The 72,004-nt window shown below is 39.9% G+C and overlaps 1 protein-coding gene across 1 annotated transcript; it reads left to right on the forward strand.

Annotated features, from left to right (window-relative positions):
* The first annotated feature begins 33,246 nt into the window (after nucleotides 1–33,246).
* Nucleotides 33,247–59,361, forward strand: RAD54 (DNA repair/recombination protein). Its single transcript, XM_028214950.2, has 21 exons — nucleotides 33,247–33,656; nucleotides 35,031–35,411; nucleotides 35,716–35,802; nucleotides 35,916–36,156; nucleotides 36,227–36,352; nucleotides 36,452–36,508; nucleotides 36,604–36,690; nucleotides 36,998–37,093; nucleotides 37,315–37,365; nucleotides 38,021–38,095; nucleotides 38,200–38,286; nucleotides 55,531–55,622; nucleotides 55,700–55,832; nucleotides 56,208–56,327; nucleotides 56,409–56,522; nucleotides 56,647–56,730; nucleotides 56,843–56,920; nucleotides 56,995–57,053; nucleotides 57,841–58,036; nucleotides 58,132–58,230; nucleotides 58,824–59,361. The coding sequence occupies exons 1-21, from the start codon at nucleotides 33,445–33,447 to the stop codon at nucleotides 59,184–59,186; spliced, it is 2,838 nt and encodes a 945-aa protein (XP_028070751.2). The 5' UTR covers nucleotides 33,247–33,444; the 3' UTR covers nucleotides 59,187–59,361.
* Nucleotides 59,362–72,004: the final 12,643 nt, after the last annotated feature.

Below are 72,004 nucleotides of genomic sequence, written 5' to 3' on the forward strand. Positions count from 1 at the left end.
CAGATTCAATTTTGAATTCAACAGATCTAAATCTGTGTTGAACCCTTTGAACTGTTCGGGTGGGTTAAACCTGTTAGGGACTTGTTTAGGTTAAGAAAAAATTCTAGACCAATTTATTTTGAATTTTGAAACCAAAATTAAAAATAAAAAAATAAAATACAAAAGTTTTTGGCCCAAAAAGATAAGCATTAGGCCGGACAAGCCTAGCCCAACCACACACTACGCACCCGTGCCCAAGCCCAAGCCCAGCCCAGTCCGCCCGACAGGATGACCAGCGACGGCGCGCGTGTAGATGTCCCCGAACGTCCCGGGAGGGAAATCCCGTGTTGTTCATTGGGCTCACTACAATTCAGGACTCAATGTCACGGTCCTGTATCTAATCTTGTAGAGTACAATACAAGACCGATGAAATCATCAAAGAGTCCAAATCCGGCAAATCGTTTTTTTGAAAACAGATTTTTTTTTAAAGAAGTGCCAAACATGGACTGTTTTTCCAAATACAGAGTCGCCACCTAAATATTTTATTTTTTTGGGAAATTTAGGAAACCTTGACTCGTTGCCTAAGGCCACATGTCCGTCATCACCAGAGTTGCCTTGGCTCGGGAACTTGGGTACGATTGGGGAAGGTCACTTTGTGAGCACCCCCGCTCGCCCGATCAAAGATCGGTCTCTACTAACCATGATATCGGATTTTGAAAACATTATGCGTTCTTATTCCGGTTATTAGCCTAGATTTACTATGTGATGCGTACAACATACAAGTATAGACCGGATCGCCTGAATTGGAACAATACATCTCATGTTTGTTTATTTGAAAATGGTTTGATAGTGCTACCCGCAAGTAGGCTAAGACGTGGATTTGCCACCCTCGAGTGGGCTTAGAAAACATGATGATTTGCCACTCTCAAGTGGGATTAAAACTCACAATTGATGAATTATTCCAATCCAAATAACCCAACCTTCACCCACAGGCACTCAGGCAGTTATGTCACATAAGCAATTGGTCTCATGGTAAGCATGCTATCATGGCAGTCACTCACACGCATGCAAGGATACTAAAGCATAAAACTTACCGAGTACTCCAAGCCAAAACAAAAGCTGTGTTAGAAATCCATGCATGATCCTAACTATACAGAAATGCCTAATGTAACACATGCAAAATGCAACTAAGATAGGCTCGGCTATTCGAAGATGACATATGAAATGCTACAGCCAACACGTATTCAACTTGGAATTGAAATACGATGCAGTTAGTATGATGCGCCAAGTCCGGTGCATGCAAGGCAGATGAATGGATGCAAGCATGCTATAATACTGTATGCTAATTGAAACATGTCCTAATCTAACCATCATAAGCTGGTAAATAAAAGGGAGAAAGACGTGGGGTTGGAAGACATATATCACACTCACGCACACTTATTACAATTGTGCCCTCACTCGGAGGGTCCGAAAGAATAATACAATCCGAATAAATAGTACAGTCCGAAATGAATAATTAAATATTACAAAACCCTAATTAATTAACAAATTAATCTAGGAAAGCGAGTAAATTAGCATGCAAGCCTATGGACGGCCTCAGCTCTGTTCCGAATGATGGGAGATGCATGCTTGAGTTGCCTAGCGTGGAAATCCATTGCGATTCCCCGGTTTGCCTCTGTTTGCAATTGTTTTCGGAAGATTACGCAACACTCTAGAAGGCCGCTGATTTCTGATTTACTGCAACAGAGAGCAACAAAGGGGCATGGCAAAGTATTTCACATATGTATGCATGACTACTCTTCAGGGAGTGTAGTCCTCGATCCACGTGCCACCAATCATGCATATCGATGCATGATGGCCGAGGAGTCGAATTGCACGACTCAATATGAAATGAATGCACGTGAAAACACAACAAGATCTAAACTCCATCATGGGTAATCCGGAGTGTCGGCGACGGGGAATTGAGACACGTTCCGTCACTCAGAGTACGAAACGTCCCTCGTTTCCCGTGCTTGGGCTAACTCTTATCCCAAACACAATGCAAATGAAATGGCATACACAATGTGATTAACATACAACCTAGCATACGCAATGCTATGAAATGGCATACACAATGCTCGATGTAACATGGCATACACAATGCTCTAACATGCAACCAAGCATACGCAATGCTATGAAATAAAACGGCATACACAATGCATGATGGACTTACACCAACATGAGTGGACCTCAGCCACACTCACATCAGTGGCCGTTAGATGAAAATGAGACAACCGAAATGCGTGAACACATGCACGCAAACCGAGGACCGAATCTAAGGCATAAAGTACCACTCTACCAAAGCATGGCAAGGATGAAGCATGGCATTCAAGCATGTAATTTTCAGCACTGAAACATAATGCTAAATGGTCCCGAAACATGGAAATATGGCACCCGATGCATGGAATAAGCCCCGAAACTCAAAACTAGTCCAATGCATTGAACCACAAGTACACAAAGAAAGCATTATTTGATCATGAAGTCTAAAGACAGAGCCAAGGCAGTCCCAAAACATGTACATTTCTAGTTTAGAGCATGGCCAAAAGATGCTAACATGGTGGACTAAAATAGCATGCAACAATGGCTAGCAAGCATGGTTTACATGGCATGTATATGAAGCAAATGAGAACTCATCAAACCAGCCAAAAACAGTGAATAAAACATGCCAAAATATGCCCAAATAATCACTGAAATGCAGCCAATGTATGCAAAAATGAGGGGCTTCTTTGGAAGGCCATTCAAGGGGTTGTTAAGCACATATAAGATAGACACTTAGTATGACCAAACCAACTCTGGAAATGAGTTATGACAGCCCTAAAACTCACAAAGTGGCCCTGAAATCAGTCAAGGAAGCATACGATGAAAGGCCCCCTCAAAAGGCCTTGAATGGAATTGTTCTACACATGCACTCTATACATAAAATATGATCAAAAGGGCCCCAGACAAACCTAAGGCAGACTTTAAAACCCACAAAATTGGACCCAAAAAGTGACTTCAATGCATGCAAAATAGAGCCCCTTTGGAAAGCCAGTGATGCTAGTAAAGAAAATGAGGGGTGAGAGGGTCACCCCTCTATAATTTCAAAGCTCAAAACCTTATTAAAGCCACTAAAAATCCCCTGGATTTCAGTGACTAAGAGGCCAAAACAAGTCCAATGCAAATGCTCCAATGTATAGCCCTAAATATGAAGGAATGAAGCATGCAAGGAAGGAGATGACTCCAAACAGAAAAGTGACCTTAAGAAAACTTAAATAGGAGTTCAAAATAAGGCTTGTTCCAGTTTATAACAAATCTCGAAAATGTTCACAAGTAAGGCTAAAGTATGATGCAAAAATAGCCTTAAAAGAGAGATAGAGGGTAAGGGGAAGTAGACGACCTCAAACAGCAAAGTGCCCTTAAACAAAGTTGAAGAGGAGCTCAAAATATGACACTTTCTAGTTTATGACAAAGCCCAGAAATACTTGCAAGTGAAACTAAGTAATGAAGCAAAAAAATACAAGTTTAAGAGAAATAGACACTTACCCTTGAAGAGCCGACCTCCAGCAGCTTTTGGACCAAGTTGGTGAGCTTTCAACCTCTGCAAATGACTTCCAAGGTGCTGGAATGGATGATGGAGGTGTGGTGCTAAGGGTTGTAGTGCAAATGGACCAAGAAAATTAGGGTTTTGGAGCTTGGAATAGTGACAATGGAGGAGGGAGGTTATAAGCTTTAAGCAAAAAATGTTCAACCCTTAGATATGAAGAGGAGGGCCTCTCTTATAGAGAAGAGAGGCCAAAGCTTCTCTTGGAAGCTTTAAAGACGTGTATGGAGGATGCACCAAATGCCCCCCAGCTGGCACAGCTGTAAAGCATTCAGAGAGGGCAAAAAGCAAGAAGCAGGCCGGCCAGTTCAAGTGGCCGGCTGGCCACTCCCCCTGGTCGGCCGACCAGGGGTCAAAAGGTTCAAGCAAAATTGCTGGTCGGCCTATCCATAAAGGTGGCCTCCCAGATGAGTAGAACAGAGCTATGTAGAGAAAAACCAGAAAATGTGACCCAAGAGAGAGAAAAGCTAGCTTTTAAGCAAGGTTCAAAAGGGTCAAGATGAATTTTTGGCCGGCCTACCCATATTGGTGGCCTCCCAGATGAGCACAACACAATGGTGGTATGAAAAGCCAGAAAATGTGGCTCAAAAGTGAGAAAAATCAGCTTTTTGTTAGAAAAACCAGCTTTTGGAGAGAGAAAATGAGAAAATTGGTTTTTCAGGGGAAAAGGTGGCCATCCACCATCCTACCACCTTCCTAACAATGAAAATAGATTCTCTACCAAAAATGGACCAAAACGGATGCAAAACGAAGGTTCGGGGGCCAAAACACGCGGTTTGGGGCCCCGAAAACAGGCTGTTAGGCACCGGAAGTGGCGTATGACCACGAAGGTGGTCTCCAGGGCCATAGTGTCCCTCTAAAGAGAGGAAATAAGGTGTGTGCCAAAAACCGGAGCAAACGGAGGTAGTTAAGCGGTCCCGAACCGAGGTACACGGCCGATGGCTCCGAAAACCGAATATCGGGCTCCAAATGGAAAAAATGGCCTACGACCATGAAGCGTAGCCTATGGCCACTGAGAGATGATCTACGAGACCTCTTCCTCCCTTTGGGAAGAGAAAACAGAGAAAACAGGACCTGGTTCGTAAATCGAGGCAAAGCACAAAAGAGCTCCAAAGTCCGGAGACATGGCTCGCAGCCGAGACTCTGAAACCTCAGATCAAGCACAAAATGCAACATCACCGAGCGCTCAACTGGTGGCGTCTAAGTCTTAAGGTCGGTCAAAAATGGGGTGTCTATAGTTGCCTCTCTTTGACATAACTCGGAAGTCATACATGACGGGAGTGAATGTCAAAGCCCAGAGGCGACCCATTTTTTAGGAGGCCAAAGACTTAGACAAACAGACAAGATAACAAAGATATGCCCGCAGGCAGGGGCAAAATGCAAAATGGTATGCACAAAGCCGGATATAACTGATGATCATGCAAAGCAACAAGCTGTAATGAAGCGCACACGCAACAGTTTTAAGCAAGAATGCAAAACAACAACTACATTTCATGCAGTTTAAGAATGCGGAGAATTATTCAATTCCCGCCACGTCTCACACGGAGAAGATACAATACCTGCGCGATTCGTCTGGTCGCACCAGCTTCAAATGAACCGTACATACAATATCGTGCCTGAAAGAGGAAGAAACTTAACAAATACAACATAGTTAGCAACACATGTTCAACACTATATCGAACGTAGACAAACAGGGTGCCGATGGGAGAGTGCATTGCAATGCGAGAGCCGATGGGAGAGTGCATTGCAATGCGAGAGACACGCGCGTGACAACGCAAGTTAAGCATGGAGGTTTGACAATACCAATGAAACGTGCACAACAATGCAGGTGGTATGCATGAGAATGCAAATGACGTGCATAGCAATGCAGGATAGGTGCAAATTCGAATGCGTGTTTGGCGTGAAACAACGAGCAAAGAAATGCAAGTTTCAACGAGTACAATTCAATTGCGACCTCCGGTTTACCTCCCGGAAGGGTCACAACATACTAAAAAAGGATACATCTTGCTCTTGATGAGTGACGATGAGGCACGCATCGAAAGTTAGAGTTGGAGTTCCCGCGGAGGGATTTTGCGACGAAAAGTGCACTTTTCTTGTACTTTCTCGGGTGCTGGGGACTCCTATGACTACCAAAATTTGCAGAGACCTTGGAGACCACCTTGGGAACACCACTGACCAGGTTTGGAGTCCAGGGGAGGCCACCGACCAGGTTTGAGTGCAGGGGGTGGTCGACCTACCAGAAAAGGTGGCCAGTCGACCACCTAGCCCAAATCCGGGGCAGTTTGGTCTTTTTGCTCTCATTTCTTTAAATATACAAAGCCGAACACCTTTTTCTCATAGCTTCAGCTCCGAAACTACCTTATCCTCCTTTCTAGACCATTTTCTTTCTCAGATCTGCGCTTTATACGCGTTTTCCAACGCCCCACGCCAAGTTGTTTCGCGAAAACTTTCAGTTCTCTTCACTTTGAACCGATTAAAATTTGATTTTGGAGCTTCTTTTCTCATTTTCACCACTTGAGGTAAGTTTGTCTCAATATTTAGAAGATTTTCTCGGGAGTTGACTTTTGTTGACTTTTTCATTTCCCGAGAGTTGACTTTTGTTGACTTTTTCCAATTTTGGCTCATTTCGCTCATTTTTGCTCCTTTTTGCAGATTTCTTGAAATGGCAGGTCAATTTCCCCACGGCGGAGGTTCTCTAGGTGCCAGAGGCGGGCCTGACATCATGTCTTTGCATCCGAGGGTTCGCCCCTTCATCCCCGAGAGGTACGATCCTCCGACTCATGTCCTCCCTCGGGCGATTTTTTACCACTTTACCGACTTCGACCCTCGAGCTCCTGTGGACCTGCTACTGCGGGAGCCGGAGTCCCATCTCTTCCATCAGGCACGAGAGGTACGTACTTCACCTTTTCACATTTCCTGCCTTAATTCTGCATTTTCCTTGCATTTCATGCTATGTATGCTTATTGCTCGTTCTGAACACATTCGCATGCCATACTTCTGCTCATTTTAGCACACAACTTGTTCTGCACGCTTAGTCTATAACACAATACTCTGTCTTAGGGGTGGGCAACGGTTTATCCGAATCGTTCAAACCGCCCAACCTGCATATAAATGGGCGGTTTCGCAAACATAATGCGGGCGGATGCGGTTTGAAATATGACAAATTTGCGGGTTGCGGGCGGGTCGCGGTTTAAACCCGCAACCCGCAAAAACCGCCCGTACTTTAATTATTATTATTATTATTTTTTATATACCAACTTTGTAACTTTTATAGGAGCACCATTATATTATCTATGACACTAGGATCCTTATTTTGAAGTATTTCTCAACTTTCTTAATGCCGTAGAATTATCAAGTCCTAAACTTAGTTTCTTATATGATTTTCATTGGTGATTCATCCACTTTTTCCTAATAAAATTTTCCTTCTAATGGTCGATGGAACTTATAGTTTGATTATTGATTACTGAACTGGCAATTCTAATTGAGTACAACCTTCAATGCATTGATATACATTTTTTTCATGGCAAAAATGCTAGTGTAGAGTCTCTTTGTTTTGGGTACTTTCATTTAATGCATTGATATTCAATTTTTATTTGTAAAATCATCAAAAAATTATTATCACAAATATATAAAATGAATTTGATGCCTAAATTCGCTGGGGAAAAAAACTCGAAAATTAATTTTTAAAGAAAAAAAATGTAAACCGCAACCGCCCGCACATTTGTAAACCCTATCGGCACAAACCGCAAACCGCACTGCGGGCGGTTGCGGGTTGACTTTTTCCCAAACCGCATAGATGCAGGCGGGTCAAAATCGAACCGCAAACCGCACAAAACCGATCCGCGAACACCCCTACTCTGTCTTAAACACATAGCTCAATCACTTGAATCTCTGAAATCTGAACACATAGCCCAAATTTGATGGTGAACACGCAGCTCACATTTAATTGAAAGTTGAACACGCAGCCCAAACTTTAAATTTCTGAAATCTGAAAACACAGCCCAAATTTGATGGTGAACACGCAGCCCACATTTGATTGAAAGTTGAACACGCAGCCCAAACTTTAAATTTCTGAAATCTGAACACACAGCCCAAATTTGATTGTGAACACACAGCCCACATTTGATTGAAAGTTGAACACGCAGCTCAAACTTTAAATTTCTGAAATCTGAACACACAGCCCAAATTTGATTGTGAACACGTAGCCCACATTTGATTGAAAGTTGAACACGCAGCCCAAACTTTAAATTTCTGAAATCTGAACACACAGCCCAAATTTGATTGTGAACATGCAACCCACATTTGTTGAAAGTTGAACACGCGGCCCAAACTTTAAATTTCTGAAATCTGAACACACAGCCCAAATTTGATGGTGAACACGCAGCCCACATTTAATTGAAAGTTGAACACGCAGCCCAAACTTTAAATTTCTGAAATCTGAACACACAGCCCAAATTTGACGGTGAACACGCAGCCCACATTTAATTGAAAGTTGAACACGCAGTCCAAACTTTAAATTTCTGAAATCTGAACACACAGCCCAAATTTGATTGTGAACACGCAGCCCACATTTGTTGGAAGTTAAACACGCAGCCCAAATTTTAAATTTCTGAAATCTGAACACACAGCCCAAATTTGATTGTGAACACGCAGCCCACATTTGTTGAAAGTTGAACACGCAGCCCAAACTTTAAATTTCTGAAATCTGAACACACAGCCCAAATTTGATGGTGAACACGCAGCCCACATTTAATTGAAAGTTGAACACGTAGCCCAAGCTTTAAATTTCTGAAATCTGAACACACAGCCCAAATTTGATGGTGAACACGTAGCACACATTTAATTGAAAGTTCATTTGATTTGTATATAGCTCATATCTTTTCATTTGCACACAGCTTATTCATTTCGTTCTGAAACTGAATACTTGTGTTTGTTATGAATGCAGACATCCTCCCGCGTTACGCGGGGATACGGCTCTATTGCTGCGAGAGATTGGTATGCGGAGCTCCCGGAGGCTATCCGCGATTGGGTTAATCTAGCAAGGTTCGGACCCTTTTGTACTAGGATATCTCGCTATCCAGCTAGCCGGACATTGATGGGCGCCCTGGTGGAGAGATGGTGGGACACCACCAACTCCTTCCATTTCTCAACCGCCGGGGACATGACCATGACCCCATTTGACTTCGCCGTGTTGACGGGCCTTGACGTGGGAGGCTGGGCGATCCCTTACGACGAGACATGGGCGAGTGGGAGGTTGCCTGGATTCATCTGTTGGGAGCTCGCCCACCGGTCGACTGATCTTCGGGCCGAGTCCGATACACCTGGTTTTCTACGCAGTTCAGGGAGACTGAGCCCGAGACTCCTGAGGAGGTTGTACAGTACGCCCGCGAGTTTTTGATGTTCCTTTTCGGGACCACTCTGTTCGCCGACAGGGGGAACACCGTTGGGCTATATTTGCTGAGTGCCCTGGTAGACCTCACACAGGTTAGTCAGTATGACTGGGGTGGCCCCAGCTTGGCTACCCACTATTGCTATATGAGTGCGACCTCCCGCGGACGGGGGAACATAGTCGGCGGCTATTGGAGAGCCTGGGAGGTACCTTCTACCCTCTTGATTCACATTTCTGATTTTCATTATCTATACATTGCACACACGGCACACTTTACATTCTGTACTTACATTCTGCACTCAGCATTTTGTATTTTGATTCTGCACTCAGCATTTTGTATTCTGATTCTGCACTCAGCATTCTGTATTCTGATTGCTTTTGCCCTGTTTTCCACAGTTATGGGTCTTCGCGTACTTTCCGATGCTAGCCTCGGAGCTCGAGGTGGAGGCCCCTCTCATGACCCATTATTCGCTCGTCTTTGAGGGCCAGTACCGGTCGCGGCCCCGGGAGACTCTCCCCTACCTACGGCAGTATTTTGACACTGTGTGGGCGATCGAGGTATTTCAGAACTCTCAATTCTTCTCGTGTTCATCTTTGATTCATGCTTGCACATTTGTGATTTCTAATAAGCTTATGCATTGGTCATCCGCAGATCGTATGGCAGCCCTGGGCGCCTTTGGGTGAGGATCTCCGATTCCAGTTTGCTGGAGGATGGGCCTCCTCCCGGTATAGGATCTTGTTCGAGAGGCCAGTTGGTAGGGCCTGGTTCTTGGGAGACTGCTTCCTTCGTTAGACTATGGGCTTCCCTGTGCCGAGTGTCCCTTCAGCACCCCCGGACGATATGCGGCTCGCTGATAGGCTTACTCTCCAGGGTGTCATTGACGCCAAGCTGGGCATTGATACACTGCTGCATTTGGAGGACGGGGAGTACGTGACGTACCGTCACACCTACTTGATGCCTCCATTGACAGGTGTCCGTACTCCCTCGAGGAGGTCTACTGGCATGCCGTCTTCGTGTCACACTCGAGCTAGAGACATTCCTTCGGCCAGTAGGGCTGGCACATCCAGAGGTGGGGCTGGACTAGTCCCTCCGATTCCCCCGACTTATCATCCGACTTATCATTATGCCGGATGGCCAGGTATCTCGACTAAGTTGACGGGATGGAGATACAGGGCTTCTTACCCAATTCCGCTAGAGTCTTCTATGCCAGATCATCCATATACCAGAGACCCTGACTCACCACCAGTATGTTTTATAGCTTTGCTTTATCACTCAGATACTTGGACATTCATTCATTCACTGATGATTTGCACTTGCATCTGCAGCCTACCACGGGGTATGCTGAGGGGTTACTCGGGTTAGTGGTCTCGCTCGAAGGCATGGTCTTGCGGAGAAAGGCGCAGTTGTCCATCATGGGCGTCTCGGTACTGTTTAGTTTTCTTGCATTTATCATATTTTTGATGACATGCTGAATTTGAACATTTCACTGCATTGATTGACCGACTGTATGCGGAGAGCACATCTGACACACACCACATCCATGTACTATATTTGCACACATCCACTCCATGTAGCTTTTTATCTGTACATCTGATATACATATTTTGGCTGATGTATTCAAATTGCACTCTTTCTTTTCAGATGCCTCCGATATATACCGGACCATAGGCCGGACCATCTGGGCCTTCCAAAGGAGCTGGGCCATCTAGGCCTTCTCGAATAGCTGGGAGAGGGGAGTCATCTCGCGGACGAGGCGGGCGCAGAGTACATATCATTGAGGAGGAGTCCAGTGAGGAGGAGGAGTCCGCGCATCGTCATTCAGAGACATCTGCTAACAGAGAGGATGACTCTGAGTTTGGCTCTGAGGGCGGAGGTGATGCCGAGGAGGATCTCGAGGATGACAGCTCTGACTCAGATGGCGATGATGGTGCTGAGGCTGTTCTACAGAAAAGGACGAAGAGGGCCTCTTTTTCTTACGCTTGAGAGCACAGATGTTCCCTACTTTATTTGCCTTTTTTACTAATAGTTGTAGCACATTATACATTATTAGGCAGTTTTTATTTTCTGTAAAACTTGTACCCTTGTTGTAAAATGTTGTAACAAAGGAAACATGATGGAATGAAATAGCTTTTGTTCAAAAAAGTGTTGTATTTCATGTTCTTGCATCGCATCGCATTATTTTGCACAAAAAAGAGATTGAATGGAAATCATGCATTGAAAATTGCCAAGTCAGCTAGTGAACCGACGCAACAAACAAAGCAACTTAACTTGCTAAGAAAGGACAGAACCTTAGCAAGTTTACAACTCGATAAGCAAGACACAACAATGTTGATTAAACTTACAACTCGATAAGCAAGACACAACAATGTTGATAAACAAAGAGTAACAACTCAAAACACAAAACTCGTCAACTCGACAAAACTTAACAACTCGGTAAGCTTAACAACTCGGTAAGCCAAGCAACAACTCGATAAGTAAAAACAACAACTCAATAAGCCGGATTTAACAACAACTCGATAAACAAATGCATTTCGGACGATCTGGCTGATGGAATGCATCCGAAACAGAAAAAAACTCGCACCTTTAACGCCCCCAATGCATGGAAATGCTTGGAATTTTCTTCTAGAGGCTAGAACAAGACTAAAGCCACCCTCCTCTTGATGGCCGACCACCTAAGGGAGCTGGCCGACCAGCTTTTTGCATTGGAGGGGAGAGGGGTGGTCGGCCTGCCAGAAAAGGTGGCCGGCCGACCACCTAGCTTGGCAACCACCAAATTTTCGACACGTGTCCTCCGAACAGTGCCTTATCCTCTTTAAAAACTCCGGCCTCGTGGTTCTCTCATTTCATCTTAGTTTTGCACCAAAATAGAAGCATTTTTTACCCAAAATCTCACAGCTTGGATTGCTTCTCTAGATGGCTCGGAAAAGTTAAACTTCTGGGGTTTCGGCTTGAATGCACTATTCATGCTGAGTCGTACTTCGCTGCACATTCCGTTCCTTCATGCCGCGGTGAGGTTTTGGAATCCGGTAACACACGTCTTTAGCTTCGGCGGGCAAGAGATGTGTCCAACCTTCGAAGATTTTCAAGTTTTGATGGAATCTGAGCGCCATGAAGAGATTTTGTCCCAGTTTCGCTTCGGTCACGCCCAAGCTTTAGGACAGATGTGTGGGCTCACCATGCACGATGCTCGGTCTCTGATCTGCAACGGGAAACTGGATATCCTTGGCTTGATTCATCGCTTTTCTGATGCCGGTAACCGCGGCGATCATCATTGGCAAGGTTTTCGGCAACACGTCCTTTGCTTGTGCATGCTATCTCACTTTTGCTTGCCCCGGGCTTTAGCGGATCTAGCATCCGTCTGATTGAAGTTGCTCAAGGCTTGAAAGAAGGAAAGAGCTGCATTGCGTTGACATTGGCCGAGACGCTGATGGGCTTGGATGCTTTCTATCGCCGAGAGACGACCAGATTCGCGGGGAGTCCACTACTGCTGCAAGTAATGTTTCCCACGTTTCTCACATATATATTGCTCACATCACTCGGCCCTCAAGCTCAGTTTTTCTCACAAAACCCTTTTCTTACCTTTCTCTCATCATACATCTCTCTATTCTTTATTCTCTCATTTTCCAATCCCTCCCCCAGGTATGGCTGATGGATAAATTGCAGGTTGTGGACTCTTGCCCAGCCTACGCAGCTCGCGGCTACTTCTTCTGACAATGACTAGTCGATGCCTTTGATGAGGGATGGTGGTTCGACTGGATGTGCAATTTGTCTGCAGACCACATTTATTGGCACTGTCCTTGGCTCAATCTCCCGGCAATGAGCTATAGCATGTCCCGGCAGACCGGGATCCAGTTGATTGGTCTGACTCACTGTGTGTTCTACTTTCTGTTCCGGTTTCGGTGCCAGTTCGGCCATGATCAGACTTGCCTGCCAGAGGGGATAGAGTATCCTGCTGCATTCCCGGTTCGAGGCGCACAGCTTGGCCGGTATGCCACAGCATGGAGGACTAGAGAGCTCCTGGCCCCTGCTCCCACTTTTAATTGCACCTTGTCTGATGAGTGCTTGGATTGGCTCAATGAAGAGGCACATGAAGGGCCTACTTTGGCATCAGAGGCTTCGACCAGCTCCGGGAGGGGGCGCAGGAACACCTGACTTAACTATGCCCCGGATTTATTGCTTTATTGGTACTTCCAAGTTTTCCTTATGAATGTAATAAAAAGCAACTTCAATTTGTATGTAAGAGCATGAGAACTTTGTATTGAAATCAATGAAATTGAAGGTTGTGGGTACTGAAAATTTTCCGCTTTGGTCAAAAAATGGTCTAAGTTGTAAAAAGATTAATTTTGAACAAAGTCAACTTTTATTAAAACTTTTCAAAACCATTTTCGATATGGAATCAGAACTGGACATGCTTGAGATCTGTCACTGAGATGCACAACCCCGGATCCCTACAACTAGAAAGTTGCCTCTAGTCTGAAGAGTACCGCGGCACTGCACAGCAACGAAAATTTGCCCCTAGTCTGAAGAGCACTGCACCGGAGATCATAACCGAACTCTTGAATGCTGAATAGACAAAGATGGCCGAGATGATCAAATGGACAAAGTTGATGGCTGAACTTCAGGATGAAGTTGCCTACATATCCCAAAGACGGGAATCAAGCCTTACGTAGTTTAGGTTTAGGTTCGCTCGAGTATTTTCACTCTCCTTTTACGCTCTAACTTTTGTCAAGGCTGCCCTTTGCGGGTTTTCAACCTTGCGAGCTCAGTTTTTATATTTTTCAATTTTTCAATGCTCTAACTTTTGCCTAGGTCGCCCTTTACGGGTTTTTGGCCTAGTGAGCCTCTCAAGGGTAATATTTCTTCAACTTATCCATGTTGATCGGTTGCAAGAACTCCAAGCCATCTAGGTCCATTAGAACCACAGCTCCACCTGACCAGATTGACTTGATGATGTAGGGACCAGTCCAATTGGGTCTGAACTTGCCCCTTGGGTCGTGGATGGGAGCTCGGTTGTCCTTGAGCACCAAATCTCCTTCTTTTAGATTCCTAGACTTAACTTTCTTGTTGAAAGCCTGGGCAATTCTGCGTTGATAGCCTTGAACATGGTACAGTGCTTTCAGTCTGCGCTCGTCAAAAAGCATGAGTTCTTCAAATCTGTTTTGTTGCCAATCTGCTTCGGCTATCTGACACTCAGCTAGCACTCGCAAAGACGGAACCTCAATTTCAATAGGTAGAACGGCCTCCATCCCATAAACTAATGAATACGGAGTCGCCCCAGTAGAAGCTCTAATTGAAGTCCGGTATCCCCACAGAGCAAATGGCAGCTTGTCTGGCCAATCCCGGTAGGTTTCCACCATCTTCTGCAATATGTGTTTGATATTCTTGTTGGCGGCCTCGACCGCTCCATTGGTTTGCGGCCGATATGTAGACGACTTATGAAAAGCCACGTTGTATTTCTCCAACAAGTCAATTACTTCATTCTTGAAGTGGGAACCATCATCTGAAATGACCTCGTCTGGGACCCCATAACGACAGATGATGTTGTTTCTGATGAATTTTGCAACATGCGACGCCTTTAACACGGCATAAGACTGGGCCTCAACCTACTTCGTGAAATAATCTATCGCGACCAGGATGAACTCATGCCCGTTAGACCCCTTCGGAGTGACAGCCCCGATCGCATCGATTCCCCAAACTGAAAATGGCCATGGCGAAGTCATATTGTACAGCTTCGACGGCGGGACGTTCATGCGGTTTGCATGGATCTGACATTTGTGGCATCGCCGAACAAAGCCGATACAATCCTCCTCCATGGTGGACCAGTAGTAACCCTGCCTGAAGATCTTCCGCGCCAGCATTACCCCGTTTATATGTGCTCCGCATTCCTCTCCATGGATGGCCTCCATCAGGCATTTTGATTCTTTAGCTTCAACGCATAGCTTATGCATTCCCAGATGACCTCTCTTATACAATTTACCTCCGCAGATGATGAATTGAACGACCATTCTTCTAATTGCCCTTTTATCCTTGGCATTTGCCCCTGGTGGATACGCCTCTTTCTCCAAGAAGTTCCAAATGTCATAATACCAGGGGTTCTCATCTTGAATCTCGTCTATAGTAGCAATTGACTCGTAAGCCGGTGCAAACTTCTGATCAATGATGACTGGACGCATCCGGACTCCAAACGAGATGTCTATCATAGAAGATAGAGTTGCTAGTGAATCTGCGAACCTGTTGTTCTCTCTTGCTAGATGAGCAAAGTTTAGCTTTTCAAACCGAGGAATTAACAAATCCAGGGCCTGATGATACATCAACATCTTTTCTTCTTTGACTTTCCACTCTCCTTTCACTTGAGATACAACAAGGTTCGAGTCACCGATGACGTCCAACCGTTTTGCCCCTAGTTCCAGGGCTACTTCTAGATCGGCAATGTATGCCTCATACTCTGCTTCGTTGTTCGAGACTTTGAACCGGAGCTTGAAGGCTAGAGGGATACGGGAATTGTCGGGTGCTATCAGCAACACTCCTATTCCATACCCATATTGGTTGGACGCTCCGTTGAAATACATCGTCCAAAACTCGTCGTCGATATGCAAAATGGCCTCATCTGGGAATAAGTACTCAACTGCTTCACCCCCTTCCATTGGATGATCGGCTAGGAATTCTGCTACTGCTCTTCCCTTGACCGACTTGCGCATCACATATTTTAGATCGAATTCAGAAAGCAACAACAACCAACGAGCTAGCCTACCCGTAAGTGCCGGTTTCTCGAAGAGATATTTGATGGGATCTAAGCTCGAAACCAACATTACAGAGTGAGCTAACAAGTAGTGCCGCAACTTCCTGGTAGCCTAAACCAAGGCTAAGCAAGCCTTCTCCAATGGTGTGTAGCGAGTCTCATACTCTAGCATCTTCTTGCACAGATAATAGATGGCCCTTTCCACTTTGTCCTCTGATTCTTGCGCGAGCATGCAGCCCATTGTAGTCTCAGTTACTGAAAGATACAATATCAACGGTCTTCCCGGCTCTGGTGGTGACAACACAGGTGGGTTCTGTAAGTATTCTTTGATCTTTTCAAAAGCAGCTTGGCATCGGCCGTCCCACTGGAATTTCTTTCCTTTCTTTAGGAGACCAAAAAGTGGTTCACAAGTCAAGGTTAATTTTGAGATAAACCGTCTTATGAATTGCACTTTACCCAGAAAGCCTCGCACCTCCTTTTCAGTCTTTGGTGGTGGCATTTCTAGGATGGCCTTGATTTTGGAAGGGTCGACTTCGATACCTCTCTGTGTAATGAGAAACCCCAGCATTTTCCCTGCTGTAACACCGAACGTACACTTCTGAGGATTCAGCTGCAACCGGAATTCTCTAATCCTTTGAAGGAACTTTTGCAAGGCGGTGTAGTGGCCCTCTCTTTCCTTGGACTTGAAAATCATGTCGTCCACGTATACCTCAACCTCTTTGTGGATCATGTCATGTAATATTGTGGTCGCGGCCCGTTGATATGTAGCTCCAGCATTCTTCAGCCCAAACGGCATCACTCTGTAGTAGTAGGTCCCCTGCGGGGTGGTGAAGGCAGTCTTTTCTCGGTCTTCAGGTGCCATCACTATTTGGTTGTAGCCTGAGAAGCCATCCATAAACGAAAGCAAAGCATGCCTCGCTGTGAAGTCTACTAACTCATCAATGTGCGGCAAGGGAAAGTCGTCCTTCGGACTAGCTCTGTTCAATTCCCTAAAATCCACGCACACCCGGATCCTACCATCCTTCTTCGGCACTGGAACAATGTTGGCCAACCAAGTCGGGTATTCAGATACTTGCAGGAAACCTGCGTCAATTTGCTTGGTGACTTCGTCCTTAATCTTGAGAGCCCAGTCCGGGTGGATCCTTCTGAGTTTTTGTTTAACGGGTCGGGCCTCAGCGTCAAGAGGGATCCGGTGCTATACAATCTCAGGATCCGATTCCAGGCATGTCTTCGTAGGACCACGCGAAAACATCTTTGAAATCTTTTAATAAAGCGACTAAGCGCTCGCGTTCCTCCGAAGACAACGTGGACCCGATCTGGACCAGCCGCGGGTCCTCCTTAGTACTGACATTCACGGTAGTGATTTCATCCATTAAGGGTTTAACAAATCTTTCCTGCTCTTGTTCAATTAAGCGTTGCAAAACCGGAGGAATTTCTTCCTCGTTGTTTTCATCAAAATTTTGAAAGTCTGAATTAATGCAATAAATCAAGGGCACAGAAAAGTACTTAAAAATCACAGCTACTTGATTCTCATTAAGCACATCCAAATCGTCTGATTCTTCGGTTACAACAGACTCAAAAGAGAAAGAAAAAAATGACCTGGACAAGACTGTGGCATCCGGGTTATCATCCCCAGGATTACCAGACTCAGACTCAGTCGAGCTGGAACCTGATTCCGACTCACAAGATTCGGTGGAATCAAATTCCGGCTCACTACCTGACCCGGTGCTGCTGGACAAAAATCCCTCTTCATACTACCAAATGAGAGAGGGTGCGATAGATGCATCCAAAATGTTTGCTGGTAGGCTTGCAGCCGTTCCATTCCCGATCATGCATACCAAGAAGTTATCCCCCAAGCACTTCTGTTCGATCGGAGGATCTGAAAGTAGACAGGCCAGCGCTACCCCCACTTCACTTTCGGCGTCCTCAGACTCCACTTTCTTGCTCTGCTCAACCTCAGCTAGTGGATCTGTCTGCTCTCCAACAACGTCATCCCTGGGTAACTGCAGGTCAAAGAGGATCTCAAACCCCGGCATGCGCTTCCTCTCCGCGTTCAGCCACAGCTCTGGGAAACCACAGAACGGAAAGTCCTCCCCCTCCGGACGAAGCGTCCACTTAGGGTACCCTGAATGGGCCGGTGCATTAAGTCAAAAGGCTTCCCCGCCTTTTTCGCTCTGGCTCTCCCAGCCATCTCCTTACCCTTCCTTATCCAATCCTCTTTGGTGGGCAGATAACCAAAACCAAAGGTATGTGGATTATGTGGCACCTCGGCCGATGCTGCGACGCCCTTCCAGCCGCTCTTTCCCAATCCCATCCCGGGAATATGTTGAAGCTTGTTCATGAGGTATACCGATTGAGCACTGACATACACCCCCTCATTAACAGCTAAGATATTCTGCACAACCCGGGCCTCAGCTAGGGTAAAACCGGATAAGAACACATCCTCCATACCGTGCTCAATTTCCAAAACTGGCGTAGATACTTCCGGCGGTGGATGGATCGATGAATTCCCAAAAACAATGGCTACTCCCTTTCCATGGGGGTATTTCACCATTTGATGCAAGGTAGAAGAAACTGCCTTCACTTGATGCAGCCACGGCCGCCCCAAAAGCAGATTGAAAGTGGCAGGAACCTCTAGGATGTGAAAGTCAATTTCATGCTGCCCCGGCCCAACCTTGGTTTGAATTTTCGCTGTCCCCATGACTTCTCTGCTTGTGTTTTCGTATGCCCGAATCACCTGGGCTGTTGGCACAAAGTCCGTGGTCTTCAAACTGATTGCATAGGCAGTCCTTGCTGGACACACATTGATGGTGGACCTTGTGTCGACAAGTACCACCGGTATCCATTTATTTCTGCACTGCACAGAGATGTAGAGTGGCTTGTTATGATTCGTACCCTCAGGTGGCAGTTCTTTGCCAGAAAAGGTTAACATCAGGGTAGCTCCTCCCGGAAAAACTAAGCCTACCAGCTGTTTGGGCGTGGTGTCTATAAAGAGCTTGGCCTTGTCCACGGCCGATAAGACAGCTTGTCGATGCACTCGCGATGCCATAAGCAGTCCCCAGATGGAGATGTCTGCTTGTATCTTCTTTAACTACTTCAGTACAGCCTCTTCTTCGACTTGCTTCTCTTTCTGTCTCTCAACTTCCTTATCCTTCCCAGATGCCTCCGGCTTGTCTAGGTGCGGGAGCTTAAAATACCGTCCGCTTCTCGTTATATGATCGACCTCACCAATATACCAGGTATCATCTGGCTGATTACTCCCCCAATCCTCATCCGTGTGGGCAAGACATAAATCATCGTCTTCCCACCACATTCTGTCAGCAACCAACAGACACCTGTCTGGCTCCGGTTCAATTGCACTCGTAGTACTCTCCGTCCACATGCTCACAGCATTCTCTATCTTCGTGCACACAGCACTCTCAGTCTCCTCAGGGCCCTTAGCTTTCCTAATTCTCTCAGCATCCTCAAACCTTTCTTGTTCCAGCTGCGTCAGTACAACTGGCTGTTCGACAATTCCCGCATTCATAATGCCCAAGTCTCGAGCGGAATTCTCAGTACCGGCGCTCTTCGACGATTCATTCTGATTTCCGGCCCTTCCGGCCACTACTGATATACTTGCCCCTGCCAGGCCCTGTTCTAACTGAGCTTCGTCAACAACGTCTGGCAAGTCATCGAGCCACCCAGTAGCCTCTGTCGATTCCTCATAATCAAACCAGTTGATTGCCGCGTCTCCTGGATCTTGGTCGTTGAAAAACTGGAGGTTGACCAAGTCTTCTTCCACAACCGTCAAACCATCTGTCCCCTACTCAAATCCATCTCCTCGGATCGTACACAGCTCTGCCCGTTCTGGCAATTCAATATTAGGCTCACACTGGCCTGCTGGCAGAATGTAATCACTCGGATCGTAGGCTTCCCCAGCGACACTCCCAGACAGCTCAAACCCTGATTGAATAATCCCATCCTCTTCTAAAATCTCCTCTGTTCTATCTCTGCCAGTCACCACCATTGGCTCGGGTTAGGTTCTGGAGATGTCCAACATGCACAAAGAGTCAGTGCAGTCAAGAAGGAGCACCTCTGGCTTAGGTAGGTGGGAAGGAGTGATATATATGCTGGGATCGTAAGACACGACCCCAGTCTGGATGAAGTTGATTCTTTTGGGAGGTGGAGCTTGGTTGTGCAGTGGAAGAGGGTTTGTTGTGACATTGGGTTTTTCTGGAGGTACAATCACCTGCTTGTCAATGAGGTCTTGAATCTCATGACGCAATCTGAAACATTGGTCAGTGTCGTGACCCTGTTGTTGGTGATATGCGCAGTATTTTGTTGGGTTATAAGAAGGAGGGAGTGGATTTGGCAATGGCCTCGGCTCCAGGGGCTTTAAGTGCCCTTTCTTGATTAATACCCCTAGAGCCTTGGACAGGAGCATATACAGCGGGGTGAAGGTTCTTTGGCCTCTGGGTTGGAATCGAGTGGTTTGTGTGTTGCTTCCGGACGCACCGGAGAAAGGTGTAGCTGCCATGGGTCTTGGAAAGGGGGGGGGGAATGGTGGTGACCACGCTTACTTCTGAAGCTCTAGCATTTGTGGCATTGCTGGTGCCTGTGTTGTTGTTGCGGTTGAAAGTTCTTCGGGGTTGCTCTCTATCTTGGTCAATCAGACCCTGTTTCATTGCATCTTCAATTTGTACCCCCATTTCATGTAGATCTGAAAAAGTGGGAAAGGGGAGCACAATCATTTTTTGCATCAGTTTTGGCTGGAGATTGCGCACAATCATCCTGATTTGGTCTTTGTCGGTAGGCCTCAGGGTCATCATCGAAGCCTTCGCCCTTCACCGAGTTACGAAATCCGAGAAGCTCTCCTTAGGCTCTTGCCTTGTTGTTTCGAGATCTCGGGTCGTAATCTCGATTTGGGTATTGTAAGAGTATTGCGCGACAAAGGCCTCGGCCATTTCATCCCAACTCCGCTTGACATCATCCTCTAACTTCGCATACCAGATAGCGGCCACACCCGACAGGGTCCGGCCGAATAGTGAAAGCTTTTGTGGTCTGGTGAGGCCCATTGGCCGTAGTATATCTGAAAATAGCCGGAGATGCACCATGGGGTCCCCAGATCCGTCGAAGCGATCAATTTGCGGCATTTTAAACCTATCCGGCAGCGTCACAGCCACGTCCGTATATCCGTCCTCGATATCTGGGATAGCTTTTACCCCTTCAGATTTCTTGAACAACTTCTCAAGCTTGCTCAATTTCAGTGCTGTATGGTCTACCTCGAACTCGAAGGGAAAGTCCGGTTGATTGACAGGCGTAGGTGCCTTAGATAGCTGGGGCAGAATTGGGGGCGGAGCTGGCCCCGTTGGTATGTCTGTATCTGCCTGGACATTTGGTGCCTCTTCGGGTGTCGGGATTCTTGGTGGGGGAGGAACTGGGTGTGAAGCAGATGCTCCGGCTTGTTATTGCAATCTGGCAATTAACTCCGCCTGTTGGGCCATGATCTCGGCCTGTTATTTGGCAAATTCGTCCCGGCGAACAGTATCCTGCAGTATGGCTCTCATGGTGTCCTGCATCTGACGCATCATTTTCTCAACTCCTGTCGGTCCCGCCATACTACTCTGATCTGTCTGCACTACTGGCAGGTCTATCTCTATAGCAACAATTGGGATCTTAATCCGACTGTCCACTGATGGGGTAATCCACTGCTCTGGCAACCTCTGCTCAGATACACTGCGCCTTTTCGACCTCTGTCTGATAACCGGGGGTAGAGAGTGGAACACTGGTTGTCCGTCGACCAGATCCTCAGATCGATTGAGTCGGCGACCTCTTGTCCAGAGTGCTTGGGAAATATCTGCTTGGTCTGGAGCAATTGTGCTAAACTACCTAGCAAAAAGATAAATAAAGCAATAATAAGGAAATAAACGAGCAGACGAATAGACAGCATAACAGCGTAAATAAACACAACACACAGTCGGGTATAATTAAAACGCAATTGATACACTATTCTCAAAGACCGATCATTTTTCCCAAATTACTATTCCCAAATCACTGTCCCCGAAGCTGAATCTGATACCCGCAGATAACTGATTCCAAAAATACTGAACTGGTGCCCACAGGCCTGATACCCAGAAATACTGAATTAGTGCCCTCAGGCCTGATACCCAGAAACATTGAACTGGTGCCCGCAGGCCTGATGCCCAAACTTGCAAACTGATACATGCATTGACATAGAGACGCATTCTAAAAGCACATAACAAACAAGTAAGAGCCAAAACACTCCTATGTTGGGGTAAGATTTCCCTGTCCTATTTTGTCAGAAACTAGGGTTTCACTATGCACGCAGCGGTTTCAAACAACCGATAAACGGGTAAGCAACCTGTCCTAGTTTGGAATGGTCACTATGGATTCCGAATATGCATTAGGTCGAATGGTCAAAAGGGTGCCCCGGTAAAAACCGGGGTTTGTGTTCCCATACTGGCAGAGCCCGCAACCGGTCAACCTTACGGCGTGCTTTGACAAAGCAAGCCTCCGGCAAACCGTTCAGAAATAGCAGATGGCAAACACGATGTTCTAGGCGCACCAATGCAAATGCAATGCAAAGAAACACATAAGTGTAATCAAAACCGAATATCATGCGTTCGACTCAAGTTCTCTAACTCCCCAACAATGTCTCCAGAAACTGTAGACGTCCTCGAACGTCCCGGGAGGGAAATCCCGTGTTGTTCATTGGGCTCACTATAGTTTAGGACTCAATGTCACGGTCCTGTATCTAATCTCACAGAGTGTAATGCAAGACCGATGAAATCATTAAAAAGTCCAAATCCGGCAAATCGTTTTTTCAAAAACAGATTTTTTTTGAAAGAAGTGCCAAACATGGACTGCTTTGCCAGATACAGAGTTGCCACCTAAATATTTTTTTTTTTTGGGAAATTTAGGAAACCTTGACTCGTTGCCTAAGGCCACGTGTCCGTCATCACCAGAGTTGCCTTGGCTCGGGAACTTGGGTACGATTGGGGAAGGTCACTTCGTGAGCACCCCCGCTCGCCCGATCAAAGATCGGTCTCTACTAACCATGATATCGGATTTTGAAAACATTATGCGTTCTTATTCCGGTTATTAGCCTAGATTTACTATGTGATGCGCACAGCATACAAGTATAGACCGGATCGCCTGAATTGGAACAATACATCTCATGTTTGTTTATTTGAAAATGGTTTGATGGTGCTACCCGCAAGTAGGCTAAGATGTGGATTTGCCACTCTCGAGTGGGCTTAGAAAACATGATGATTTGCCACTCTCAAGTGGGCTTAAAACTCACAATTGATGAATTATTCCAATCCGAATAACCCAACCTTCACCCACAGGCACTCAGGCAATTATGTCACATAAGCAATTAGCCTCATGGTACGCATGCTATCATGGCAGTCACTCACACTTATGCAAGGATGCTAAAGCATAAAACTTACCGAGTACTCCAAGCCAAAACAAATGCTATGTTAGAAATCCATGCATGATCCTAACTATACAGAAATGCCTAATGCAACACATGCAAAATGCAACTAAGATAGGCTCGGCTATTCTAAGATGACATATGAAATGCTACAGCTAACACGTATTCAACTTGGAATTGAAATACGATGCAGTTAGTATGATGCGCCGAGCCCGGTACATGCAAGGCAGATGAATGGATGCAAACATGCTATCATACTGTATGCTAATTGAAACATGCCCTAATCTAACCATCATAAGCTGGTAAATAAAAGGGAGAAAGACGTGGGGTTGGAAGACATACATCACACTCACGCACACTTATTACAATTGTGCCCTCACTCGGAGGGTCCGAAAGAATAATACAATCCGAATAAATAGTACAGTCCGAAATGAATAATTAAATATTACAAAACCCTAATTAATTAACAAATTAATCTAGAAAAGCCAGTAAATTAGCATGCAAGCCTATGGACTGCCTCAGCTCTGTTCCGAATGATGGGAGATGCATGCTTGAGTTACCTGGCGTGGAAATCCATTGCGATTCCCCGGTTTGCCTCTGTTTGTAATTGTTTTTGGAAGATTGCGCAACGCTCCAGAAGGCCGCTGATTTCTGATTTACTGCAATAGAGAGCAACAAAGGGGCATGGCAAAGTATTTCACATATGTATGCATGACTACTCTTCAGGGAGTGTAGTCCTCGATCCTCGTGCTACCAATCACACATATCGATGCATGATGGTCGATGAGTCGAATTGCACGACTCAATATGAAATGAATGCACATGAAAACACAACAAGACCTAAACTCCATCATGAATAATCCGGAGTGTCGGCGACGGGGAATTGAGACACGCTCCGTCACTCGAAGTACGAAACGTCCCTCGTTTCCCGTGCTTGGGCTAACTCCTATCCCAAACACAATGCAAATGAAATGGCATACACAATGCGACTAACATACAACCTAGCATACGCAATGTTATGAAATGGCATACACAATGCTCGATGTAACATGGCATACACAATGCTCTAACATGCAATCTAGCATAAGCAATGCTATGAAACGAAACGGCATACACAATGCATGATGGACTTACACCAACATGAGTGGACCTCAACCACACTCACATCAGTGGCCGTTAGATGAAAATGAGACAACCGAAAGGCGTGAATACATGCACGCAAATCGAGGACCAAACCTAAGGCATAAAGTACCACTCTACCAAAGCATGGCAAGGATGAAGCATGGCATTCAAGCATGTAATTTTAAGCACTGAAACATAATGCTAAATGGTCACGAAACATGGAAATATGGCACCCGATGCATGGAATAAGCCCCGAAACTCAAAACTAGTCCAATGCATTGAACCACAAGTACACAAAGAAAGCATTATTTGATCATGAATTCTAAAGACAGAGCCAAGGCAGTCCCAAAACATGTACATTTATAGTTTAGAGCATGGCCAAAAGATACTAACATGATGGACTAAAATAGCATGCAACAATGGCTAGCAAGCATGGTTTACATGGCATGTATATGAAGCAAATGAGAACTCATCAAACCAACAAAAAATAGTAAATAAAACATTCCAAAATATGCCTAAATAATCACTGAAATGCAGCCAATGTATGCAAAAATGAGGGGCTTCTTTGGAAGGCCATTCAAGGGGTTGTTAAGCACATATAAGATAAACACTTAGCATGACCAAACCAACTCTGGAAATGAGTTATGACAGCCCTAAAACTCACAAAATTGGCCCTGAAATCAGTCAAGGAAGCATACGATGAAAGGCCCCCTCAAAAGGCCTTGAATGGAATTGTTCTACACATGCACTATAGACATAAAATATGATCAAAAGGGCCTCGGACAGACCTAAGGCAGACCTTAAAACCCACAAAATTGGTCCCAAAAAGTGACTTCAATGCATGCAAAATAGAGCCCCTTTGGAAAGCCAATGATGCTAGCAAAGAAAATGAGGGGTGAGAGGGTCACCCTTCTATGATTTCATAGCTCAAAACCTTATTAAAGCCACTGAAAATCCCCTAGATTTTAGTGGCTAAGAGGCCAAAACAAGTCCAATGCAAATGCTCTAATGCATAGCCCTAAATATGAAGGAATGAAGCATGCAAGGAAGGAGATGACTCCAAGCAGAAAAGTGACCTCAAGAAAACTTAAATAGGAGGTCAAAATAAGGCTTTTTCCAGTTTATAACAAATCTCGAAAATGTTCACAAGTAAGGCTAAAGTATGATGCAAAAATAGCCTTAAAAGAGAGATAGAGGGTAAAGGGAAGTAGACGACCTCAAACAGCAAAGTGCCCTTAAACAAAGTTGAAGAGGAGCTCAAAATATGACACTTTCTAGTTTATGACAAAGCCCAGAAATACTTGCAAGTGAAGCTAAGTAATGAAACAAAAAAATGCAAGTTTAAGGGAAATAGACACTTACCCTTGAAGAGCCGACCTCCAGCAGCTTTTGGACCAAGTTGGTGAGCTTTCAACCTCTGCAAATGACTTCCAAGGTGCTGGAATGGATGATGGAGGTGTGGTGCTAAGGGTTGTAGTGCAAATGGACCAAGAAAATTAGGGTTTTAGAGCTTGGAATAGTGACAATGGAGGAGGGAGGTTATAAGCTTCAAGCAAAAAATGTTCAACCCATAGATATGAAGAGGAGAGCCTCTCTTATAGAGAAGAGAGGCCAAAGCTTCTCTTGGAAGCTTCAAAGATCCTCCATACACGTGTATGGAGGATGCACCAAATGCCCCCCAGCTGGCACAGCTGTAAAGCATTCAAAGAGGGCAAAAAGTAAGAAGTAGGCTGGCCAGTTCAAGTGGCCGGCCGGCCACTCCCCCTGGTCGGCCGACCAGGGGTCAAAAGGTTCAAGCAAAATTGCTGGTCAGCCTAGCCATAAAGGTGGCCTCCCAGATGAGTAGAACCGAGCTATGTAGAGAAAAATCAAAAAATGTGACCCAAGAGAGAGAAAAGCTAGCTTTTAAGCAAGGTTCAAAAGGGTCAAGATGAATTTTTGGCCAGCCTACCCATATTGGTGGCCTCCCAGATGAGCACAACACAATGGTGGTATGAAAAGCCAGAAAATGTGGCGCAAAAGTGAGAAAAATCAACTTTCTGTCAAAAAAATCGGCTTTTGGAGAGAGAAAATGAGAAAATTGGTTTTTCAGGGGAAAAGGTGGCCGTCCACCATCCTACCACCTTCCTAACAATGAAAATAGGGTCTCTACCAAAAATGGACCAAAACGAAGGTTCAGGGGCCAAAACGCGCAGTTGGGGGCCCCGAAAACAGGCTGTTAGGCACTGGAAGTGGCGTATGACTACAAAGGTGGTCTCCAGGGCCACAGTGTCCCTCTAAAGGAAGGAAATAAGGTGTGCCAAAAACCGGAACAAACGGAGGTAGTTAAGCGGTCCCGAACCGAGGCACACGGTCGATGACTCCGAAAATCGGAAACCGGGCTCCAAATGGAAAAAATGGTCTACGATCACGAAACGTAACCTACGGCCACTGAGAGATGATCTACGAGACCTCTTCCTCCCTCCGAGAAGAGAAAATAGAGAAAACAAGACCTGGTTCGCAAACCGAGGCAAAGCACAAAAGAGCTCCGAAGTCCGGAGGCAAGGCTCGCAGCCGAGACTCTGAAACCTTAGATCGAGCACAAAATGCAACATTACCAAGCGCTCAACTGGTGACGTCTAAGTCTTAAGGTCGGTCAAAAATGGGGTGTCTACAGCGCGTGTGTGATTTTAATTTTGGGTCCAATAGGTCTAGCCCACTACACCCATAACCTCACAATTCCACAAACTTGAGTACCTCTTGGGGCCCATCCCAAGTATCCCAAACTAAGGTATATAAACCCAAACAATTCCTCAAGCCTTTCCAATGTAGGACAAGCACATTTCACAAATGTGTAGTAAACCCATCAAAATACATTTTTACGAACCCTAAAATGCTCGTTGCATTCTCATTCATCTGAAAATGCTTTTGAGCAACCAAATACATGGTTTTATTCACTACGCGCCATTAAACATGAATCCAATACAAAACGTTAAAAATAACGCTCGGGTCCCACCTTAATTAATGCTCAAAGTTAGCAAAAAATAAGGATTTTCAAAGCCATTTTTCCAATAGATTTACCTTTTTGTCAACGCTCCAAACAAGTGAGAGAAAAGTATAAGCAATAGGCGAGTCTACTCAAGCATCTCTCAAGCCTCCAATGGTGTTGGAAATCCTCCAAGTTCAGTGATGGATGACGAGAGATGAGAGATGAGTCTCCAATTTGGCATGAATTAGGCTATGTGAGTAAGCAAGAGCAATGACCCTTTCTCTTATTAGAGGGTGTATATACGGGCAAAGGAGGCCTCTAGAATATGCCATTTCACATGTATATTCGAAGAATGTGCGAATGACATCTTCCAAGATGTTGGGGGGACATGTGATGATGATACCCGAGGTTCATTTTTGTATAGTAATAATTTAGTAAATAAAATAGTTATTTTGTGACTTGGTAATTTCATGAACTTTTATGGATACTTTGTAATTTTGGACAAGTTAGGTTATAAAAGTCTCATTAGGGTTTCAGGCTTATGGAGACAACCTTTATTTTTAGAAAAATCTAGAAGAAAGTATCTCTGGAGAGTTCAAAGGAAGGGATGAAGAAGGAGATATAGAGAAGAGAGGGTGTCTCAAATTTGAGAAAGGAGGTTTGGATGGGACTCGTCTTACCGCCCTTGTAAAGCTTTTCATCATATGTGCGTCGACCTCTAGATGCACCTGTAGTTTTCAATAGTCCTAAATCTAGAATTCTCAACACTGCATATATGGGGTGATTGACTGCACCTGTGAAAATTCTGCCCTGAGTCATTGCACCGATCTGCATATGTGGCCCATTTCCATTGCACGTGCGGACGCGCCTGTCCCAGTCATGTTCAAAGTATTTCTACCCTTAAATTATCCGTCCTTACAATCAAAACTCTAACGTTAAGTTCACTAAAATGCCAAGTAAGAATTAACACAATCAGATCACAATCGTCAAATATACAATTAGTAAACTAAGGGTTCAAAACTGTGCTGACATGTCCATATACGTGGGTTCAAGCAGGGTTTAAGACCCAATATGTTACATGAGCACACCTTCATGCATTGAGGTACACATTATGCATGCTCTAGTAATTGATTATAGCTTTTCGTGTTTGTGCTATTGATTATTCTTTAGTTCTAGAGAGAGAAAGTCACTGACTTTAACATTGGAGTGTCCATCCTGGAAAGGCCGGACGGGGTACTGACAGTTCTATGTCCTGCAGATTCTCGATGGATTTATTTAGAAGATCGTCTTTGTTCCCAAATTTTTACGAGGGAGAAGATCTTATTAATCGTATGTTGTCATGTCAGATTTTTGCACACACTAGTTAAGGTAGGAAACCTTCAAAACCTTCTCATTTTCCTCTTCAATTTCAGTATATTTACGTGTTAGTGGTGTTAAAATCATGATTTAGTACTTGTTTGTAATGTTTGAAGCCTTGCTCTTGATTTAGTTATGATTTTCTTAAAATTGTCCAGATTCTTGTATAAATTTTTAGGTATCCTACACCTCAAAATTTTGAGATGTTTTCTTCTAAGAAATTGTTAAGAATATTTCTAGAACACCCACGAATTTTTGCATAATTTTTGAAAGTATGTACAAATTTATATGCAATTTTCTTTAAACCTAGGTTTTGGAACAGATTTTGCCATCTCTTTGAGAAATCACCAAATATTCTATAGGGTATGGCTTCTGTCCAGTCCGGGATCGGACTGGACTGTGCTGTTGGGCCCATGGGGGCCCACCATGGGTCCCGTTTTGATAATCTGAACCGTTTAATGTGTAGAAATCGTCGAGTACTATATGCCTATAAAAAATCACGTTGATTGGATATCGATAGCTATGTGATCAAAACAGTTTTTTGTCAACCGTTAATTTGTTCACCGTCCAATTTTTTAATACGAAACTGATTTGATCATATAATTATCGATATCCGATCAACATGATTTTTTATAGGCATATAGTACTCGACGAGTTCTACACATTGAACGGTTCAGATTATCAAAACAGGACCTGTGGTGGGCCCCCACGAGCCCAACAGCACGATCCAGTCTGATCCCGGATTGGACAGAAGCCATACCCTATTCTATAACCCAATCAAGAGTGTTGTGTTTTTCTAAGTGCAAAGTGAAGCTTGAGAAGTCAAGTTTCACTCCTAATTTTAAAATTATGGTCTTGACTTGTAGATTTTAGTGTGAAATTATTTTGAGAAAGTGTGTCAAATTTGTATTCTATATCTTCTTGTAAGAATTTTGTAGAATTTATATTATGGAAATTCTTCTTTTAAAATCACCATAACATGTTTATTTAACACTGGTACAAATGCTTTGAGCTTTATAGTTGTCTAAGTATTTTATTTGTAATATTCTTTATAGAATCTTGAATATGAAATTTATTGAAATAAGAGAATAAGACCCAAAGGTTCAAATTTTTCTTACTCATGAAAAATTGGTATGTATGAGAGTTGATTAGATGGCATTGCTACTTAATATTCTATCATATTGGTATTCGAATATATGATGCTATTATTTCAAATTGTATGTTACATAGTGCTTTAATTTAAAAATTAGCAAGTTAACAGTTTATGATAACGAGTACCTTTTTAGCGATAATTGTAGAGCACATGTGTTAATATTTTTATAATAAAATTTAATAAAAGGGCATAGCCAGGGGTAGTAAATTGAGTAAGTGATCATTTGTAATTATCGTGAAATGATGATTAAGAATTGATGAACTTGATTGAAAAGATGAACGAATTATATGAAATTAGCAGTTGACGGTTAATATCGATTATTTAAGATGAGCCCTGGTTTTACATGTAATTAAAGGTTGGAGGTTAATACCAATTATTCATGGTAAGTCTTGGTTTTGAAAATTCTTGCGCAAGCTTTGTCACGAAACTCTAAGATAGCACAGGATCTATTCGAACTTCTATCAGTATTTGATTTTAGAATAATGATGGATGTACGGGTGGTACAACAAGGCTACCCTTAGAAGACTGTTCCTTTAGGACAGACCATTAATGCCACTACTTGAGTGTATGACTCTGAGCGTCGCCATCTTTAGTAGTTACTGTGATAACATTTTAAATGTGTTCAGGGGGAGTTTCAAAAATTTTCCATAGCCATTGCTTGTTGGTTAGGTAGGTACGGTAGTCCATGAGGATTTTGTAGTATGTAAATATTAAACTTTTAATGGTATAGTTCTAAACTTTTTATCTTATTTACTTTAAAACTTTCTTAATATCCCATGATGTTTTAAAAATTTGGAGCGTTCCAATTAGTCCCTTCATTACTCAAGGAAATGAGCTTGACAATTATACTAAGAAGAAAAGTTCAAGGAAATGAGCTTGACAATTATACTACTTAGAAGAAAAGTGTAAAGCACCTATTTGTCATGTTTCAGATTTACAAGATCCAAGAGATATAAGGTGCCGTTTGGTAACACTTACGTTTTCAGTTTTCTGTTTATATTTACAAAAATTTAAAAAACTCAAATAAAAACTTGTTTGGTAAAATTTTTGATTTATAAATCAGTGGTCTCAGTTTATAAATTTGGCAAAAAAATGAAAACACAAAAAATGTGTTTTCATTTTGAGTTTTCAGTTTTTTTTTTTTATCACCCAACATTAGCCACCACTTTCCACCACCGTCTTCCGCCACCACCACCCACCACCCACCCTCCACCACCACCTACCACCACCACTCACCACCACCTGCCACCACCACTCACCACCCACTTGCTACCACCAGCCACCAGCAACCACCACCACTACCAGCCACCAGCCACCACCCACTTGCCACCTACTCGCCACACACCACCCACCCCTTGCCACTACCACCACTACCACCCACCTGTCATCCACCCGTCACCACCCACCACCTGCCACTACCATTCACCGCCCCCCACCACCACCCGCCACTTACTTGCTACCACCACTCACTACCCACCTGCATTCACCACCTGCCACCACCAGCCACCCACCACCACCAGCCACCTACCACCCACCCGCCACCCACCTGCCACCACCACCCGCCACCCACGTGCCACCACCACCCGCCACCCACCTGCCACCACCACCACCCACTCGCTACCACTCACCACCCGCCACCGTCACCCACCCACCCACCCACCACCACCACCACCACCACCACCACCACCCGCCACCCACCTGCCACCACCACCCACCACCCGTTCGCTACCACCTACCACCCGCCACCGTCACCCACCCACCCACCACCACCACCACCCTCGCCACCACCGCCACCACCACCTACTCGCTACCACCCATCACCCGCCACCGTCACCCACCCACACACCCACCATCACCACCCACCCACTACCACCCGCCATCCGCCACCCACCGCCACCACCACCACCCACTCGCTACCACCCACCACCCGTCACCGTCACCGTCACCCACCCACCCACCCACCACCACCCGCCACCCACCACCACCCGCCATCCGTCACCCGCCACCACCACCTCCCACTCACTACCACCTACTACCCGCCACCGTCACCCACCCACCTGCCACCACCAGCTACCCACCACCCACCGTCACCATTTTCCACCACCGTCTTCCACCGCCACTTGCCACCACTTGCCATTTCTCACTCTTTTTTATATTTTAAAATTTTTTTAAACATTTTGTCAATTACCAAACGCGTTTGTAGTTTATGTTTTTCTAAAAATAAACAAAAAATAAACAAAAACCAGTTTATAAAATTTTCGTAAATATAAACTGAAAACGTAAACGTTACCAAACACACCCTAAGCAATAGATGAAGATAACGAGATAGAAATGTAGTGTAAATAGAAACTTCCATTTGGCTTGTTAAATTATTCAAAATGTTATAAGTTAACAATTTTATTTCAATAATGTAAATGTTATTTATTCTATATTTTTCATAAAATATAAAATAAAAATGTCATTTTTTATTCATCATGTGACTGTTACAGATAAATAATCTCGACAAATTCTGACAATCACCAAATTTGCAAAGTTTAGCAAGGCTACAATTTGGTAGCATAGGTATCAAATGGTTAGATACCATTTTTTTTTTTGACAAACTATATTATTTTGGCAATGATAGCCATTCACAAATTTGATTCAGGTTTTCTTAGTTTGAAAAAATTGAGTAATTTTAATCTTATTTGAACTTTTTAAATTTGATTAATTTTTCATTTTTTTTATAAAATTTCTTTAAACTTAAACCAAACGAGACAAATGGGCAAAGTTTAAACTAGGCTTCCACTTTTATTTATGTTGTGTAAAAAATAAAGTAATGCATATAACACCATTAAGGATCGTTTGGTGATATATTAAAATAGTTAAAAAGTTATTAAAAAATAAAAAAAAGTCAAGATATTGTACAAAAAAAATCAAAGATTATTTATCATTCTTTCTAATTTTTACACATTTTTCTTAAAAAATTAAAGTCATTTTTATACTCTTCAATTTGTTTCATCTTATATTTTTATAAAAAAGTCACTTTCCAAACGAACTTTAGAGTTAATTATAAATAATTATACGATTAATTTTTTGTTTATTTATTTACAACAATATTACAAACTTATCTTTATCAATCTAAAATTTACTCAGAAAAAGAAATGAATGGTTCAAATTCATTTTATTCATGGACCTACACTTCATCAATTTAATTTTCATCACACAAATACATTCGAGATAAGTTATGGATTTATAAGGGTGGGTTCCTAACAATTTTTTATTTAATTTAAAAGATGTTTGAGATGTTCTAAATAAGTGTATTTTTTGACTTTTTATAAAAAAAATATGCAAAAAAATAAAAAAAATTGATAAAAAATAGGGAAAAAATATTAATAAATGTTGATTAATATAATTTAAATAAGTATATATATATGAAAAAAAAATATTTTTTTAGTACATGTCAAACAAGCACTTATTATTTGGTACAAGTTTATGGACAAAAAGTGGTCAAACTCCGGCTCTCCACAATTCAAGTACCTGCAACGGTTCAAGATGAGGTTAGTCCAGTCCACGATCAGAGTATAGTATCTCAGTAGCCAAACAGATCCTCCTGCCTCGAATATATCTACCGCCAAATTTGTTTGATTTAAAAAAAAAAAGCAGCTTCTCTCTCTCTCTCTCTCCGTCTGAAGAAACGGGCGTCCATGGAAGAAGACGACGACGAACTCCCTTCACCGTCCGATCCCAGCGATTCATCTGACGAAGATAACCGATATGAATCTGAATCTGAATCTGAATCTTATGATGATGAGGATAATGGTAATGGTAATGGTAATGAAGATGATGAACCATCGACTGTCCGTCGAGCTCTGCCGAAGGACGATCGAAAGTCTCAAAATGTCGATGCTCTTGTGAGGTGCGTTTTGATTTCAATTTTTGCTCCATTTTTGTTTTTATGACCTTGTTCTGTACTATGGAAGCTTCTAGGTCTCAATTTAGGGTTTCACATTTCTGTAATTTGGAAACGTGGCAATGTTGGTATTAGGGTTTCATCAGTACATACAGTTACATGGATATATGCATATTTAATTACTTTATCAAGCAAGGTTTAGTTCAATGATTTCTATTTGTGTAACCTAATTTCACACTTCTGCAGTTTCGATGTTATGTGATTTGATAATGCAAGTACGGGTTTCAATTACTACTTAGATGAGCCAAGATAGATTGTTGTGACCTCGCTCCGTGCTACGGAAGCTTCTTGGTGTCAATATAGGGTTTGTCATTTTTGGAATTTGGTTATGTGGAAATGCCGGTATAGGGTTTCATCAGTACAATTACATAGATATTTGCATATTTAATTAGTTTATCAGGCTAGATTTAGTTCAATCTTTTCAATATATAATTTGATAATGTGGATACAGGTTTCAATTACTAGTAAATAAGCCTAGATAGATTTCCTCTTCTCTCGCTCCATATATATATATACTAGCGGTTGACAAACGCAATACGTGTGCAATTCAAATAAATAAAAATAAAACAAAATATTTACTATTTATTGTGTGCCACTCAAGTTGTAAGTGTATTCTTCATTCAACACAAGGTTGAAAGTTTGAGTCGTAATGCTCCCATGAATCTAATTTTATTGGTTTAAAAAGAAAAGTGGACACTTGGTGGCAGCATAAGAAGCCAAGGCTTCAGACCATCAGGGTTGTTCACTTTATATATAGTATACATATATGATGGGTGTGCTATGAAAATCAAGCAGTTAGAATGTAGATAGAGGGAAAAAAAAATCGGAGAAGTTATCAGAATTTGAATTTGAAATCAAAATCTAAGGTAGTTGTGTAGGGGTAATTTGGAAATGGAAAAAAGTGTGATAAAGTTCAAACAAAACTGGGTTGTATACTTTATATAATAGAATATATAATATATATATATATTCAGATTTAGTGGGTGTTTGGAAAGATAGTTGGGTTTTTTTGTGGTTGGATGTGATGTTTGTGAGAGAAAAAGTGAAATGATTATGGGGGTTTGATGTGATATTTTGTTTGGATTTGTTTTTTTTTGTTTTGCAAAAAATTTGTCTTTTAGTGAAAAAAATCAAAAAAAACCCAAAAAAAATTGTTGCCAAACATCGCCTTATACATGTATGGCTGAGAATGCATAAAATCCCACCCTTCCTGATTGGAATTTGTATGAGTTTAGGTGAATTTATTATTATCCTCTTTTTTGATGCTATCTGGATTAATTGAGGTGAATTCATCATTTTGATTTATTTTTATTTTATCAGAGGCAACCTTATTGTGAAAAGACAGTCGCTGCTTCCAAGGGTACTTTCAGTGACGGACAGAGCAGCTGTTGTTAGAAAACCCTTTAAGCCTCCCTGTCATAATGGATACAGTGATCAAAATGAACAGCTCATTCGTCGTCTTTGGGCTCGTAAGCGGTTCATTCCCTGGGGATCTACGAGGCCTGCGTTGGTTGCAATTACCAATAGGTTGAATGTTCCTTCTGCTGCTGAGAAAGAAGTGTTGGAGGAGATTGTGAATCTTCCACCAGGGGTTGAACCATTGGTCCTGTGGCAACCAGAAGAATGTGAAGAAGGAGCTGGTGATTTGGTGCTGATATCAGTGGATCCTTTGCTTGTCCGTTTCCTTCGGCCCCATCAGAGGTATTTTTTGTAACTAAAAGTTTTTGAGTTGGTTTTGATATAAGTGGTTCAAGTTTACCATATGAAGACTAGTAGAAGCATGTTTGTTCATGGTTACAAATCTAGATAATTGTTTCATCATTAATTTATGATCTTCTGATATAATGGCATTCTGAAGGTTAGATTCATTATATGAATACCATCAAATGAAAATATTCTATGCAACAATTTATTTTTTTTTGAAGAATCAATGTCTTGTCTTATATTTGCATATGCTCATGTTTTGTTGTCATTATTGAAAGGCCATTTCCTAACTTTTATGCAGAGAGGGGGTTCAATTCATGTTTGAATGCGTTTCAGGGTTATATAGTGCTGCCAATATAAATGGATGCATTCTGGCTGATGATATGGGGTAACTATCTCACCTTTCGTGGCTATCCGGGTTGATAAAGTGTCTGCAATTTTTGTATTGTGCTTAATTTGGCCATGTTTTCAAGGTTATTGTTTTTGTGTTCATTTTTGCAGTTTGGGAAAGACTTTGCAGTCAATCACACTATTGTATACTCTTCTTCGTCAGGGATTTGATGGGAAACCAATGGTTAAAAAGGCTATAATTGTAACTCCTACCAGTCTTGTAAGTAATTGGGAAGCTGAAATTAATAAGTGGGTTGGAGAAAGAGTTCATCTTGTTGCTTTGTGTGAAAGCACTCGAGATGATGTTGTCTCCGGAATTGACAGTTTCACAAGTCCTCGCAGCCGTTTACAGGTAAATCAATCTTCATAGCCATCTGGGTTGTTTCTGGAGTCATAAAGTGATTCATTTGATACTCTCCCAGGTATTGATTGTTTCATATGAAACATTTCGGATGCATTCATCAAAATTCAACCATGATGGATCTTGTGATCTTCTCATATGTGATGAAGCTCACCGACTGAAAAATGATCAGACATTGACAAATAGAGTAAGTTGTATAGTTTATTTTTATCCAAATTTATTCGAATTTGTTGAATCCTGTTGTGTTGGATGCTGAGACTGTTTTGATGAAATAATTTGGCCTCAGGCATTAGCTTCTCTCTCATGCAAGCGTCGCATTCTATTGTCAGGAACTCCAATGCAGGTGAGAGCCACTAATTCTTAATTTTTGTTTTGTTTCATGATATCAAAATTTCATTCTTGTAATGCCTCTTACTCTATTTCCATCATAACATCCAGAATGACCTAGAAGAGTTCTATGCGATGGTTAACTTTACTAATCCAGGAATATTGGGTGATGCTGCATATTTTCGACGGTACTTTGAGGTGAGCTAACTGCTTTACAATTTGACAAAATTATGGTTGTGGCCATGGCTATAAACCTTAAATTTGAAAGTTGAGCATTATGGATGGTTTTGGCAATATGAGATATCTCAGTACAAGTATAGTATAAAACAATCAAGTGCTAGAAAACATTGATTGCTTTGCCGGAAACTATTTTTTTATTGAACTTATGCAAATTGAGATGTATCTATAGTTAGCAATAACTGAGAAGTTATTTTTTTCATTTTCTTTCTATCTGACATGCATTTGTTCTAATTTTGAACTTTAATTTAACATATGGTTAATGAAGACACCAATCATCTGTGGAAGAGAACCATCTGCCACTGAAGAAGAGAAGCGGCTATGTGCTGAGCGCTCAGCAGAACTAAGTGCAAAAGTAAACCAGGTAATCCTTTCTTCTTGAAAGTCGTGGAATTCTGGAGGCTGACTTTATCCACTGTGTTTCAAGAAAGCAAAATTTGTCTTTATGCAAGTAACCAAAATATTAATAAAAAATTATTATGAAAAAGATGAGATTCTCTTTAATTGATGTGTGGCTTATGTATTTATGCAATAAACAATAATTAACTTTGATTTCTAATAATCGATTCATATGCTTGTTTTCAGTTTATATTGAGAAGGACCAACGCGTTGTTATCAAATCACTTACCACCAAAGGTATGCCATTTATATCAATCAACATGCCTTTTGAAAATTTTGAATCCTGCATAATGTGTTCAACAATTTAGCAGTTCATTTTTCAAGTTTCACAGTAATCTAATTGTCAATCATGTAAAATTTTACATTGCCATGTTGGATACACTAACATAATTGTCTCTCATATAAAACATTACATATGCCATCTGAGATATAATTTTTCAGATAAATTGGCATTTTTTGTTGCTGGTGTTGTTCTTATAGTTGTTATGTCCGTCAAATAATTGCTCTAGCCAGGTTTGCGCGATGGGTGATGCTTATGCAGGACAACCTCTCTTTCACTACAAGTATAAACTGTTTCTGAGCTGAGACCAGCTAACCAAGAATTGTCTCGAGTGAATGAAATGCATTAAACTGAAATTTCTACAGCATGCATGCTATTCTAAATGCAAACATAAAACAGTGGCTAGCCATTGTTTATCTTAACTGGATTGGCCTTTTCTGTTCAATCCAATGTATTGCTTTGGACAGCATATATCAATGCATCAGTCAATTTAAAATTTTCATAGTTGTGTTGTTTCTTTCTACATATCAGCATCACCTTTGTCCTTTTTGTACTAATCTACTACTAATTAAGTAACCAAATTTAACCTCATAATTGTAATTGTGCTTGCAGATAATTGAAGTTGTTTGTTGCAAGTTGACTCCTCTCCAATCAGAATTATATAATCATTTCGTACATTCAAAAAATGTAAAATTTCATTTTTGGCAATGTTTTTCTGTGCATAAATTTCTGAAATTTCTCAATAGGAATTGTTAGACATACTTCTGCTTTTTGCTTGCCCTAAAATACAGGTTAAACGAGCAATTACAGAAGAAATGAAGCAATCAAAGATCTTGGCTTACATTACAGCTCTTAAGAAGCTTTGCAATCATCCAAAGGTATAATATTATTGAAAAAAAAAATCTGAATTTGTTTTTCTTTTTGCTCTGCTTTACCCTATGGATCAGTAATGAAGATTACAAGTCATTGTGATCTAAAAGAATACATGCGATTCTAAATTGAAAAAACACAATCAATGTTTGGCAATGGCTTTTTTGGCTAAAATAGCCAATAAAAACAAAAATAGGCTAAAATAGCCGATAGACAAAATGTCACATCCAAACGATAATCATTTCACTTTTTTTTCTCACAACCATCAAATCAACTACAAAAAAAAGCCAACCAACTTCCCAAACACAACTTTTTTAGTCAGACTAAAATAGCTAAAAAGCCAATTAAAATAACCAACTTCCCAAATGAGCTCTCTATTATGCACTATTAAAGATGTTGAAACTTTTTTAGATCTCTATGATATAACATATACTTTTTCTTTTAAGCAAACTTAAGAACTTGTAGGAATAAAAATACATAATCAAAGCACTTAGAAAATATGAGGAAGAAGAACTCCGAAAATATGAGGAAGAAGGAATATATTTCTGTTATATTCAAAACTTCTTATCTTACAAGACCAAATGACACTCCTTATATAGGAGATATTACAAACATCATTATAACCCATTATATGCCACTTACATATTATATATTACCACTATCTACCACTATCATATTATATACATGCCACTATCTACTACCAACACCACTATCATATTCTATACATGCCACTATCTACCACCAACACCACTATCATATTCTATACATGCCACTATCTACCATCAACACCACTATCTTATTGTAAGAAATAATGTATAGAGAAAGAGAGAGAATAAATTGTATGTATTATTATTGATTGATCTGTGTTGTTTATATCTATTACAATGATTCATGATTCCTATATATAGAAGAGGTTGAGTGTGTAGTAGGTAAGGAGTAGGTGAAGTGGAGGTGGTAGTGGTGTAATGGGTTAGGTTTGGTGGAGTAGGTGAGGTGGTAGTGGTGTAGTGGGTTAGGTTTAGTGGAGTAGGTTTAAGTGGGTGAAGTAGGTGGAGAGTAGGTGGATTTTAACAGCCCCCCGCAAACTCAAGGGGGATAGGAACTAACCAACTTGAGTTTGGAGAGAGTAACAAAACAAGAAAATACATAAAAATAAAAGAGGATAAGAGACACTGTATGGTCGTGTCAGACCATTGGTGAAGACACTGGATGGTGGTGTCATAAAGTTGTAGAGGACACTGTATGGGGGTGTCATAACCATTGGTGAAGACACTGTATGGTGGTGTCATAACGTTGTAGAGGACACTGTATGGGGGTGTCATAACCATGTAGAGGACACTGTATGGTGGTGTCATAACGGTGTAGAGACAGTTTATGGGGTCATGTCGGACCGTTGTAGAAGACAGTTTATGGGGTCATGTCGGACCGTTGTAGAAGACAGTTTATGGGGTCATGTCGGACCGTTGTAGCAGACAATGTGGTGACAGTTGTTGTGACAGTTTACGGAGTCTTGCTGGACCCTTGTAGAAACTAACCGGAATCAATGTCGGGACAGTTTACAGAGTCTTGTCGGACCCTTGTAGAAACTAACCGGAATCAATGTCGGGACAGTTTACAGAGTCTTGTCGGACCCTTGTAGAAACTAACCGGAATCAATGTCGGGACAGTTTACAGAGTCTTGTCGGACCCTTGTAGAAACTAACCGGAATCTATGTCGGGATAGTTTACAGAGTCTTGTCGGACCCTTGAAGGAGCTAACCGGAATCAATGTCGGGACAGTTTACAGAGTCTTGTCGGACCCTTAAAGGAGCTAACCGGAATCAATGTCGGGACAGTTTACAGAGTCTTGTCGGACCCTTAAAAAGTCGCATCCTCAAAAGGTGTGCCTAATTTTGTCAAAAGGCGTGCCATCAAAAGGCGTGCCCAATTCATCAAAAGACGTGCCGGACATGATGGCGAGGCACGTGGGCGCCTTGGCTTGCGTGCCCGTTTGTCGGCTGGTGGTAAGAGGCGCGCGATGCGCGTGGCTGCCTCGGCTATAAGACGGAGGCTGAGGCTGAGGCTGAGGCAGAGAAAAGCTGCGAAAAACCTCTGAAAAAAAAAACTTCGTTGTGCTGAGAGAGAGTCTGAAAAACTCAGTTGCCCAGACAATGGCCTCTTCTTCCTCTTCTTCCCGTGGTCTGCTGACGCTCTTTCCCGAACTGAACGAGTCAACAAGAGAGAGAACTGGTGCGGAGACCAGTGAACCTCAACCAAACACCTCTGTGTTTGCTCCGTTGAACTTTCCGATGCGGTCGGTGGAGCAAAAAATGGCGGTGCAGTCGGATGTAGAGGCCAATCAGTATACTTTGAAGGCATGTGTGGAAAGCATGACGGTGGTCACAAATTTGTCGAACCGGCTGCAGAGTAGGACAAATGAGGTGCAACATTTAAACTCCCAGCTGGCTCTGCTCCAACGCATGTATAAGGATGCGCGAGCAGAGATAAGCGTGCTAAAGGCGGAAAACAAGGAGCTGAAGCGGAAGGCCAGTTTTATGTTCCGATTTGGAGGGCCGCCATATGCTGCAGTGGAGGAGCAGGGAGTAGTGATCATGCCCAGTGGAGTGGGAAATACGGAGGCAACACCGGCAAGGGCCGCCCAAGACGGTGGCAAGAAGAAAAGACCGGCGGAATAGGCGAGAAGAAAAATCCCACTGTTCCGATTTGTGTTGGTTGTGTTTTGTTTTGTTTTGTGTTTTTTTATTTTTATTTTTTTTATTTTTATTTTTTTTATGGTGTAAAATGCTGATCGGGGTTGATCCCCGGCATGAAGAAATGACAAGTTTGTAAAATGTTGTTGTTTTTTTTTTTTTTTTGGGAGTGTTTTGTTGAAAAAATAAAAATAAAATGAAAGAAAACAAGGGAGAAAGAAAATAGATAAAAAATATTTATAGATGGATTATATGAAAAACATCAGTGCGATTGTTTCAAAATAAAGTGGGGTATTTAAAAAAGAGGAAAAGTGACTAGGAAAAAAATAAATAAAAATAAGTGATTTTTGAAATCAAATGGAGGAGAGAGAGGGACAAACCCATGTGATAAAGTGGAGAGAGAGTCGGTGAGTGGGGTGCAAAAGGTGAAGGAGAAATGATGGATTGAAAATGGTTTGGGTCAAAAGTGGACACTGTTAGTGGGGAACATGAGTGCATTGATTATTTGATATAATAATAATAATAATAAAAATAAAAAGTTAGAACAGTTGGAGAGAATGAGTGGAGTATGGTAAGGGTTTCATCCAAAGCCAAAATTCCTGCAGCGAATCACTTCGCAAATCCTAGCATGAGCTTTTTCTCTTTCCAGGCTTATTCATGAATTTCCTGGTGATTTCAAGAGCCTCTGGTGGCATTGTGGCAGAGAACACCCCAACCTGGATTTTGGGTGGCAGCAACTGAGAACACCCCAACCTGGATTTTGGGTGGCAGCAACTGGAAAATATCATAGATCTGGTTTTTAAAAACCTCGTGACAGCATTTCATCAGCTTCATCCAAGACAAACATTTTGATGTAAACAGGGCGAAGTGATTGTCTCCGCAACATGTCAAACACACGACCAGGAGTACCAACAACAACATGAACCCCACTGGAGAGAATGCGCTGATCTTCGCGCACACTAGTCCCTCCAACACAAGCATGAACCTTCACACTTTGCTGGGCAAGTTCAAGAGTGGGTGGAAGAACCAAAGCTTGGCACTCAACCAAGCTATAATCTAGCTGCTGCAGAATTCCAGAGCAGAATGTTGCAGTGTTTCCAGTTCCAGACTGTCTCGTCATATGAGGTGAAGAATTCTTCTCCATCAGCCTCACACATGACTACAGTTGCACAAATCTTTGTTGATTTTATCAGCGGAATAGGTTGAGGCCCGGCGGGCGGCTAAGGTGAGGTTGCCGCCCGCCGGGGAAGCGAAAATACTAGGTTTTAAACCTGCTCTGATACCATGTAAGAAATAATGTATAGAGAAAGAGAGAGAATAAATTGTATGTATTATTATTGATTGATCTGTGTTGTTTATATCTATTACAATGATTCATGATTCCTATATATAGAAGAGGTTGAGTGTGTAGTAGGTAAGGAGTAGGTGAAGTGGAGGTGGTAGTGGTGTAATGGGTTAGGTTTGGTGGAGTAGGTGAGGTGGTAGTGGTGTAGTGGGTTAGGTTTAGTGGAGTAGGTTTAAGTGGGTGAAGTAGGTGGAGAGTAGGTGGATTTTAACACTTATTATATACATTAACACAAATTTCCAGCACTCCCCCTCAAGCTGGTTTGAAGATATCTTCCATAGCCAGCTTGCTAGTCAGCTTATCAAATTGCTTCTTGTGTAGTCCCTTCGTTAGCACATCAGCTAATTGTTCACCTGTTGGAAGGTAGGTCATACAGATTATGCCAGCATTGATTTTCTCCTTGATGAAATGTTTATCCACTTCTATATGTTTTGTGCGATCATGTAGAACTGGATTATGAGCTATAGATATAGCTGCTTTGTTGTCACAATAGACCTTCATAGGTGTCGGGTGAGAAAGCTTTAATTCTTCAAGAATTCTTTTAATCCACATTACTTCACAGATTCCATGGGCAACAGCTCTGAACTCTGCTTCTGCACTACTTCTAGCTACCACATTCTGTTTTTTACTCCGCCATGTAACTAGGTTCCCACCTACAAAGGAGCAGTATCCGGATGTTGATCTCCTGTCTGTAACACTTCCTGCCCAGTCTGCATCTGTGTATACTTTAACTTGAAGATGTCTATGTTTCTTGAACAATAAGCCTCTCCCTGGAGTTCCTTTCAAATATCTTAAGATCTTATAAACGGCCTCAAAGTGCTCTGCCCCTGGTGAGTGCATGAACTGACTTACCATGCTGACTGCAAAGGCAATATCAGGCTGCGTATGAGACAAGTAAATCAATTTCCCTACAAGTCGCTGATATTGTTCCCTCTCTTTGACTTCTTCAGCCTTAGCAGCTTGTAACTTCAAGTTAGGCTTGATCGGAGTCTCCACTATCTTACAACCAAGCATACCTGTTTCTCCAAGGAGATCAAGAACATATTTTCTCTGATTAACGAATATACTTTCCTTGGATCTTGCAAATTCCATTCCGAGAAAATACTTGAGGGCTCCCAGATCCTTAATGTGAAATTCTTTTGCGAGTTTCTCTTTGAGGGCTGCTAACTCTGCTTCATCATTACCAGTTAAAATGATGTCATCAACATAAACAATCAAAATTGCAATTTTACTATTTTTTGAATGTTTATAAAATATTGTGTGATCTGCTTGACTCTGCGAGAAGCCACAACTGATAACTGCCTTCCCAAAGCGTTCAAACCACGCTCTTGGTGATTGTTTGAGTCCGTATAATGACTTGTTCAATCTGCATACTCTGTCGCTTCCAAGTCTCTGCTCAAATCCCGGCGGTAGGCTCATGAACACCTCCTCTTCAAGATCACCATTGAGAAATGCATTTTTAATGTCAAGTTGATGTAGAGGCCAATCTGAATTTACTGCAAGAGATAACAGGACTCTGATGGAATTTATTTTAGCAACAGGAGCAAACGTCTCCTGATAGTCGATCCCATAAGTTTGAGTGAAGCCTTTAGCCACCAGTCTCGCCTTGTATCTCTCAACGCTTCCATCTGCGTTACATTTTATCGTAAACACCCATTTACACCCAACTGTTTTCTTGTCTTTGGGTAGATCAACTATCTCCCAAGTACCACTTCTCCTTAAAGCATTCATCTCCTCCATAACTGCTAATATCCAATTCGGATCATCCAATGCTTCCTGTATATTCCTTGGAACAAACAAGTGTGAAATCCTAGATGTGAAAGCTCTATGGTTTTTAGACAGTCTGTGATAGGAGAGGTAATTTGCAATAGGATGTTTAATGCAATTTCGGACACCTTTCCTAATTGCTATAGGAACATCAAGGTCGGAAATAGAAGGAATAGGATTACCTAAAATTTCGATGCCAGAACTCGGGTGGACATTCGGGTCATTAGGGTGGACATTCGGGTCATTATTCCTCAGATGAAATCGCTTCCTAGTATAAACCTGAAACTCAGGATTTAGATCATTTTGTAGTACTTCTCCCCCTAAACAAGAATCTTCTTGACTAGGCACCATAGAACTTGGTTCTCCTAAGTGATCATTATCAGACAGATGTGGTTTTTGTGTAGGATAAATGACATTGGGGAGCGGGATAGAAATATCCCAAAAACGGTCTTCGACTCCACTTGTCTCCCCCTGAAGAGAAGTGTTGAGGAAATAGGATTTTGTTTCTACAAATGACACATCCATACTCACATGAAATTTCTTAGTTTGAGGATCGAAACACTTATACCCCTTTTTGTTTGAGGAATAACCCAAAAAAACACATTTTATAGCACGGGGGTCAAGTTTTGAACGAAATTGACTGGGAACATGAACATAGGCAGTACATCCAAAAACTTTGGCGGGTAAATCAAAAAACAACCTCATGTCAGGAAAAAAAGTTTTGAGACAATCAAAAGGTGTTTTGTATGTTAACACCTTTGTAGGCATCCTGTTTATCAAATAAGAGGCTGTTAAAATTGCTTCACCCCATAAATATTTAGGAACATGCATGTAAAATATTATAGCACGTGCTACTTCAAGTAGATGTTTATTTTTTCGTTCTGCAATGCCATTTTGTTGAGGGGTATCCCGACATGTAGATTGATGAAAAATCCCCTTTTTTTCCAAAAACTCACCCAACTGCTCATTGAAATATTCTGTTCCATTATCAGAATGTAAAATACCAATTTTGGTTTGAAATTGGTTTTCAATCATATTGTAAAAATTTGTGAATAAATTTTTCACGTCAAATTTTTTATTCATCAAATAAATCCAACATAAGCGGGTATGGTCATCAATAAATGTAACAAACCATCTTTTACCAGAAAGAGTAGTGATTTTAGAAGGGCCCCAAACATCACTATGAATCAAATAAAAAGGTTTGGAAGCCTGGTAAGGTTTTGGCAAATAAGTAGAGCGATGAAATTTTGCAAAAATGCAACTTTCACAATGAAAAGAAGAACAATCAATCCCTTTAAATAATTCTGGAAATAAATGTTTCACATAAAGAAAACTAGGATGTCCTAGCCTATAGTGCCATAGCATTATTTTTTCTCGAACAGAGATTGAACTAGTACTATTAAAGCTCTGAGCTTTTTTATTACTAACAGGTACTTCATCAAAGTAGTAAAGACCTTCAAGCATCCTAGCACGCCCAATCATCATCCCCGAGTTCTGGTCCTGAAATTCACAATGGGATTCAAAAAATGTAACACGACAATTAGAATCCTTAGATAGTTTACTGACAAACAAAAGGTTACAGGCTAAGTTGGGGACGTGAAGAACAGCATTGAGATTAATTTTCTCAGTTAGTTTAATAAATCCTTTTCCTGCAATAGGTGAAAAACTATCATCGGCTATTCTGATTTTGTCATGACCAGAACAAGGGAAATAGGTACTAAATAAATGGGAAAAACTAGTCATGTGATCGGAGGCACCGGAATCTATGATCCACGGAGAGAAGTTTAGGCAAGAGAAGGCTTTAGGATTTCTACCTGTTTGTGCCAACAAAACACTAGGAGTACCGAATATATTTCTGTTATATTCAAAACTTCTTATCTTACAAGACCAAATGACACTCCTTATATAGGAGATATTACAAACATCATTATAACCCATTATATGCCACTTACATATTATATATTACCACTATCTACCACTATCATATTATATACATGCCACTATCTACTACCAACACCACTATCATATTCTATACATGCCACTATCTACCACCAACACCACTATCATATTCTATACATGCCACTATCTACCATCAACACCACTATCTTATTATATACATTAACACAAATTTCCAGCAAAAGCATTGTTACTTTTTGTTTTGTATTTGCAATTTCTCAATCATTGGAATCAGGGGTGGAAGCAAGTGTCGGCCAAGGTAGGCCATGGCTCCAACAACACAAACTCAAACTTGCGAACACACACACACACACACACACACATTTTTGTATGTCAACAGGATGCCCAATCCCACAACAATCCAGCAACCCCACCAGTCCACAGAGAAGAGGCTGGTTCTACACGATAACAAGTTATCTGCTTGTTAAAGTTGTTACCACAAAAATTATGAAGGCATGTTTGACCAAATTTCCTGCTTAGGTGGCTTCTCTTTAGTGAATATTTCAGTGTTTTAGCTAACAGATTTTGGAGCTTCAATAAATTCCCCCATTCTCTTAACTAGATTTTAGGAATTGCTCTTCTCTGCTATTTTTTTTTTTTTTAAACGGAATGAAGTGTAAGTCAACCAGAGATTATTTTATATTTTTTTTGGGATAAAACCTTTTAACAAGATCAAAGATCGTGTTATATTTTCACTTAAAAACAATGGGGAAAACTTGTAAAACTATTAATAAAGTCAAAAAAATAACAATAACAGGCAAAACAATTAGTGCTAGTCTAATACTGATGGTCAAATGCTTCTTGGTTGGCAACATCTATTCCATTGCAACATCATTCTTAAAAAAATCTACGGCAAATTTCACTTTACCCCGTTGTGGGTTGGCCCATGTGTGGATTATCCCCTCTCGTTTGGAAATAACCACATAACCGCTTGTGATTTGTGGGCTGAAGTGCACTGTTAGACTTTCTGTCCAACTTAACAGTAAGTGTGAAACACATGCAAAACATGAGGGGGTTAGACCATCTCTAACGTAGAATAAAAAGTTTCATCAAATTTGAGTAAGAATTTGATGAAAAATTTGATTCGATACCTGTTCACTCCAATGTTAAAACTTGAATTTTCATCAGATTTTTTTACGTCTCCGGTTGTCCCGGCGGACGTCCGGGCGGATGTCTTGGAGGTCGTCCGAACATGAACAAAAAGGCTGTCAAAGCTTTTGGGTGGACATCCAGGAGGATGTTCAGCCCAACGGTAACAATTTCTCTCAATTTGATATGAATTTGGTGAAAGGATTGAAGCGTCAAAATGAGGCGCTTTTCATCAAATTCAAATTTGATGAAGCATCTGATGCTGGATTGGAGATACTATTATATGCTCCTTTTCAAATTTTATGGCAGTAAATTGCACATGGAATAAAGCACAGGGGGTTAAAGTGTATTTTGTCTCCCAAACAAATGGTGAAAATATCCGCAATTCGTTCACTTAGGGTGCTTACTATGAAGCACGGATACCTCTCTGAGGGCTGCGTATCATTATCGGACACGTGTCGGACACAGACACGCGGTGGACACGTGTCCGGCACATTGTAGAAGGTGTCCGTTTTTTTTTTATTTGATTTTTTGCAGCTGGACATGTAATGGACATGTTCGGGACACCGCGGGGTAAAAATCATAATTTATGAAACTTCAAGTGAGGGTTATTTGTAAAAAACAAAAATTAAAGCAATTAGATCAAGTTCTAACTTAGACATCAAATAGAGAGAAGAGAAGAGACTGAGAGAATGGCTCGTCGGGCACACTTGGTCACTTATCGTTGGTCAGTCGTCGCTCGTCGCTTGTTGGTCATCGCTGCTTGCTACTCGCTAATCTTGCTATTATCCAAGGTATAACTTCAATCTTTTTCTTCTTCGATCTTCTCTCTTAATCGCTCTCTCTCTTCTTTTCTGCTATTCTACTTTTCTTTTCCTTTTTTCTTTTCTTTCTTTTTTTTTCTTTTATATGTTGATTGTAACACCTCTCTCTCTCTCTCTCTCTCTCTCTCTCTCTCTCTCTCTCTCTCTCTTCTATTTTTTTTCTTCGATTTTATTTTATTTTTTCTTTTCTCTCTCTGCCTCTGTTATTTAAGTGTATATATATATATATATTTTTCTAATTAATTTTGTTAATATTAATGATATGTGAATGATATATATGATGTTAAATCAATGACTTTTTATTTTTTTATTCTTATAATAATTTTTAGTGTTATTTTGTATTTTTTATTACCTTTCAATGATTTTTCAAATAATTTTATGACATATAATAAATAAATTTAATTATATATATTGAACGTGTCCCCAGCATATTGTCCCCCATTTTTTGAAAATTTGCGTGTCCGCTTGTTCGTGTCGTGTCACATGTTCGTGTCCGTGCTTCATAGTAACTATTGAAACTTTAGAGAAGAGAAAGAGATGGAGAATGAGAGAGACTTCATCCCCTTTTATATTGATAATAATGCGTAATTTCAGGAGTGCTATTAGGCATAAATTATGAGCTAACCCATTACATCAATCAAGAGAAAATAAAATCAAACAAGAATAAAATATAACAAATTTTGTTTTCTATTCTTATACTTCCCCTCGAGCTAGTGCAAAGATATCTCTCATGCCCACCTTGTTGAGAAAGTCATGAAATTGTTTATTCCCTATACCTTTGGTGAGAACATCTGCTAGTTGGTCCACAGTCTTCCCAAATGGGGTACATATGGTGCCATTAGTGAGGTTTTCCTTGATGAAGTGCCTATCAATCTCCACATGTTTGGTTCTGTCATGTTGAACTAGATTATGAGCTATGTTGATCGCCGCATTGTTGTCACAGTACAATCTCATGGAATCAGTCTGATGGATCCCCAAGTCTCCCAACAATAATCTAATCCATAGCAACTCACATATACCTTAGCAACCAAATTCTGTTTCTTACTTTGCCATGTGACTAGATTGTCTCCAACAAATGTGCAATATCCAGAAGTTGATTCAGTGATTGATCTAGCCCAATCCGCGTTAGTAAATGCCTCCACATTGAGATGTCCATGTTTGGAGAAATAGAGACCTGTTCTAGGAGAAGACTTCAAGTACCTCAGGATTCTCAAAACTGTCTCTAAGTGGGAATTTCTAGGAGCATGCATAAACTGGCTAACCATGCTCACTGCAATGGCAATGTCTAGATGCGAGTGGGACAAGTATATACCCACTAGCCTTTGGTATCTCTCCTGTCCACTGGATCTCCCCCTTGATCCTCACTTAGTTTCTGGCCCGGTTCTAGAGGTGTATCACATGGTCTACCTCAAAGCATTCTAGTTTCCTTTAGCAAAGTCAAGTACATATTTCCTCTGGCATATGAAGATGCCATTCTTGGACCAAGTTACTTCAATGCCTAAAAAATACTTCAAATTACCCAAGTCTTTGATTTCAAACCCCTTGACTAAGTATTCCTTCAACTGAGGGATCTCCTCAACATCATCCCCTACCAAAACAATATCATCAACATAAACAATAAGAGTTGTGGTGTAACGCCCCAAAAATTTATGCAACGGATATAGCAATAATCGTGGCTCTTAAGAGATACCGGAATAATCCCCAACACTTTTCATTACATGATCACAATGTTTATACAAAATACTTCCACATGCGGTTATACATTCAATGAATTCTAGTACATGAATCTATAGCATGTAGAACATTCAGTCAAAAATAAACAAATGCCCTCAAGGGCTTAAAAGTTCCAAGGTTTAGGTCTGGTTACACAAAAGATGGTTTCTCGAACCCATACATTTATGGCCCTTGGCTTACAAAAATAAAGTCACAACAAAATAGAGCCTTGTGCTCGCAATACATACATCCACGCCCTAATTTGGCGGGTTTACCACGTCTTTTCCTGCACCAAAATCCCATAGGGTGAGTATAAAGTCCAGTGGGAAAATTCTTAACAAAGTATATACATTTTATGCAAGTCTCATAATATGAAATGCATATGCCGTGCTATACTTTTGACAAGAAAATCATATCTTCATCCTTTGAAAACCATCATGCTCAATGATAACTTAAAATCTCAACAATTCAAATTTTATCAATTTAGTTTTAAGGGGCAGTAAATACGACACGGGTAATCTCTAGGTCGGTGTCTGTAAGTAGGCATAACTAGCACTACCCAATCTCCACCTTACCTGTAGCTAACCGGAAAGCACGTAGTACCTCCTCCGCGTGTGTTTTCGTTCTCACCCCGAACACTCAGGCCAACTTAATCGATTTCATGTACACCTCCTATTCGGACTTACCAACGTATTTATCCCAAAACATTTCAATAAATCTCATTTCACAATATTTCTTTCTCAATGCGAAGTTTCAAATCCCAATTCAATATTTATAACAAGCAAGGTATTGAAGTACCAATGCAACAATTATCCATGCAATACAATAGTTAACCATGCAATGTAATAATTATCCATGCAATGCAACATCCTACCATTTAGGAAACTTCCACACAAATGTTCCATTTGTGATCATAATTTCCAGTTCCCTTTCCAATGCATTTCAACATATATCACATATAAATTTTATATCAATCCAAGCGTAGCAACATTTCCACATCTCATGTGTCATCAACAATTTGTCATTTCATGACTATATACATATTCACTTAAACAATAAATTCCAAAAAAAAATCTACTAGTTTTCATATGCCAAGAAAATTGCCATTTTTGTATACAATAATATGAAATTCCCACTTATTCATTCATTTGGCACAAGAAGAATATCCATAGATTCTCAACATCTTCCAAAACCCCCTCAAATTTATAGGTTTTTTTCATCAAAACTAGACATTTCCTCATCTCTTGGTAGAATCTCACCAAAAACATCTTTCTTACATCAATGTGATTCAAATTCTCAAGAAAATCATTTAAAGAAACAAGAGATGAACCCATTTCCAAACCACCAACATTTCTTGAGCCAAAAACCAAATTTTCAATACCACCAAAGGGAATCTCGAAATCAACATAAACTTGTAAAAATATATATATAATTCTAAGAAAACCCCTATCTCAAGATCTTGGAGGAAAAAGAGATGAAAGCTCAAAATCCAATGGTGTTGAAATCCAATTTCCACCGCACACAACGAAGCCCTTGAAAAGTTCTCCAACTTTGATGAAGAAACTATGGGCAAAGCTCTAATAGATTCAAAGAAATCAAGGTTTTGATCTAATTTGGTGTAGGAATTGTAGAAAGGAGGAGAAAAGGGATTTTTAGAGAGAGAGAGAGAGATACACAAAAGTGATACACACACAACCCAAGAAGAGAGAAAAGTTGGATTTTCGAACTCAGCGTCGTCCGCATGTGCGGCACTCACTCCCGCACGTGCGGAGCGTGCCTCCCACACGTGTGGCACTCACCCCAGCACGTGCGGTGTCTCCCCCCCACCTCCTTCCGTACGTGCCTTTTATGCAGTAGGTAGCCCAGAATTTCTCTTGTTTCCCGTACGTGCGGCCTCACCTCCTGCACGTGCGACTCTGCCCCTCCCAGCCAGGAAACTCTATAGCTCAACATGAGCCACTTCGGACCCAACCTTGCACCTTCCGAACATGAGAAACTCGACACAGAAAAAAAATAAAAGCAAAGACTTGAAACAAGTTTCCAAATACAACAAAACGAACCGTTAACAAGACTCCCGGTTACACCCGACACCCTAATAAGTCAAATCCAAGGTTAAACAAAGAAGAACGAGACGAATGACATACTCAGTCATCACATGTGGTCTTACCATGTGAGTGTTTCACAAATAAGGTATGATCAGCTTGACTTTGCTTGAACCCATATCTTAGCATAACTTGAGCAAACCTTTCAAACCAAGCCCTTCGAGACTGCTTTAGCCCATAAAGTGACTTTCAGAACCTGCACACTTTACCTTTGGACCTAGCATCCTCAAAATCAGGGGGAATATTCATATAGACCTCTTCTTCTAGGTTTTCATGAAGGAAAACATTCTTCACATCAAATTGATGAAGTGGCCAATCCAAATTTACTGCAAGAGAGCAGTATTCTCACAAAGTTCATCTTAGTAACAGGTGCAAATGTCTCGTGGTAATCTACCCCATAAGTCTGAGTGAAGCCTTTAGCAATCAGTCTTGGTTTGTACCGTTCTATGGAACCGTTTTCTTTGTGTTTCACTGTGTATACCCACTTACACCCGACTAGATTTTTGCTTCTAGGTAACTCCACTAACCTCCAAGTGTCATTCTTGCTGAGAGCTCTCATCTCCTCCATCATGGCATGTTTTCACTCAGGAATACATAAAGCATCTTGAAAATTTTTAGGCAGACTCACAAAAGAAATTTTAGACAGAAAGACTTTATACATAGGAGACAGATTAGAATAAGAGACATGATTAGTAATAGGATGCTGAGTACATGACCTAACCCTCCTCTTATTAGCAATGGGAACATCAAGATCTGAGAACTCAGGAATAGGAGCATTATGATCAGAATTACCTGGACTCTCAGGAGAGGGGGATGACTCTGGACACTCATCTGGAGAAGAAGTTGGCAGTAGAGGAGGGAAAGTAGTCTTTTGCATCGAGGTGACTTTCTGTCTATCTTTGTCCCTGACATAAATTTTGTCTTCTTCCTTTTCCACAACAATTTCTAGCTCAACATCCCCTATCTGTGCAACCACTGGTGGTAGTGGCACATGAATCTCTTCACACCAACACTCCCCTTGAAGGATCACTGGGACACTGGGGAAGTCAGAAAGTAAGGTTGAGACTCAAAGAAACTGATATCCATGGAAACAAACCATTTGCGAGGTGGAGGATGATAACACTTACTGCCCTTTTGGGTGGCAGAGTAACTCAGGAAAACACACTTAAGAGACCTAGGATTCAATTTACTATGAGTGGGTGAATGATTATGGACAAAACAAACACATCCAAAAGTCTTTGGGGGAATGAAGAACCCAGAAGAAGTGGACCTGAACAAAACCTGAAGAGGGGTTCGTTGTTGAAGGACTTGGGTGGGAAAACGATTAACCAAATAAGCTGCAGTGAAAACTGCTTTCCCCCCAATATGATCGAGGGACACGCATTTCAAAGGATAGACAATGGGCCACATCAAGGAGATGACGGTTTTTCCGTTCTGCAATACCATTTTGTTGAGGAGTATTAGTGGAAGAAGTTTGGTGAATAATCCCATGGGTAGCAAAATAACTGGCAAGATCGGAGTCAATATATTCCCTCCTCATTATTAGAACGCAGAATTTTGACAACCCTAAACTGAGTGCAAACCATTCTATGAAAATTTTGAAACACAGAAAGCACCTCACTCTTGTCTTTCATCAGATATATCCAAGTGGTCCTAGAACAGTCATCTATAAAGTAACAAATAATTTTGGACCTTTTAAAGACACAAAATGTGAGGGACCTTATACATCATAATGAATCAAAGAAAATGGAACTGAACTTTGATTAAAAGGAGCAAAAGAAACTCTGTGTTGTTTTCCAAATTGACATGACTCACACTGAAAATCAGACACATTATTTGTCTCAAAAACAGAAGGAAAAAGATGCCTATGTAGTAACAAAGAGGGGTGTCTTAAGACGGTGCCCTCTCAATGCAGAGAAATTCCCATTCCGGGAGTAAGTAGCAGCCACTACCTCCCAAATATCCTATGCAATGTCCATAGATAAATAGCCCTTGCCAATATCTGGAGAACAATCAACTCACCCTGTACTGCCCTCTCAATGCAGAGAAATTCCCATTCCGGGAGTAAGTAGCAGCCACTACCTCCCAAATATCCTATGCAATGTCCATAGATAAATAGCCCTCGCCAATATCTGGGACCATAGAATGTATCAATCAATCCATAATTAGGGAGTTGGTGATCCCCCATTGATTATAACTCGGGTCCATGGTGCTAAGTGACTGTATTTTGCCATCAACATACCCCATCTTCCCTCAGCTCTTCAAAAAAATTTGTCAAACTCTACGACCACGTTAGATAGTTCTGACCATTGAATAGAGATGTGGTGATTTTAAGACTAGGATTGAGATTATCCGTCATAGTAGTAGTTATAATAGAATTCTCACTCTTAGGTGTTTGAGAAGTAGTGGATACACTAGTGAAATCTGTCATGGACACTCTACTTCCTAACCCTTAACAAAACTCGTGCCAATCACAAACCCGGAAGATGGTGGAGGAATAGTAAGCACAATGACCACTAAAAATATTAAAGAACTAAAAACTCATCAATTTTTTGTTTTTGGTTTTTGTTTTTTTGTTTTTGTTTTTGTTTTTTTGTTTTTGTTTTTGTTTTGGTTTTGTTTTTTTGGTTTTAGGCGTAATACGTAATCAGAGAAAGAAGAAACCCAGAGCAGACAACTGTGAAGGACTTACGTCACGACCAGAGACGATTGGCGACCCTCAAAAGGGCAGTCGAACGACACCCAACTAGCAAGGAGGCTGGTCGGCTAGAGGAAGGCCCTCGATAGGACCTGGAAAAGCCTGCCGAGGGGAAAAGAAGAAGGAAGGGCTCTCGGCACTGGTGGCGAGGTGTAGAGAGGCTGTCGGCGCTAGTGGTGTGGTGTAGTGGGATTGTCGGCTCTGGTGGGGTGGTGTAGAGGGTTTGTCGGCTTGGCTGGGTGAGTTACAGGTTTTTTTTGGGTGCTGGGGAGGCAAACAGGAACAGTTGTGTGGGATGGGTAAGGAAGAGGAAGAGAGAGCTAGGGCATGACTCTGATACCATGAAAGTTTAAGAGATAGAGATAGAGAATGAGTGAGACCTCATCCCTTTTTATATTGATAATAATGCGTAATTACAACAGTGCTGTTAGGCATAAATTATGGGCTAGCCCATTACATCAATCAAGGGAAAATAAAATCAAATAAGAATAAAATATAACAAATATTGTTTCCTATTCTAGCAACTATACATGGTTATTTTAGTTTTTTTCAATAAATCATTAGCGGGCTTAACAATGCACTTCAGTGCACAAACCACAAGGGGGCTATGTGGTTATTGCCAAATGAGAGGGGTAATCCACACATGTGCCAAACCACAAGGGGTTAAAGTGAAATTTGCCCAAAACTCTAATGTGACCCTTTGCACGGAAGTTAGTTTCTGTTTGTAATTTTATATTTATTATTAATGGGAAAAAGTGACTTTTTAGCAATGTTTTTGACAGTTTCCTTTGCTACATTACCTTACCCTTGGAATTTCTTACTTCACCCTGGATAGAGTGCTGATCCTTAACTTTTGAAACTGGCATTGGATCTTTGAGGTACTCCAAAGCTAGATTAAAGTCCTTCAAACATAATAAATGATTTAAGAAAAGTGGGGTTGAATTTGATCCTTTTGCTGTCCACGTTATCATGTTAAAATGACCACTTTAATGTCTTCCCTTTGTATTTATTGTTGATTCTTAATATCAGAATTGCTGTATTCTCACGCATGGTAATTTTATTTTGAAGCTAATATATGATACGATAAAAAGTGGGAGTCCAGGAACATCAGGATTTGAGGACTGTTTGCGCTTTTTCCCTCCAGAAATGTTCTCTGGAAGGTAAGTCATTGCTTCTATATTTTCTGAAATTCTTGTCCAATATTTTTGATATCTTGGAGTTCTATCTGTTCTGTTAGATCTGGATCTTGGACTGGTGGCGAGGGGGTTTGGGTTGAATTATCTGGAAAAATGCATGTCTTAGCCCGGTTTCTGTCCCAGCTGCGCCAGAGAACAGATGACCGAATTGTCTTGGTCTCAAACTACACACAGGTAGTTCTTAGATTGATTCTTGCCAACTGAAGTAACTGGTTACTCTGAAGTACAAATCAAACAATGTATTGTTGCCTTAGCTTTTTGTCTCACACAAAACACATAGTTCTTGAGAAGCTGTAGCCATGTGGGAAGTATTTGAATGCTGTAGTTTTCGCGCTCCCAAAAAAGAACTTAGAAAAATGTTCTCACAGTGAAATTGATATTTTTTTGTGCTTATGAGAATGTTTACTGCTATGCAAGTTGTCTGGTTATGTATCCTGTCCATCAGGCAATTACTTGTGGTGTGGCACTTCTTTTCCCATAAGATTATTATTATTATTATTATTTTTTGGGTTTTGTTTGGTGTTAAATAAATTAGTTTTAATTCATCAGACACTGGACCTTTTTGCTCAATTGTGTCGAGAGAGAAGATATCCGTTCCTACGGCTTGATGGAACTACATCAATCAGTAAAAGGCAAAAGTTGGTGAACCGCTTTAATGATCCATCTAAGGTACATAATTTTTGGTCCATTAATTGAATATGCAACTATGTGAGCTGACTTGATGAAACAAGTTCAATTTACATCTGTCAGGATGAGTTTGTCTTTCTCCTGAGCAGCAAGGCTGGTGGTTGTGGCCTCAATTTGATAGGTGGGAATCGACTGGTCTTATTTGACCCTGATTGGAATCCTGCCAATGACAAACAAGTAATTACTTTCCCTAAATTTTCATACAGGACCTTGACGTGTTTCAAAAAATAAATAACCCTATTGTTTTTCCATGGCTTCTGTGTTTTTATCTTTTATTATTATTATTTTTTGACTCATGCAGGCTGCTGCAAGAGTCTGGAGAGATGGACAAAAAAAGCGAGTGTATATCTATAGATTTTTGAGTACTGGAACCATTGAAGAAAAGGTTTTGACACATCAATAATTTAGTTAATGTTATTACCACTTTTGTTGCAGTTTGAGAACTTGATGCATGATTTGTCTTTGTTGCTTTTAAGAACCGCTCTGATCTTCTGCAGGTGTACCAGCGTCAGATGTCAAAAGAAGGGCTTCAAAAAGTTATTCAGCAGGAACAAACAGATAAAGCTAAGGACCAGGTACTTGTTCTGATTCAGCCGTGGTGCTATTGGAAATGCCTTTAAATGTATAACAGCAATAGTGGTAATTACAGGGGAACTTTCTCTCAACAGAAGATCTACGGGATCTGTTCACATTTCGTGAGAATGTGAGGTACGTGTCTCCTCACATTTCGTTAGAATCGTCAGATGCATTACTGGATGGTTTCATCTTTATATATGCATGCTTAAACAATACATGTGCTTGATGCTGAAAGCTTTAAACTCTCTCTCTCTCTCTCTCCCCAACATGCTTTAACCTAATGGTATTATCAATTGAATTACTTAACTCAAACAACAAAATCGAAAATACTCATAATGCCTGGTTACATGTAATTCAACTATGTAAATTCCTCGAGGGGAACACTGTTAAGTTTTCGTTAGGATAAGTCCAGACAATACTTCGTTAGAATCATCAGGAAATAACTATGTACAAATAAATTATGTACTTTTTCATTAATATGAACCATTCATCTGCTAACATTGAAGTATTGAACAGAAAATATACTGATACACTCATAATGCCTGGTCACATGTAATTGAAAAAAACAATAAACTGGCTTTTAAATTTCTTAAGGAAACACAGTAAGTTTTGCCTTGGCATCGGACATTTCTGGGCTATACTTTGTTAGAATCATCAGTAAGTAAGGTGCTGATCTTTATTAACTATTTAAAAATACTTGTAATTTTTCATTACTACGAATTATTTAACAGATACCATTGAAGTATTGAACAGAAATTACACTCTCTTTAATCTATCTTCACTTCACTAGCTTTCCCAATTTTCTTATTGGCTTCCATATCTCCAACTTTTGGTTGGAATATGCCTCCATCCATATGATTATTGTCACACTTCTGTAATGATATATATATTTTTTTTCTTTCTTTTATTATCCTTGTAGATCTGAAATTCATGAAAAGATGAGCTGCATCCGTTGTCAAAACTATGATGCAGTGGTAGATGACATGCTTGATGAAGTAAACGAGGTAGATGGTGCCAGATCAACAAATGAAGGTTGTCAATCTGATCAAGAGGATATAGGAGGATTTGCTAGCATTTCTGGGTGCTTGCATAAGTTACGAAGCTCAGAGAAACAGGTTATCAAAAATTTCTGGTGTTAAATTTATGCTTATAGTATTAATGTTCTTGGTTCTAATCATTTGTTTGGAAATTCTTTGCCACTCTTTTTCAGGTAGGAGCTCCTCTGGAAGAGGATTTAGGTAGTTGGGGGCATCATTTTTTTGCAACAACAGTGCCTGATGCTATTTTCCAAGCTTCAGCTGGAGAGGAGGTGCTAAGAGCTTCAATTTCAATAAAGTTGAATTTCTTGTGTGGAGAAATTTCTTAACTTCAGACAAATTTAATAGTTTTCGTGCTTCCTTTAATAGCATAGCAGATTCATCATATATCCTACCTATGAAAAAATAATTGAGCATTACAAAATGCTAAAAGATCTACTGAAGAGTGTTAGTCCTCTATATGTTATCTTCCTGCATTTTGTCTTGCAAGATATGAGATATTTGAGACGAGCTTATCCATATGTCTTGGCATTGGTCAACCCTGGGTTCAGATGGAATGAAATCAAGTGCTTATGCATTATGTTATTGTCTTTGAATTAAATAACAAATATGTGGCTTATAAATAACTCCTTTTTTATATATGACATAAATATATAAAACTAAATATTTTGTGTGTGTTCTCCACGTGTCGTGTCTAATTTTTTTGTCCTTGCTTTTTAGGATGTAACGCACTGTTCTATGCACTTTTTTTTTTAAATTGAAATGTAAAAGACCCTTAATATGATGAGCATGCTACAGATGACAATGTTCTCATCTTATGACAAGGAGCTGACTATCTATATCTCACATTTTTATGTTGTTGCAGGTCTCGTTTGTTTACACAAACCAAATAGATGGGAAACTTGTGCCGGTTGAATCAATGAAAAGCCCAAAGACCCAAGGAGTAGAAGGAAATAAGGAAGAGTCCGGTTCAAAGAAAAGCCTGAGACAAAAATCCATGTTTTCATCTCCACAACAGTCACTGCCGTCAGTTTCTTCAGATGTTGGTTTTGTCCAGAACATGCTACCTACTTCTCGCACGCCTATTCAGAGGGTAAATTTGAAATCAGCGAGAAGTTCTCTAAAAGGTACATTGCATGTAGTATCAAAGCCTAAACTATCTATTGGAAATCAATTACCTCAAAAAAGATTGTCTCCGGAACCTATAAACGATGATGATTTTCAGTAAAATTTTGGATGATTCAAATAATGTTTTGCTGTTACTTCTTTTGTTTCTAACTACCCAGGAGACTTTTCGACATCCATGAACAACTAGGATTCTAGGATCGAACTTGTGAATGTAATATTAAGACATTGCCATTGTCATTAAATCAGCCAAATAATTTAAGCCCCTTCTAAACAAATTTCATGGTATTTTTCTTTTAATTCTATTACAAATGCAATTAGCTTATGCAAATTCCAATGTAACATTCAAATGTTTCTTGCTGATTTTCAACTGGTTCGAAAAATAACAAAAACATATTTGAAATACACTTCGCATCTAAGAAGGAAATTTTTATTTTTTTTAGTAGCAACTTAAAATGAAAAAAAAAAAAAATCAACTATTAGTTTTTGCTACAGCCGGTTGTTGTTGGAAAAATACATTTCACATGGTTCTTAAGGAGACTAGAATGATGTCATTATGACACTGACATGAAAATTTAATAAACATTTATGCCCCTTTAATTAAAACAATAGGCAACTAGTTTGCAAACTCAAACAAATTTTATGAGGCCTACAGCTCTAACAAGAAACAAGTTTGTTGAGTTCTACTTTCCAAGCTTGGTAGTACTAAGGTAAAAAGATATATGGATAAAGAAAAGTTTGTGTAACCAAAGAAAAAAATGCTTAAACATTAAGGAGAACCACATGCCTTCAAACTGTATACCCCCATTTAAATTCAACCTTGGAAATTCTTGTCTGACATGAATTAATAGATACTTCATGCATCATCTATCAGCTGCTTCATGATATGCCTTTTGGTCTCCATTCACTTTTTATAGGTCCTCTCAATCATTATTTGAAATGATGAAGGATGGCAGAATTTCTGACTTGTTTGGTTTGTTTGTGATTCTTCACTCTGACACTTTTTATCTGGAATTCGTATGTCATCAGCTTAACTCTATACCTCGTACAGTTGTGGTCACTCATGGGAATTTAATTGGATTTTGATTATATTATTGTTTTAGACATAGGAATAGACAGAACCCACAGTTGGGGTTAACCAACTGGGCCCTAGTTGGTGGATAGCCCTACACTTAAATAGAAGGTCAAGGGTTCAAGTCTTGTCACAAGAATGACTCTCGGTTCACTTTCTAATCAACTTCCGTTTGGAGTTTGGCTCTTTTAGTGATTTTTTAGTTTTTTTTTTGGCTTTTTTACAAGTGAAAAAGTAAATGTGTTTGGGAATAAATTTTTTTTTTTAAAAAAATTTATTAAAATATTTAAATGACTTGGTGTATATGATTAGATTTTTTTTGATGATTTTTTGACTTTTTTTAGTAAATTTTTGGCTTTTAAAAGTCAAATTTCCAAATGAAACCTTAATGTGCATAGTCAATTTTTTTTGGGCTTACTAGTTACAAAAGAAAGTTGTTATTTTCTGTTATTGTTTGGTGTTTAATCTCCTATTGTTTTTGAGTTAGCATTGTGAGTTGGTAGATGGATGATGAGACAACAATTTCATTGGACAAAGGCATAACAAAGGAAATTGTTTGAGATCCCTAATAAAACAATTTAACTCCAATGATGTGCAATAATAGGTTTCAACTATTGATTTGTCATATACTCAATTATGCGGAGTTTTACTTCCTTATTACATCATTAGAAGTGCAGTGATGAAATAAGGGATTTAACAAAACTCGCATAACAAATTTTATCGCCGCTGTTAGAAATTGATGTCAAGGGCTCCAAGAAACAGGAAAATGAAGAAGAAAAGTACTTGTAAAGCTGATGCAATATTAGTACAAAAACTTTTGTGATAAGAAATGGGGGAGGGTGACAAATAATCTTATTCAACGTGTAAAGAGACTATTTTCGTTATTTAAATTCATAGCACTCACGCTGTAATAAAATTACTTTACAACTTATGACTCGAAAATAACTTAAACAAATTAAAAAATACGTATTATCTAAAAATTGAGGAATGTCAATTGAAATATTGGAAGAATCAAAAATCAAGCACAAGATTTGATTTGCCTATAAATTAGGAAAGACCTGAAAAAACGAAAAAAAAAAAAATGAAGAAGTTAACATAACGAAAGTTTGAAGTCTTGAAAGACGCAGGATGGCATAAAACATTCTTTATCTTTGTTAGTAGTAGAGTGATTGTTTAGCCCTTTCAAAATTGATTCAATAATGTGTCATATATTTACATAGTCAAAAATATAAGAATAATATAAATAAATTACTAAACATTATTTGTCGGACATACAACCATCCATTATTTCAAATCCATGTAATAATTTTTGGTGAGAGAGAGAGAGTCTAGTTTCTTTTCTTGCAATAAGCTTACGGACACAATTGACAACAAAATCAATTGCATAAAATGTAAGTGAAACAATCTGAATTAAATTATATAACAGATTTCACCATTTTCTATAATTATTAATTCTGTGTCGGTAGATTTATTATTATGAGTAATGTTAGGGATTATGAAAAAAATATTATGAAATATTTTATGAAATTTTTTCATCCTTTAATTAGTATGCGGTGTTATATTGTATGTGTAACTCAAGAATAGAGAATTTTTATGAAATATCTTATGATATTTTTTTTATGATTTCTAATATTATTTTATTATTATTGTTATTATTATTTTTTTTTCTAAAGTGGTGGGGAGAGAATAGTTTGGCAAATATGGGCAAGATTCAAAGCACCCAATTAAGAAAAGTAAGGGGGCTTTTCTCTTGATCTGACATTGTAAAGCGTGCTGAGAACACAAACATGAGATATAATAAGACCAAACAGGTCCTTAGTTTTGAGGGTATAAAAACAAAATGTTGCTCACAAGTCGGGAGACCAAAAGGGAGACAAATGCCCTCAGAACAAGCTTTTTTCCTCCAATAAGGTTTGGTCTAATGTCTTAAAACCAGCCCTCAAAAAGTTTGTACAGTTGTAATGTGGAGGAATCAGCCACGTGTCTCAAACCCATTTGGCGATCTGCTGTAATTCCCACTGAAAAAAGGATGAACCCATGTGAGGGTTAGTAGTAACAGTCCAAAGTGGGAATCTCTTCATTGTTATTAGCCTCAATCTAAACCGGACAATGGTAGAGGGCCACAATTTTTGTGGTTCAAATGGCTCAAAACTGTCAAAACGACGTCATTTTGAGCACAAAACATGCCAAAACGACGTCGTTTTGACAGTTTTGAGCCATTTGAGCCACACAATTATTCATCTAAACCTCTGGGTTTCATAGATAATAATAGTCAAATCTTATATACCTAAACTATCTTTTTTTTCTTTTCTTTAATTTTGTTGTGTGCCTGCAAAAACCTTTAAGATCACACTTCATTTGTCTTTTATAGTAGATTGATAATTACATTATTAAGCTAGTCCACATGGCTCTTGGTAGGTTTTGGCTCATAGTCTGATGTGGAATCCCAACCTCCATATGACAGTGAAAATTGTATTGTAAAGTAGCTTACAAGTAACTTGTTTCAAACCATTGGCTTGTTTATTTTAGTTTGTAGGGTGTTTATGATTTTTCTGTCATGTTTGGTGTAATTTTTATTTACTATTTATAAATAAAAAGTATATTTATATAAGTTGATTGTTGAAAAATTGGGACTGCTTTTAACTGATTTTAGAATATTAACTTGTTAAAATTTGCAATAAATAAAATCATGTTACGAAAAATGAGTGGTAAATTTGAAAATTTTACCTATTATTAGAAATTTTTAAAGCATGTGTTGAAGTGGAAAAATTATTAAGTGGTTTGGACGATCATGTCATATGTAAGTTTGGGTCACTACTCATAAGTTACTTCAAATAAGTAGGACTCGAGATTTTGCATTTTCACCGTTTCAAGGAGGTGGATTTCAAGTAAGTGAGATCTTGAGTCCCACTTTGTTTGAGGTGACCGATCATGAGTGGTCATGATCAAAGGTAACATAATGATCCCAAACTAAGGATCGACATTAGGTTGAGCTGACCTAGCTCGAGAAATTGGTGCCTAAGCTTGCTTGTAGGCTAAGTGCAATAGGTTAGATTTTTCATAAGGGTAGCGTTCAGTTGGGCTAGATTAGAGCAGAGCAAAAATCCTAGGCCCAAGCCCTTGGCCTAAACAGACTAAGCTCTAAGGGCCGAGATTCAAGCCTATTTTTGAATTTTATAAAAATATATATTTTTTCTTTTTTCTTATTTTTTGCGGGTTTGTGAGCTCGGCCGTCTCTCACAGGCCAAGCTTAAACATCTAGGCCCAACCCAAGACCAAGCTTCCTTTGATCTAGCCCAAACCACCTGAGGTACGGGTTTATGTAGGGTAAAATTGGCCTAGGGCCAAGCAGGTGGACTTCAGGCTGAATGATGTTATTCATAATTATTGAATAATTACTAGTGACAATGGCTCAAAACGAGAGAGTCCAAAATAATATTTGGCAACAATGTTCTAATAGGAGAAATGCTCTATTTGTTTTATTTTCTTTACAAAAAATTAACTACAAATTGTATTTGTAGACTTGGGCCATTTTGGGAAGACCTAAATAAGCAGTTTTTTTGCTTTCGGAAATAAGCAAAAAGCTGCTTATTTGATGCATGTTTTCTTTTGGCAGGACTCAAATAAGCTATGACACAAATATACCGAAATATCCCCTTAAAAACAACAAAATTTGTCACTACCTAAGAAGGATAAAGTGGTAATTTTGAAAATGTATATGAGGGTACTATGGAAATTTCACAATTTTCAAAAATGATGTGACACTATTATAATAATTTACAAAAAGAAAAAATGAAATTTTCAAATGAATTTATGAAAAAGCCAAAAAATATCAAAAAAAAAAAAATAAATTATTTTTTTCTACCTTCCCAAAACAACTCTTCATCAAGAGAGAGATACAAATAAAACTCTGTTAAAAAAACTTGTGCCAATAAACGGCACAAAAGGATAGTAATGTCAAAATTCAATAGCTCAAATAACAATTGCATTGAGATATTGGGGTGTGATCCAATGATCTAATAGCTATACCTTACGGTGTAGTGAGTGAGAGGTCAAGGGTTCGAGTTTATGGAACGATAGCGGCCTTTCAGTTGTAATCTAACTAAATTAACATACTAACGCTATCTCAGGAAAAAAAAAAAAAAAAAAAAAAATTGCATTGGAACTTGCTTTTTAACCCAAGTTGTTCTATTCTAGTAATAACACCTGCAGTAATACTACCCAAGTTGTTTTACAAAACACTCATTAATTGCTGATGCTTTTGGACGCCTCTTCTTTGTTGGTATTGACTCGTGTAATCGTTTTTGCATCAATAAAATCTTTTTGTTCATAAAAAAAAAAAAAACAAAAACAAAAAAAAAACTCAACCATAGACAAATTTCTTTGTAAAAATTCTGAGACCTTAACTTTACTGATAGCAACTGTGTTGGAATCCTGTTAGAGCATCTCCAACGGTAATAGGCATTTTACCTATCTAAATATTACTATAAAGTATATATTTTATTTTGCCTATCAACTATTTCATGTTTCTACTCCAACCATGCTCTTTATTTTAGCTATTCATCTAAATACTATTAATTTTATAAAATGCCACATCAGCAACAAAGATGGAGGGAAATGATCCTAATGATTAAATATATTTTGCCTAGTCTTGAAGGCTAGCTACATGTAGCTAGTGAATGTGAGTTGAGCTAAAATGCCTAATCATATGCCTAGTGCATTGGAGTGAGTTGAGCTAAAATGCCTAATCATATGCCTAGTGCATTGGAGTTGAAAAAAATGAGTTATACTAGGCATTTTGACTAACAAGCATGATATGCCTAGTGAGTGTTTTCATTGTAGATATTTTGGGGAGGGATACCGTTTGATTTAGTTTTTAAATTAATATTTGGATCAAAAAATCAAAATACATGTTTGGTTTATCAATTTTTAAAAATCTTTTCAATTTTTTTTTTCTCTCTCCTCTCTCATTCTCTCACTTTTTTTAGGGGGAATTACATCCTAGTGGGAGAATTTTTATTTTTTTTTTACACAAACATGGATGCACCCTCACAACTTTTCACTTGCATTCCATCACAAAATTACTTGAACCCCACATGTTTTTATATATATTTTTTTATCTATCCCATTGTTTTGAAATTCCTTCTTTTTTTACTTAATAAATCAATCAATCACTTTTTTTTTTCTCTCTCTCTTGTCTCCTTTCTCATTCTCTCATATTCTATACATTAATTAATTAAATTTTCTCTCCCACCCATCTATTTAATTACAAAAAAAAAAAAAAAAATGTAAATCATCCCAAAATTATTTTCAAAACTTATAACCAAATAAAATTTTAATTTTTAAAAATCTTTTTAACAACTTATCTTTTAAATACAATTCAAAACTAAAAACTCTTTTCAAAAAGTAAACCAAATGAAGCCTAAGATTTTTGAGATTATTTGATTCATCTTTGTGCAAAGAAGCTCAAGTACCATAATTTTCCATATTGTCTTCTATTTTCCTGTGGAAGATCCAACTGTTGATTCATTGTGCTTGATTTTGGTAACTTAGAGTGTAGTTCAAATGATCATGAGGGCACTTAGCATGCCAATGAGATGAGATTTCAGGTTCGAGTCTATAGAGTGACGATGACTTGCTGTAATAATCTAATTCTACTAACATACTAATGTCCTATCCTGTATAAAATAAAAAATAAAAAAAATCATTTGGGTCCAACTCCTTTTCAATGCAGTTCAATGGTGAGGGAAGTAGTGCCGAACACAAATTAATTTTGAGTTTGACTTCATTCAAATTTAAATTTAACTTGACTGTCATGTCCGAACTTGTAGAGTTTACCACGGATCTTATTTTAATGATCTAAACAGTTTATTTTATAAGATTTTTTGTGTATATAATCTATGCAAAAAATTAGATCAATTTAATAATTGTAAAACTTTCATTTTAACACATTTATCTCTGAAAACATGAATGACAAAAGTGTTTTCTAAAATAAACCATAAATATTTTTGGAGATATGCGTGATAAATTAAAAATATTACGATTATCAGATCAATTTAATTTTTTTCATGAAATAATGACATACAAAGAAAATTTGACAAAATAAATTATTCAAATCGTCAAAATAGGTCACGATGCCCCCACAAATATACAGAGAGGTTTGTTTTAAAGAAAAGTTAATTGTAGTGTAAATATAAAGTAGCAGTAAATGACCGTTGCCTAATTTCTGGTTTTGACCCACTAATTGTGCAATTCGAGTTCGGATCTACAGCTCATTTTCTTCAGTTGTTAAAAATCTGAAGATTATTTATTATTTATTTTTATATTTTTTTTGCGGCGGTGTTCTTATGACAAGCTACCACGACCACCTTAAACCATTGGAGATATTAAAGAAATCTCATGTTGTTTTCCCATTGTTGAATTTGAAATCTACAAACACACTTTCTTCAAACAAAAACACTTTTCTTAGTTCTTACCCATCTCTCTCTCTCTCTCTCTCTCTCTCTACACATACTCTAAAGCATGTGAGTGATGGAGGCTCGATGCCAGTCAATGTTAATCTAATATTAGGCAAAGCCATAGTCGTGACCCCATAGTTGTGTACATGTGCCACAATAAAGTATTTCCATAATTGTTTTTGTTCCATTTAGGGTTGCAAACTACTCGAACTGTTCATGAATAGTTCGAGCTCGGCTCGTTTAAATCTCATTTGAGCTCGACTCGTTTTTTAAATGAACGAGCTTGAGCTTGATTTTTAAGCTCGTTTATTAGTCGAGCCGAGCTTGAGTAGCACTAAGTTCGGCTCAATAAGACTCATTGAAATCTGATTCGAAACCAAATAATTAAAATAGAATAATGAGAATTTATTAAGTTAAGGCTAATGGACTCAATATAACATTCCATCTTTATTCCTTGAGAAGAAAAAAAAAAAAAAAAAAAAAAAAAAAAAGCTTTAGGAAAATTTGAGTTCAAGCTTAAAGATTGTAGAGAATTGAAGAATTTGACTTGGAAACTCAATCAATTGAATATCTAGAACACAATTAAGCATCTAAGGTAAGAATTCAATTCTTAGATTATGATTTTGAGTCACTTAGTGCAAGAAATCAAGAGAATTATAAGAATGAAGCTAGGATTGAAGAAATTAAGCTCAATCCACGCATGCATGTACATATCATGGCGTTTTGAAGTTATTTTTAAAGAATTCTCACATGCATGTTCTTATCTTGGCTATGTTTTAAGTATTCAACATGCTTTTGTGCTAAACATCTCAATTGATCATGTTTTGGAAGATTGAAGCACATATCATTACATGCTTGATGTGTTTCAAAATTTCAAGTTTTACTTTTGAATAACTCATATGCTTTTGGGCTTTGATTTTGCGAAATGGCTTTCAAATCATAGTGTTATACAAGTTTAGACATGTTTTCTTAAGTTTTGGGCTCAAAGGATGTGTTTTGAAGCTTTGAATTTGCGTTTTGCATCTTGAATAGCAATCTGGAAATTCCAGAATTCTATATCATCGCTCGAGCGACCACCCTTTGTTTGGCACTGTAGACACCCTATTTTTGACCGCCCTTAAGACTTGGGTGTTACTGATGGTTTACTTAGTGATGCAGGCTATGCAGAGCAAAGTTCAATTTTTTTGGTAAGAGGAGAGTCAAATCCCAACCTTACACCTCATTTTGGACCAAAGCTATTTTGAATGGTTTTTAGACCTTAAAACCCTCTTTTTCAAAACATTTTTGAAATAAAGTTTCTATGATGTTCTGAGGCTCGCATTTTGTCAAATGTTGCGCTTTTCGGTAAACCGAGCAAGGACAAAGGGGAAATGAATTAAAGAGAGATAAAATCTTGGAAAAATCTTTCAAAACACCTTGTTCGGGAGTTTGGAGTTGAAGAAAAGAAGAGAAGAGGGAAGAAACCAAGTTGGAGAAGAAGATGGGCATGAATCACTAAGAGAGAGTCGAGTGGCCCTCGTTAAATCAGGTTTATCCATTTTCATACTTGGATTTAAGCTATGAAGCCACCACCATTGGAAAGCTTACTTCCGGGGCTTCATTTTTCACTTAAGAATCTCCTAAAGCCGAGTCCCAATGGGAGAGATATGACTGGTTGAAGTTGGGCATCATTCCGGTTGGACCGATACTGAGAAGTCTTCACTAAAAAAGGGATATCTCTTAGCACACATGGAATTTTGATTTTTGGCTTGCATATTTGGAAAGAAGATTTCTGGGGCTACAATTTAGGCTCAAGAATGACCTAAAAACGAGTCCATATGAAGGAATTAGACTTTCTTCAAGTCAGGGACCAACATTGATTTTTTCCATCGGCCTCTATGAAAGTCCACTGGCCACAATTTGACCTAAGCAGCTATATGTCGGCCAAAAGTGAACCTTATCGGCCACAAATGGTAGCAGGTCGGCACTAAAGATGGCCGGTTGGCCAAAAGTGTCCAAAAGGCCCAGAATTGACAGATATTTCTCCTTCAGCTGTTATACACTGCATCAGATATTTCCAAATGAGATATTTCGACCAAAAGCTCTTATTGGTGCTGTTTGGTGTAGCTGGTAAAACAGATTATAGATTATAGCTTAACAGATTATAGATTATGACTTTAATCAGAAGCTATTAATCTATTTGGTATAGCTGTTAGATTATAGATTTAAGTTGTTGAGTAGTGTTTGTTAAATAAGCTGTGAAGTAGCTTTTTCAATTAATTTTTATTTTTTATTATTCACTATTTGTCTACATTTCTCATAAAAAAAAAATATTTTATAGTCCATTTGGGTCTTTTTCTATTTTTAAAAAAAAATAAAAAATAAAAAAATTTAAGAGTATAACCGTGAATTAATATGTCCACAGCAGAAGCTGATAATCAGAAGCAAGGGGTGAGCAGCTTCTCAGAATTAGCTTTTTTGACTTAAAATAAGTTGTTAGAATCAGAAGCTGTTTGAAATAAGTTTAACCAAATAGTCCAAAATAACTTTTTAAAAGCCAGAAACTATAAGTTGGCTCAAAAAAGTCCCACCAAACACCCCCATTGTGCTATATATAGAGCCAAATATCTTATATTCAAGACTTAGAACTTCTTGAGCAAGTTTTGAGAGCTTCTCTCACTAAAACTCCCTCTCTCTCTACAATTTTCAGAGTTTGATCTCTCCCTCTCTCTCTAAAGCCTCTCCCTCTTGCCTTTTGTGCATGCAAGTAGAGAAATACCTCTCTTTTGCCTAGACATCCTTGGTGAAAGTGGTCCATCTTTGGGAGGAGGTTGCTAGAAGCTTACTTGGGACTTTGTTGGAGCTCCAAAAGGTGTTTTGGCTCAGATTTTGGGTTGGTTTTGCAGCTATACATCAAGGGTAACATCTCTCTCCCTTTAAGCTTGTTTTACACATTTGCTTGGCCATATTTTCACACTACTTTGGGGCTATTTTTGGGATGGTGTTGAACTACAAAAAACTCTGTTTTTCCTCTGTTTTTCAGTCCTAAAAGTGTTGGTTTGTGCCTTGTTTGGCTAGGAGGTGTTTCCTCCTTTTTGCTTCTTGACTTGTATAGCTTTTGAGCCATCTTCTAAGGCCTTTCAAAACAAATTTTCGTGGCCTTAGAACCATTGAAATCCAGAGGATTTTCAGTGGTAAAAAGCTTGTTTTGAGGTCCCAAATGGGAGGGGATAGCCTCCCCTCCTTGTCTCTCCATGCCGTGCCTTGTTAGCTCTATAAAGTAACATCTTTTTGTGGCTTATGTTAGCTCTTTTCAAACATGTTTTTGTGACTTTTTGGGTCTGATCTAACTCTGTTTTAAGCTGGTTTGGTTGTTGCTTGCATGCTCTATACACTTGTAGTGTAAATTTGCACACTAACCTAACATGCATCATGTTTTTGACTATCATTCTAGCATGATTTTGGCTTGACTTTGAGAAGATTTTGGTCATGTTTTAGCATGCTCTAGGTCTGATTTATGTTATTTTGGTCATGCATGCATTGCTTTGTATAGCTATGGTTCATCCTAGCTTGTTAGCTTTGCACATCAAGTCCACTAGCATGCATTGCTTGACCTATTTGAATGATTTGGAATCATTTGTTATGTAATTTAAGAGCATGTTTAATTGCCATGCCCTCATATTTGTCACTTTTTCAATGCTTTGAAGGGTTGGTTCTTTATGCCTTAAGAATGGGTCATTGTGCATGCCATCATATCTAGGACTTTGGGCCACCATTTCAGTGTGTATTTGGTCCTATCTTGCCATGATATAGCTTTTTTTTTTTTACTTGGTTAGAGCATCCTTCATTTGCTTCTTACACTTGTAGTGTAAGTCCTCTTTACTAGTCTTGCATGCCTAATGAGTGAGCTTGTTATTCTAGCTTATGTTGACTTGGTATTAGCCCATTTTTGGTGTTAGTTTAACATTCCATAACTCTAATTTTTGTTGGTTAAGTCATCACACTCTTGGCTTTGGTAGGTTTAGTGTAAACCTCCTTATTGGCCTTGCATACTCCATGTTTTGACCCCTCATGCTAGCTTGTTTTGGCTTTGCTCCATGCATGTTTTGTCATTGTTTTGGCATGCTCTAGGACTGTTTTGGGTTGTATTGGCCATATGACTCATGTTTTGTATAGCCATAGTACAAATGCCTTGACTAGTCTTGAGTTTCGAGGTCCCTACCATGCTATACTTGTGATGTTTGCATGCCTTGGCATCATTCCATGCTTAATTTCAGGGCTTATAGTATTGTCATACATCCATGATTTTCACTCATTGCTTATGCTTAAGAGTTGTTATCTTTATGCCTTATTAGTGGACCATTACATGTGCATGCTTGTATGTGCATTTCATGTCATCAATTCATCATTTTGGCCACTGTTTTTGGTACGGCTGAGGTCTATCCATTTTCAGTATAAGTCCATAGATCATGCAGTTTGTGTGTCGTTGCATGCTTATCGTATTGCATGTTGTTGCATGCCTATTACATTGTATGTCTGCATATTTAAATTGTATGCCTATTGCATTAGCTTGCTTACATGCTTAGGTTGCATTGCATTGCTTGCATTGTGTGTGCATCCCTTGCCTCTTGATCAATCATGATAGAGGTTGGGGCCCCTTATGTGTTTTTGTGCATTTCATTTGAAATTAAATTGCGCACTTGGCTCCTTTGGCCATCATGCATTAAAATGCGTAATTGGTGGCCCGAGGGTCGAGAACCATACTCCCTTGAGCTCATGACATGATAGGGAGGGTGGTTGTGCATACATTGTCTTGAAAATGCATTGCCATGCTCTGTTTGTCCTCTGCTGCAGCAAAACAGCATTCTGCAGGAAGATATGGCCGGTCGGCCATCTTCAGTGCCGATCGGCTAAAAACATCTGGCCGAGAGCCTCATTTTTGGTCGATGACCAGTTTACCTCGGCCGATGGTCCTATCTTTTGGCTGGTGACCTCCCACAACACTCAGGGAGTGGTTCAGAAGCATCCTTAAGACTTGTGCAGTTTTCAGAGGTGCAGAGTAGTGCAAACAGAGGCAACATGAAGCATGGCAACGAATTTCCGAGCGAAACCAACTGAGCATGTATTTGCCCCTCTTCTCGAGGCCTCTTTACTGTTTTTCGTAGCTTAGTTAATTTGTTTAATTAGTTAAGTGTTGTGTAATAATTAATTAGCTTGTTAGTTAGTTAATTAAATGGTTTGTATTATTCTTTCGGACCCTTCGTGGAGAGGGCGAATTTGTAATAAGTGTGCGTGCGTGCGTATGTGAATGTCTTCCAACCCCACATCTTTCTCCCTTTTACTTACCTGCTTTTGATGGTTAGTTTTAGGTCACGTTTCAATTAGCATATTTATGTTAGCATGTTTGCATAC

Source organism: Camellia sinensis, chromosome 3 (assembly GCF_055761805.1).
Source record: "Camellia sinensis isolate YWXY chromosome 3, ASM5576180v1, whole genome shotgun sequence".
Lineage (NCBI taxonomy): Eukaryota > Viridiplantae > Streptophyta > Magnoliopsida > Ericales > Theaceae > Camellia > Camellia sinensis.

Excerpts from the sequence above, each read along its gene's own strand:
- RAD54 (XM_028214950.2), top strand. The coding sequence starts at position 33,445 with ATGGAAGAAGACGACGACGAACTCCCTTCACCGTCCGATCCCAGCGAT. Across the intron at positions 55,623-55,699 it reads CCAGAAATGTTCTCTGGAAG|ATCTGGATCTTGGACTGGTG; the intron begins GTAAGTCATTGC and ends CTGTTCTGTTAG. Across the intron at positions 56,328-56,408 it reads GCTTTAATGATCCATCTAAG|GATGAGTTTGTCTTTCTCCT; the intron begins GTACATAATTTT and ends TACATCTGTCAG.